The 59,839-nt window shown below is 31.3% G+C and overlaps 3 protein-coding genes and 1 pseudogene across 5 annotated transcripts in view; 3 read left to right on the top strand and 1 right to left on the bottom strand.

The window, feature by feature from the left end:
* Nucleotides 1-117, top strand: part of LOC21399879 — a 6,604-nt pseudogene extending 6,487 nt beyond the window's left edge.
* A 23,664-nt stretch (nucleotides 118-23,781) lies between these two features.
* LOC21399874 (oxysterol-binding protein-related protein 4B) lies at nucleotides 23,782-34,708 on the top strand. Its single transcript, XM_024168568.1, has 8 exons — nucleotides 23,782-23,878; nucleotides 26,999-27,154; nucleotides 28,702-28,947; nucleotides 29,024-29,027; nucleotides 30,643-30,690; nucleotides 31,942-32,233; nucleotides 33,425-33,527; nucleotides 34,257-34,708. The coding sequence occupies exons 1-8, from the start codon at nucleotides 23,876-23,878 to the stop codon at nucleotides 34,509-34,511; spliced, it is 1,107 nt and encodes a 368-aa protein (XP_024024336.1). The 5' UTR covers nucleotides 23,782-23,875; the 3' UTR covers nucleotides 34,512-34,708.
* Nucleotides 34,709-41,319: 6,611 nt separating this feature from the next.
* LOC21399873 (oxysterol-binding protein-related protein 4C) lies at nucleotides 41,320-52,364 on the top strand. Of its 3 annotated transcripts, XM_024168455.1 has the most exons (8): nucleotides 41,320-41,793; nucleotides 44,304-44,459; nucleotides 45,394-45,639; nucleotides 47,434-47,530; nucleotides 48,393-48,684; nucleotides 51,408-51,510; nucleotides 51,720-51,820; nucleotides 52,051-52,121. In XM_024168455.1, exons 1-7 carry the CDS (start codon nucleotides 41,791-41,793, stop codon nucleotides 51,783-51,785), a joined length of 963 nt encoding a protein of 320 aa, XP_024024223.1. In that variant the 5' UTR covers nucleotides 41,320-41,790; the 3' UTR covers nucleotides 51,786-51,820; nucleotides 52,051-52,121. The 3 variants fall into 3 exon arrangements, with proteins under 3 accessions (XP_024024223.1, XP_024024215.1, XP_024024221.1); XM_024168447.1 differs by lacking the exon at nucleotides 51,720-51,820 and having other exon boundaries at nucleotides 52,051-52,364; XM_024168453.1 differs by lacking the exons at nucleotides 41,320-41,793; nucleotides 51,720-51,820 and adding an exon at nucleotides 42,722-42,798 and having other exon boundaries at nucleotides 52,051-52,364.
* Nucleotides 52,365-59,684: 7,320 nt separating this feature from the next.
* Nucleotides 59,685-59,839, bottom strand: part of LOC21399872 — a 615-nt gene continuing 460 nt past the window's right edge. Inside the window, exon 2 of the mRNA XM_024168560.1 lies at nucleotides 59,685-59,834. Within this exon, the coding sequence (XP_024024328.1) occupies nucleotides 59,685-59,834 (150 nt within the window). The remainder of the gene's footprint in view (nucleotides 59,835-59,839) is intronic.

Here is a 59,839-nt window from a genome sequence, read left to right as displayed (position 1 = left end):
CGACGCTCTCCACCCAAGGACCACCATCGGCCGAAGTAGTACCACCGTTGTGTCCTCTCACCCGTGCATAAATCACCACCTTACCCCCTCTCCCTGCCTTCCCCCTCGACGAGCTAGGCAAATGTGGTGGGTTATTTGAATTTGATTGACATTCAAGTTTTCTTTTTTTTTTTTTTTCGTTTTTCATTTTTTTTATTTTTTTTATTTGAGGGTGTTTTGAGCTTCTTGAGGTCAAAGTCCTTAAATTCAAGGGATGAATACCCAAATTTTTTTTTTCAAAGTGTTGATTTGCGAAACCCGTAAAGTTCTCGAGGCAATAATACAAAAAGCCTTTTGTTTTTTTTAAACTTCATTCTATCTATCACGTCACTAAACATAAAAATTAATGGGAAAAAAACGTTATGATCGTATACCACTAGTAGAAATATGGCATTTAATGATGATTTTTAACCGTCGTTAAAAGATACAACGATGATTAGGAGAACCATCTTCGTATCCGGAGTCGTTATAAGGTGATGGCCTTTTATTGTAAAAAACCATCATCAAAAGTGCTATATGCCAAATTTAACGGCATCAGGACAACATTAGACGACGATTTTTCTATTTAATCATCATCTAGTGTTTAATTTTAACGACAGTTTTTCCGATATTATGACAATACTAGGTAGCATAGATATCATTATGGGAGAAGTTGATCGTTAAAATGATAAGTCATACACCAGAAGTACAAGATATTAATTCTTTTTCTAGATTCGAATTTTTAAAAGAGACCTATGGAATTATATGGGCCTTTATTCCTATTTTTACTCCTGTAGTGGGAATCACAATAGGTGTACTAGTAATTGTATGGTTAGAAAGAGAAATATCCGCAGGGATACAACAACGTATTGGACCTGAATACGCCGGACCTTTGGGAGTTCTTCAAGCTTTAGCAGATGGGGCAAAGCTACTTTTCAAAGAAAATCTTTTTCCATCTAGAGGAGAAACTCGTTTATTCAGTATCGGACCATCCATAATAGTATAATATTTTACGATTTCTGTCCCCTTTAAGGAAGATACTAATCGTAGGGAAAATGGAATTTCCACAATGACTGCAAATCCCTCTGATATCATTTGAGAATACAAATTCTTATTGTACCCAAAAAGTTGATTTTGGTTCGAATCGTTAGCGGAAATAATAAAATGATTCTGTTGATACATTCGAGAAATTAAACGTTTTACAATTAGTAAACTAGATTTATTGTCATAACCTACATTTTCCAACAAATTCGATCTATTTAAACCAAGATCATGAGCAAATACATAAATATACTCCCGAAAGATAAGTGGGTATAGGAGGTCATGTTTCCAAGATCTATCTAGTTCTAAATATCCTTGAAATTCCGCCATTTAAGATTAGATTTGAACCGAAAATAGGATGGGCTTTATTGGGTTATCAAATGATACATAATACGATACAGTTAAAACAAGGTATGATATTAAGAAAAAAGATCGATACCTCGAAAAAGGTAAGACTCATCAACGGACTCTCTATCCTCTCTTTTTGCACCTAATTGGTTTAGGTTCATTCTAGGATAAAAAAATGTTTAGAAATCCTTTATTTTTGCAATCCAATCGCTCTTTTGATTTTGAAAAAAAAAATCTCTTTATCAATATACTGCCTTCTTCTACACATTTATCTCCACCACATAATGGAAATGGAGATAGCTAATAGTTAGGATTCATAAAACATTGATTGATAATACACTCATGGGAAAAGCCTTTCCCGCGTCAAGCACTAATCTATTTTTAACGTTTAATTAGATCGGGTAATTATTCAAAAATTAAGAACAGGAGCTCGTTACTTTTTGTTTCCCTATAATTGGAACCTATCGTATAGTAAGGCTCTATCCATTTATTTACTCGACACAACTTTAAATTTAGTTTTTATTTCTTTGCTTTTTAAATGGATTTTGTTCTGCGCCAAGAATTCAAACAATTTACACAAGGTTTTGGACCTATACGGTAAGAATGAAATATTTTTAGAATTCTCTATTGATACGACATGCTGCTTTTTCCATTCATTCCTTTCAGGATCAGTCGCGGTCTTACAAACTCTACCGATGGTATAGACGAATCCGTTGCTTCATACAAATGTGTAAAAGATGCTAGCCGCACTTAAAAGCCGAGTACTCTACCGTTGAGTTAGCAACCCGAACTAAAATAAAATAATTAGAATGTATAGATACAATCGGAATCCCAATAAATAAAGAGGTTGAATAGTACGGCTAAATCAAAACATTTAAATTTTAAAAAGGCAAAACAAAAATCTAAAAATTCATAATCAATTATGAACATAAGAAAAATGAACAGATCCGACGAAAATAAAAATATTTGTAGACCAACTCTTGTCTCTTATGTTATCCATTATTCTACTTTAATATCTTATTATACTTTAAATATAATTATAATATTCTATTTTAATTATTTATTATTTTAATAATAAAAAAAAAAAAAGACTTCTTGTATCACACCAAATAAAATGAACCCTTTATTTGAATGAAATAAAATCAAATCTATGGGGCGGAGATAAATAGATTCATTTATTCATGATCGGATTATATTTATTTGATACACTGTTGTCAATATGAATGTTGAGAAAAGAATACAATGGAGAAATAGAAAAAAAAGATTATAAATTGAAATTATTATTTCAATTTTCATTTAATTAAATTTTTCAATTTATTAAAAAATGAAAAACAAAAACTAAGAATTTATGTTGGATTGGCACTACATATATAATCGACATATATACAAAAAAGTGTAGACGTATGAATAAATTCAAAAAGAAGTCTAAAAATCCCGGGTTTATTCAATTAATATCAATCAATATAAGTATCAATATTAAGTAAAAGTAAAAAAAGCAAGCTTAACCTTTTTTTTTTTGTTCATCGAATTCCAATGAAAAATGAAAAACACCCATTGACATGACAATAATATCAAAAATTTAAGACTGTTTATTCTCTCGATATTTTTCTATCTATTACATCAATAAAAAAAAATTTTATCGTTATAAAAGACGACATTCTATAGTAGCAAAAATATATTAAATATGATATAAATTGAAAAGGAGAAAAAATAGCAAAGAAAAGATTCTACAAAACTCTATACAAATTATTCACACCTTACCTTCTTTAATTTATATATTTCATTAATTGAATTTTGTTTGGTGATTAAGGCGAAGTTCCATAAAAACCCCCGCCTTCTTTGAAATATCATGAACAGTTCCTGTAGGCTGAGCGCCTTTTTCAAGGAAATATAGAATAACAGGAACGTTTAAATAGGTTTGATTCTTTATCGGATCATAAAAACCCACTTTCCGAAGAGCTCTTCCTTCTCTTCGGGATCGAACATCAATTGCAACGATTCGATAAATAGCTCATTGGGATAGATGTAGAGACCCCCCCGAGAAACGTATAAGAAGTTTTCTCCTCGTACGGCTCAAGAAAATTCAAGTTATGTTTATGTATAGAATTATAATGTCAAATAGATCCATAAAATCATCAAATCAATTAGACCAAGAAGTCTCTTTCTTTATCATATGATTTAAATACTTGTTTCTTATTCTTTTTCTTTCCCCAACAAAAAAAAATTCTTCAATCGAATGGATGATCTTTGAATAGGATCATAAGACCGAATCCATTCGATTTCTAAAAAGGATTACTAATCCTTAACTTTTCGAGGAATCCTTCATCAGTGGTTGTGAATGAATGATTTTTCTCAATCTTTTCGACCTTGGTGGGAGAGAACCAAGATACTTTAATTTCTCATATTTTCGCAAACATGATCATACATTATGTATAATACACACTAAGTCGAATTTATGAATATTCTAATTTGTATGGTTAATACTACTTATCATTCATACTACTTATTCAACAAATTCGATTGATTGATACGAGTTGATTTTCTATTACGATAAATTGACGAAACAATAGCTGGTCCAATGGCGGCTTCAGCGGCTGCAATGGCTATAACAAAAATGGAAAAAATATTTCCTTTTAATTGGCGACTATCAAAAAAATCAGAAAATGTTACAAAATTTATATTAACCGCATTTAGTATAAGTTCAAGACACATAAGAGCTCTAACCATATTTCGGCTGGTGATCAATCCATAGATACCGATAGAAAATAAGTAGGCACTCAAAACAAGTACATGTTCGAGCATCATTGACCAACTCCTTATCAATTTCGATTCATTTCAATATAATATGAACAATAATAGAAAGGATTGAATTGACTATAATATAAAAAGTACGGAATAAAGAAATATATTGGTAATAGATCGAATAAAAAAAAGTAAAAGAATTTCGATTTTAGATTTTAGACATAAACAATTTTAAATTCTAATTGAAGGTAAATAAATGTGATAACACAGAATGAAGTTTAATTTAGATTGCTGTTACCAATTTTAATTTTATAGATTTATTATTGACGCGCCACGGTAATTGCACCTATCAAAGCGGCTAAAAGAATTATTGAGATGAATTCAAATGGAAGAAAAAAATCTGTTGATAAATGAATTCCAATTTGTTGACTATTACTTATCAAATCGTGCTCTATAATCTGGTTTGATCTTGTAGTCCAAATAATCCCGTACCATGATGTATCCGTAATAGTGGTTATTAGTAAACCAAAAATACTTGTACAAATCAGCAAAGTAAACCCATTCCCAACGGTCCAAAGATTAAAATCTTTGTAATATTCTGAACCATTCATGAACATCACAGCAAATATGATTAAAACATTTATAGCTCCCACGTAAATAAGGAGTTGTGCGGCGGCTACAAAATATGAATTTGATAGAATATATAATAAGGATATACAAACAAGAACTAATCCCAGCGAAAAGGCAGAATAAATTGGGTTGGTAAGTAATACTACTCCTATACCTCCTAAGATAAGACCTAATCCCAGAAAGACTAAAAGAAAATCATGTATTGGTCCAGGCAAATCCATTTTATGTAAAATAAGAGATAAATAAATTGAAATGTTTTTCATGACCTTATTGAGACCAGACCAGAAAAAATTGTTGATGATTCGTAAGAAATTTCTAATTGAATTAAATCCTAAGGGGTGTGAATTAATGTGGGGTACAGTTATTGGACTAATTTTATGTTTTATCTGAATAGAGTAGTTCGAATCCGAAACTATACATTTCGAAATAATGTCAGATATATTAATTAATGAATTTTCAATCCTTTCAATCCAAATTGAGACGTACTTTTTACCAACCAATCAATAGTTGAGATTTGTAGTTATTCAGACCAAACAAAATGAAAAAACTCATTTCTTTAATGAACCTTAGTGATTCAAAATTTTTCTTTAATCAAGGATTTACTTATTTTTTATTTGAGGAGAATTCAGAATTGTTCGAATTGTATAATCGTCAATTACTGACATTGGTAAACGACCTAGAGCAATTTGATTATAATTCAATTCGTGACGATCATAAGTAGAAAGCTCATATTCTTCAGTCATTGATAAACAATTTGTTGGACAATACTCAACACAGTTACCACAAAATATACAGATTCCGAAATCAATACTGTAATTAAGTAATTGTTTCTTGCGAATATCAGTTTCCAATTTCCAATCAACGACGGGCAGATCTATAGGACATACACGAACACATACTTCACAAGCAATACATTTATCAAATTCAAAATGGATTCGCCCGCGGAAACGCTCCGCAGCGATTACCTTTTCATAAGGATATTGAATAGTTATGGGTAAACGATTTACGTGGGACAAGGTAATCATGAAACTTTGACCTATGTACCTTGCAGCTCGGACTGTTTGTTGACCATAATTCATGAACCCGGTTATCATAGGGAACATATCGTGAATATATATGAATAATTTTATGTTTGTTTATTTCTCTTGTTTCATCCAAGTTGAGAATATAGGATATCATGTTCTTTTACAGTGAAAAGAGTTGGGAAGAAGTTGTTAATAATAGATTACCGAGAGAAATAGGTAAAAGAAATTTCCATCCAAGATTCAATAGCTGGTCCATTCTTAGCCTAGGTAAAGTCCATCTTGTTGTGATAGGAATGAACAAGAACAAATAAGTTTTAGCTAATGTAATAAACATACCAATTGTGGGTTCAAAAACACCATATGTTTTATTTATTTCAAAAAAATCAAAAACAAATATGTACGGAATAGAGATATTCCAACCACCTAAGTAAAGAATTGTTACAAATAATGAAGAAACTAATAGGTTTAGATAGGAAGCAACGTAAAATAAACCAAATTTGATACCCGAGTATTCGGTTTGATACCCTGCTACTAATTCTTCTTCTGCTTCTGGTAAATCAAAGGGTAATCTTTCACATTCTGCTAGGGAAGAAATTAGAAAAATAATAAACCCTATAGGTTGACGCCACAAATTCCACCCCCAAAAACCATATTTTGATTGCGCCTCAACTATATCAACTGTACTTGAACTATTAGATAATCATAGTCGGCGATACCATCACTGTTACCGTCGCTATTCCAGAACCGTACATGAGATTTTCACCGCATACGGCTCCTTGAGGACCTTAAATAAATCTAAGGATCGGGTCAATTTTATTTTATCTTGATATATTTATAAGATGGATAAGGTCAAAATTTATCATTCGATCCCGAATTAGACCAATTTAATTCTGTCTGTTCTGCTTTAATAATTATATATATTTTTTAAAAATATAAAAATAAAGTACTTCTGAATTGATCTCATCCTTTATTTAATAATTTCAATAATTATTTCAATATTTTCTTTTTTGAGTAATAACTTAATTCTTCAATCAAATACTCCTTGTAACTTGTAAAAATATAAATAACTCGTCCTTTTCACTTACGAAAAAGAATTATATATACATTAATTCATAAATTATGATACGAATTCTATCTATATAAATATGGATATAGAAAGGAAAGGATAAAAGTATAAAAGTATACAGTAAAGAATAAAAAAGATCTTTTTTATTTTTTCGTTTCTATTCTTCTTTCTCTTTCTGAAAAAGGGGGGGACTTACAAAATCAAAAAAATAAATAAAGTAAAGGATTATTTCGTTTCCAATAGTGATTTATTTAATCGACGAATAGGAGCATACTCTGGATCGGAATCGTCGGGCGTACTGCCTGATCATTTCTACTAACGTAAAGCCCCAATTAATATTCTTTGTATATTATGCAGAAATATTCTTTTACATAATCTCCATTACTAATCCTTTGTGTATCTTGGTGTTTCTAACCATCCACTCGTTTTTGTTCAATCATCCGTTAAGGTAATACATGTATGAGAATACATACAAACGATAGTGAAAACTCAATATGGTTGATCTTTTGAACCCGCTTCAAGTCAGGATGACTAATCACCTAATCTTGGGGCAAACGCTTTCTTATACTTATGTTTATTTCCGCTCAACTCTTTAACTCTATATACATAGAAAATGAGACTCAATTTTTTTACTGCTTTTTTATATATTATATAAGCTGTTTTCTTTCACTCATATAACTATCTGATTTAGTTCATCCATCCAAATAATGAATAAAAGATGAAGATATTTACTCAATTCATTCCGCCCTTTTCCTAGAAAAGAAGAAATAGAGAACAATTTATGTCTTAACGAATCGCACGTAGAGATATTGATAACACACATAAAGTTAATGGTATTTCATAACTAATCGATTGAGCAGCAGCTCGTAGACCGCCTAAAAAAGAATATTTATTATTTGAACCATATCCTGACATAAGAAGGCCAATGGGAGCAATACTTGAAATGGCAATCCATAAAAAAACACCGATATTGAGATCCACTAAAACAAGGTGAGAACCAAAAGGAACTACCGAATAGCTTACTAAAATGGATATGACCGCAATGGATGGTCCGATACTGAATAAACGAGTTTCTCCTCTAGATGGAAAAAGATTTTCTTTGAAAAGTAGCTTTGCCCCATCTGCTAAAGCTTGAAGAACTCCCAAAGGTCCGGCGTATTCAGGTCCAATACGTTGTTGTATCCCTGCGGATATTTCTCTTTCTAACCATACAATTACTAGTACACCTATTGTGATTCCCAATACAGGAGTAAAAATAGGAATAAAGGCCCATATAATTCCATAGGTCTCTTTTAAAAATTCGAATCTAGAAAAAGAATTAATATCTTGTACTTCTGGTGTATGACTTATCATTTTAACGATCAACTTCTCCCATAATGATATCTATGCTACCTAGTATTGTCATAATATCGGCCAATTTCATTCTTTTAACTAACTGAGGAAGAATTTGCAAATTGATAAAACCCGGCGGGCGAATTTTCCATCTCCAAGGAAAACCACTCTGATCCCCTATCAAAAAAATTCCCAATTCTCCTTTTGGAGCTTCAACTCTCACATAGAGTTCTTGTTTCGGCAATTCAAATGTAGGAGAGGGTTTTTTACTAATAAATCGATAGTCAAAATCATTCCATTCTGGATTCCTTTCTCTATCAAAGTATCGGATTTCTAAATTCTCATATGGACCCCCTGGAATTCCTTCTAGAGCCTGTTGAATAATTTTTATAGATTCTGTCATTTCACCAATTCGGACTAGATAACGAGCTAATGAATCTCCTTCTTTTTGCCACTGTACTTCCCAATCAAATTCGTCGTAACATTCATAATGATCAACTTTACGAAGATCCCATTGTATTCCAGAAGCTCGCAGCATTGGTCCTGATAAACCCCAATTTATTACTTCCTCTCTACCAATAACGCCTACTCCCTCAACTCGTTCTAAAAAAATAGGATTTCGGGTAATAAGTTTTTGATATTCAGTAACTCCTATTAAAAAATAATCGCAAAAATCTAAACATTTATCTATCCAGCCGTGAGGTAAATCAGCCGCTACTCCTCCGATCCGAAAAAAATTATGCATCATTCTCATACCGGTGGCAGCTTCAAATAGATCATATACTAATTCTCTTTCTCTGAAAATATAGAAGAAAGGAGTCTGCGCCCCAATATCTGCCAGAAAAGGACCAAGCCATAACAGATGAGAAGCTATACGGCTCAACTCCAACATAATTGCTCTGATATAGCTGGCTCTTTTAGGCACTTGGATATTTCCCAACAACTCCGGTCCATTTATGGTTATTGCTTCTGTGAACATAGTAGCTAAATAATCCCAACGCGTTACATAAGGCAGATATTGTATAATTGTTCGGTTTTCCGCAATTTTTTCCATTCCTCGGTGTAAATAGCCTAATATTGGTTCACAGTCAATAACATCTTCACCATCGAGAGTAACGATGAGTCGAAGAACACCATGCATTGATGGGTGGTGGGGACCCATATTTACTATCATGAGGTCTTTTCTTGGAGCTGGTATATTCATAGGTTTTTCTTTTTCCTCGATTGATTCTTTCATGAATTACTGAAAAGCGAAAATAAGTTCATTAAAATAAAAAAAAATCAAGATCTAATAAATCAAATAATTCAATAATTCAAAACGCTTCCTCAAATTCAAATTAACGCATTTTTGATTCCCGAATATCTAACTGATTAATTAATTCTTTATAACGTATTCTATTGTTCTTTGACAAATAAGACAGCATCCTTTGGCGTTTTCCCAAAATTTTACGGAGGCCTCTCTGAGATAAATAGTCTTTTCTGTGCAATTCCAAATGTGAAGAAAGTTTTCGTATCCTATTAGTGAGGCTTAGTATTTGAAATGTAACAGACCCCCTGTTTTTTTCTTTTTCTTCGTGTGAAATAACCGAGATGAATGACTTTTTTATCATAAAATGAAATCTTCCCCCCCACCGGCCCTTATTGCTTTGCTAGATTTTTTTATTGATCAATAATAATAATGTTATTCATTTTTTTTTTTTTATTTGGCATACACAATACAATAATCTTAATTTTGTGAATAATCTTAATTTTGTGAATAATTTCCAATTTGAAAATTGTATTCGAATAGGTAAACAAAAAGATAGTTGTCTGCACTCACAAAAGATAAAAAATTATATCTAAAATTTAAAAATAAACTAAGAAGATTTTTGCATTATTTCTAGATATTGATATGTCATTAAATTAGTATCGTGTATCATAATGGAATAGAAAACAATATAGGTGTGCATCTATTTGTCTTCATATATGCAATATAGTACGGGAAATAAAATCAATCCGTATTTCACTTTTTTTCAGTACACGCTTAAGTTCATTTTTAAATTGCGGATACATATGTATCCTTACCATACTGAAACGACTGCCATTATTGGTATCAAACCAATAGCGATTCATACAAGCGAAATCTTCTAATCGATAATTAGGCCAAAGAAAGAACTTTAATCTAATTATATTATTTTGATTTATTTTGCTTTTATTCAAAACCGGACTCTTTACCTTATTTTCATTACAAAAAAATGCATTGCTAGGTATACCATTTCTATTCCTAGAATTGAAACAAATTAGAATTCTCAATTCTCTACGATGTCTAGGGGATAAAATAGTTTCAGGAACAAACAAATCATAATGATTTTTGTCTCGATTTTCAGTCATCTTTTGATGTTTTGAAATGAATTCATCAAAATTCTTCGTATCAACATGGCCCTTTTCTCGATACCTTTGATTAATTGTGTGTTTACTTTTATGAACCAACGAAATACCTATAGTTTGATACATAATAAATTGTCCTTCATTTTTTCTAGACAGACGAACTGGTTCAATAAGTAATATTCCCTTTTTAATCAATTCTGTAAGAATGAAATTTTTCTGAATCATTAGAAGATCCAGATTTATTTCTCCCCTTTGAATAGAGGCTATAGTAATTTCTCTTAGGTTTATCGGTCTAAGCAGGGAACAATATACTTTGATGTTATCGATCATTTTTTTATTTAAAGAATCGTCCCATCTCAATTGAAAAAGCAAATACCTTTTTAGTAAGAAATCAAACTCCGCTTCCATGTTGGTCCTGGATTGTTTTTTATTTTTTTTCATCTTTGATACCGCATAATTTTCTTCAATATCTTTTTCTTGATTTGAGAGAGTTGATTCAAAATCTGTTTTGATTCCGCATTCTTTTTCTACTTGATTTTGTTTTTCTAATTCAAGATATTTTTTTTCATTTGAAAATATTGATATAAAGATATCTCTTTTTTTCTTTCCAGTCATTTTTTTTATTTTTATTTCCACTGGCATTTTCATTTACATTAAGATTTAAAAGGAGAAATTTGATTGGTATGTACCATGGTTTAATCTTATACGAAGTATAAAGTATCAAAAATTCTGGGAAAAACCAAAGTTCGAGATTTGATATGGGATAACTTAGTATTTCTTCATTCATTCTCATCCAATCAAAAAGTTTTTTTTTTGATGGATTCATTTCTTGATTTTGATGAATCGTGGGATAAAAAAGATCTTTCTTGTCGATTTTCTCAATTATTTGATAATTATTAGCCCTAGGTTTAGTATATTTATTACTGTTGGCGTCAGTATCCATATTGATCCAGGCCCTAATATCCATTTTCTTTCTAAGACAAAAATTGAGAATTATCCAATCGAAATTTTTTCTATCCGGATTGTTCTTTATATCTATAATATTATCTTCTACTAGATAATTATTGATAGGGATACCTACCAGCATATTAAATAATTTTCGTTTATGTTCGGTATAATTATAAAAAATCTCTTGGTTATTATTTACTTGTAATGGTAATCCATAAATAGATGAGTTTTTCTTATCTTCATAATTAATAAAATTATATGATAAAAGATCATATCTATATTTTTTTTTAACATTTTTTTTTTCGGAGTTAATTAATGGCTTTTTTTCATATGAATCATATTTGTTTAAATGGTTATTTTGAGCTATAGAGTGTTGATTTACTATATTTATACCTTTTTGTGGTACTAATCTAGACTGAGATAAATTATTTTGATAATAACCCCTTAAGCAATTTTTCCATTGATTTATTTCATAATTGGGGATGTTCTTATGTCTTAATTCAGAATGAAATATTTTTTGTGTTCCAAGAAAATAATCCTTTATTTCATTCTTAAGAAAAAGAAAAGCTCCATTATATTAAAAGACAGATCTTAATCTTAACTTATATAAATTAAAAAAGTGAAAACCCCGGCTTTGTGATAATTTGTAAAAGACATATGCTTGTGACAAATAAGATAAATTACAAAAAGTTTCCAAGTTCTTATTATTAATATTAGAAAGTGCTTTTATAGTAGTCGAAATAAACTGCGTTATCTTTTGATTTGTTTTATCAATTTTTTCTTGATTTCTTTCATTATTGTAAATATAGTTATTATAGGAACTGGTTTTATTAACAATTTTTTTTAATGATTCAAAAAAATAAAAAAAAAGTTGTGCATTTATTCTAGGAATATTAATGATAAATAAAAAGATATTTCTATATATTCTTTCAATGAAAAATTTTATAAAATAATTTGATTTACGGATTAGTCGAACATTTCTTCTTTTTAATAGCTGCAAAATATTTTTTGGTGATTCCAATCTTTTATCATTATAACTCATTTTGTTAGAACTAATATTTATATGTGGACTTATAAATCCTTTTTTGTTGTCTTTTGAAATTTTTTGTATTTGATTTATGGTTGTGTTTGTTCTATTAGTTAGATCTTGTATTTTTTTTTTTGTTAATGAAAAAGTTGTCCAATTTGTAGATTGAATGTTAATGGACGGTTCATGAATTAGCTCGTTATCGATTATCAAATTTTTTTCTTTTTTGCTTTCACTCAATTCATATAGTTCTATTTCTCTTAATCCAACTAATAGAATTGGGTTCATTTTTGATATTCTAGATCCATCCCCCGAAAGAACCGGACATGATAATTTTCCATCATCCGGCTCGAGCACGAATCAAACAAAGCAAATAGATGCATATAAAAAAATCGATATGTTATCCATATCCACATATATATGAATGATTCTATGTAAATAAAAATTCATCAGTTTCCTTTTCGTTTCGGAGTTTTAACAATCAAAGATTGCAAAGAATCCTGTTCTTACAGATAAATGCTCAATACCCAAGTAGGCTTACAAAGTTGATTATGATCAAGTGCTTTCTGGGTCGTCTCAGACCTTGCAATTGAACTTTCTCCCAAAAATATCGAGACTTTTTATACAAAGGATTTACTTGTTACTAATAGAATTTAGCCTCTGTTCTTCTTTAGATCTCTTCTTTCACTCCGATAGTATAATAAATCAAGTCAATACAAAGGAAATGAATCCATTTACATACTATTAAGTTAAGTAAGTGAAATATATAAAAAAGAATCAAAAAATCAAAATCATGCCATATCACTTATTCTTTCGACTGGATCTTACGGAGCCTGTTCATACACAACATGATCGAGTCTGATCATAGAAAAAAAGATTCTCTTCAAATGAACCAGCCTATCCTCTGTATGGGGCTTTCGCGGTGGTTGGAATAAAGACACATTTTTGTTGTGAAATCAAATGTGGCAGATAAGGACATATATTCTGCACAGCCCAATCAATAGTTCAAGTCGCACACTCCCATAATCCATTTTATCTTCGAAGAATTCACTTCAACTATGAGTGCCAAACAAATAATACACTTATATAAGTGTAGAGTTGAAGAGAAATATCCAAATACATGTCTTATTCTTTTCAATAATCCATATTTGTAGCAATGAAATACTATTGTTCCTACCCTAAGTGATAAATGATTGATTACAAATAACTATGATATATACTCTTTATAAAGGGCCAGAAATACCTTGCTTACGTATCATTAAGAAGTGCATTAACATAAATACGGCAGTAAGAAGAGGTAATACAAAAGTGTGTAAACTATAAAAACGAGTCAAAGTGGATTGTCCCACACTAGCACTTCCGCGTAATAACTCTACCAAGGGTGATCCTATTACAGGAATCGCTTCCGGTACACCTGTTACAATTTTTACTGCCCAATAACCAATTTGGTCCCAAGGTAAGGAATAACCAGTTACACCAAAAGATGCGGTCAATACAGCCAAAACCACACCAGTAACCCAAGTCAATTCGCGAGGTTTTTTAAAGCCACCAGTGAGATACACACGAAATACGTGAAGAATCATCATTAGTACCATCATACTTGCCGACCATCGATGAACTGATCGGATTAACCAACCAAAGTTAGTTTCAGTCATTATATATTGAACAGAAGCAAAAGCCTCCGTAACGGTCGGACGATAATAAAAAGTCATAGCAAACCCTGTAGCTACTTGTACTAAAAAACAAGTAAGCGTAATTCCTCCTAGACAATAAAATATGTTGACATGAGGAGGAACATATTTACTAGTTATATCATCCGCAATTGCCTGAATCTCAAGACGTTCTTCGAACCAATCATAGATTTTATTGAGATAGGTAAACTGAGGTACTGGTACTCCCCCTCTGAGAACCGTATAGGAGAATTTCAACTCGTACGGCTCAAACATAAAGACCCAAATACAAGTTCTATCGGATATGTGTTCGAAACTTCCTAATTGTATGATGCACTCTTTTATGAAGAGAGGAAAGAATAAAAATCCGAAAGCTCTTTATTGTGGTTATAATGCCAAAATATCAAGTCAGCTCATTCATCCATATGTTGATGGGGCCTCTTGAATCTTCTATTTACCTATTTTCTTTATTGTTTTGTTATTTTTATTTGTGTGTAATGAGACTTTACTACTGTTTTCTTTATTATTGATAGGAATTCTCTTGTTAAGACCCTATGAATCAATTAAAACCTCAGATTCATACTAGAACCAGGATGAGTCAATAAAACCTTGTCAAACTAAGTCCAAAAATTCCTTGAGTAAGAACTGTTGGATCACCACTTATTCAATGAATAGACATAGATACTTTTTATGAATGTCAACTAAGTATCATAAGTAAATTGCTCCCGGTTGTTCAATCATTTGATAACCAGAGTCATTCTTTGATAAATGATCACTCTGAGTCAGACTCAATAGAATTTGATCAATCCTTTTTTCTGTCGTTAAGGTGGAGAACTGAACCAAGAATTCTCTTTCTTTATCATCAACCGAATCACTGTTCATATTTTATAGCTTGTCCCACAAGTGGCCTACATCCCATGTGTTATTTGGCCTCACAATATTTCAATCAATTATTTCAAATATTAATAATGATTTACAATAGAAGAAAATAACAAATTAATTACAAACTAACAAGATGACATGAATTATTATATAATACAATAATATACAATGAAGTGTAGTTTCGCATCCCATGTGTTATTTGGCCTCACAATTCTCTGATTTCAATCAATTATTTCAAATATTAATAATGATTTACAATATAAGAAAATAACAAATAAATTACAAACTAACAAGATGACATGAATTATTATATAATACAATAATATACAATGAAGTGTAGTTTCGCATGATTAGTTTACAACAATGGATAAATTAAATGTTCATAAAGACACATATAAATACATGATCATTTTTTTTCTTCCTATTATTTTTTTTTTTAACACGTGTCCATTCAACATCTAAATGAACTAAAACATCAGCCTCATCAACCGGTGGCAATCCTTTAGTAATCGATAGTATGTCATTGAAATCATCATCATCCCCTTCACTATCATGAATTGTTCTTGGCTTCATAGAAACAACTATTGACAACTGCAAATCTTTAGGATCAGTTGTATAGAAAATTTGTTTTGCTTGCATTGCCAAAATAAAAAGGTTCATTCTTCTAGCCCAGTCGATGAAAGTCTATAATTGTAGTGTCATCGCTATCAACCTTCACATGATTGTTATCACTCCAATTGCATTTAAAAAGTGCCATTCGCAATCTACAGTAGTCAACTTCCCATATGTCCTCGACAAAACCAGAGTAGGTCATTGTTCCGTATATAGGATTCTTGTCGTTTACAGAGGAAACATGCATAGCATCTGCATGGAGACTAACACCACTATTTTGGATTGAGTGCTTCTCATCTCTTTAACAAGTGTAGAATGTATAGTCATTTATTAAGTACGACGCGTATCTCATGACTGTCAATGAGGACTCTCTAGCTAGCTTTAACAAGTCTTGAGAGACACCACCATCTTGAGACTCGCAAACCTTAGAGTAAATTTGTATCTTTATCCACTCTCTAAATTTCCAGTATGTTCATCTTGCAACCATTTCTCATTTCTTCCTCTTTTTAGGATCACGACCTTTACTTTCTTTTTGTGCACCTCGATGTATGGTTTAATCTCACGTGCATTGTGTAGAACATGGAGACAAGCTTATTTGCATGCTTCACGAGGAACCAAAGGAGTAGCAGCAGATTTACCTTTGGGTTCAATGTTTATCTTCTTAGGTAAACATATTTCCTCCACGTTAGATAAGTACTTTGAGCAAAATTCAACAGTTTCTTTGGCTATATTACTTTTCACAATGCAACCCTCCGGTGTATTTCGTTCTTGATATAACATTTTAAGACTTTTATGTATCTTTCAAATGGGTACATCCACCTCAAGTACACCAGTCCACAAAGTCTCACTTCACAAACTAAGTGTTTCGTTAGATGAATCATGATGTCAAAGAACGATGGTGGAAAATACTTCTCAAGCATGCACAAGGTATTCACCATTTCTGCTTTTTTTGTATCTAATATCATTTGATCTACTACCTTTGAGTATATGGAGTTGAAGAAAAATCAAAACTTGGTAAGTGCATATCTAACCTCCTTTGATATAATTCCACGCAAAGAAAGTAGCAATAATTGATGCATCAATGTGTAACAATCATGTGTCTTCATTCCAATAATCTTAAAGTCTTTCACTGACATCAAATTCTTGAAGTTGGAAGAATACCTTTCTGGAACTTTGACTTAAGCGTCACTCACAAAGCTCTTTCTTCTCTTGCCTTAAAAGTGTTTACTTAGCCATAGCTAAGTAAGTACGAACGCCTCTTTTTTTAGGTCCCAAGTCACATCTAATGTTCATCTCCACGAGATGTAATCAAACTAGACAATTTGGTATACTTCTAACACCCATTATACTAGGGTGTCTTCTCAAACAACTCCTGCCAGTTCACAAATTCTTCCTCCAAATCGTTCATCATTTTAACCATGTCACTGTTGGATTCCGAAATGATTTTGGATGCGGAAGCGTGTCTTTAGCGGATCATGTATAACAAAAAATTTTATAGAACTTTGAGATACTCTATAGATTACATTACTTTATGCATGAATAAATTAATCAAATTAATTTATTTACCTAGCAACCGATTAGGATGATAACTTGAATTCTTTGACCTCAAACGTTCCTCGCTCCAAGCTAGTTTAGAACACCCGAATCTTTCTCGTCAATTCCTTGAATCTACGAAGACGTGTGTGGGCACACCTGAAACAAAACGGGATTAGCGAATAAACACTCAAGGTTTCCATGAACACCGACACATGCACGATGTGGAATTTTTAAAGAAATGGGTGTGGCATACATAGGAGGTCGACCGCTCTGAGGAGATGCGAATGACAGCATAAGGTCGACCGCACCAACAATTGTAGGCAACGATGGTTCTGGGAGAGCTTATGAAGTCGAGTCTGTGCATGTCGAGAGAGATGCGAGATTTACTCCGGGATTTGCTACTTGTAATTCGAATATACGAAATTTAGGCAATAAAATCATCCTGATTGATTGTAATATCCATTTTTTGAAAAACTATCCCAAAAGATGAGGGTTATATCCCCGAATTAAATAGGGAAAGCAGCAAGGACGATGGTCAACACTATAAATAAGGGAATGTAGGTCGAAAGATCCCTTAGTCTCATTCAGAGTAATTAGACTGTAATTTACTCTCTGAAAAAAGTGACCTCTCTCCTCCCTACAGTGGATGTAGCTCTTAAATTAAGGGTGAACCACTATAATTCTTGTGTGTTTTTTTTTTCAATTGCTTTTAACCGTGATTTTGATCATAAAAACTCGCGCAAACCGTTTCAAAACTTGATATATTTCTGTTGACGAATTTTTACCATCAACAGTCACATATGGAATGAGATTAAGAGGACTCAGTGGAGACTATCACGGCTACGGCGTCAAGGAATACAAGAACAGAGATAAGATTAGATTGATCAGCTTTATCCCGAGCAATCAGAAAGTGATATATATCTACATATTTAAATTCAAATATATAGGAATTGGGGGAAGATAAAACCGATAAAAAAAAAGATATGGATATATCCTTAGATTACAATTTTAAATTTAAATCATGCAAAGGAGAGCCTATAAATAAGGGCTCAAACTCCTTATTTATGCTCATGCACAATTTTCAGCTCTAAGAGAATTCTACTCATTGAGATATAGTGAAAAGCTCAGAGTTCCAAAGAGGACTTAAGCGTTACCAGCCGAACATCCATAAAGTTTGTGTCCTTTTATTTTTTGCATTAATTATTTACTAATTTGCGTGCTAATATTTTTTAAAAAGAGTTAATTTAAGTTGACGAATTTTTACCGACACCGCTAATAATTCATTTATGATAACAGTTGATTAATTTTCTCAGAATTAATTTTCTTAAAAGCTACAAATTACCATAATATATACAAAGTGGACTACTCGTGCCATATACATATAGATATAAGATATGCACTTCCCTTGTTACATATATATAAACACACATATATATATATGTATGTATGTATATATATGTGTATATATATTATATATATGCGCCTCCCTGAGTGGACCAACTTGTTCCACAACTACAAGTACTGTAATATCACTTTTTCCTTCGACAACCTCCACTTGCGCTTTGGACCCATTTGTATATGTTGTCTTTGTCCATACAACCATCACAACTACAAGATTACTTGCTAGCAATTAATACATGCATGATACATAAGTATGTGCACAAATATATATGTACATACACACACACATATATATATATATATAGTGATCGAGCAAAATTTTTTTTTAAGGGGACGTAATACAAACTAAAAATTTTGAACTATACTACAACACAATAGTTTTTTTATCTTTAAGTAATTATTTATGAAAGGTCTGCTTTCACGCTGGTGTTACAAAAAGTGTTACAACACTTTTAACAACACTTGCAATTAACTATTACGTTCTGAGATGATCAAAAGACAGAAAATTGAAAACGTGCAGAAACAGAAAGTAATGCAGGGGAAAATTAAAAAACACCAAAAATGATATCGCATTTCGGTGCGCACACCTACATCTGCAGGGCCACGTCCAAATAATGAACAATCCACTAAGTTCAAAGATTTACAGCCACCAATCGGTCTTACGCACTCAAAGACTCCATCTTTGCCGTAGTCGTTGTTGTGAAGAATCCTCTTAATGGCTTTGTTCAGCAAGCACTACTCGTCTTCAAAAGCTTTCTCTCGAAAGCGATGCAAGCTATTCCCGAAGGCCAAATATTTCAATCACCAATTAGACATCACCATAACACTCCTTTTCTGTAGGTTGTGTTTTCCCTTCAAACATACACGTTCATCACCCTCACTGGAAAAGACTCATCCGGCAGCCCATAACCTTTTTTCAAACAACTGCCAACTAACAAAAACCTAACAATTTATATCTTTAATTTTTTTTTTTCAAATGAACTAAACTTGTAATGGAGATTAATATTAACTTTAAACGTTTAGAGTATAATCGTACAGTTTATTTTTAATTTATTAGAGATTTTATGTTTAAAATGAGGGCACTTAAAAAAAAAAGAAACTTATGTACTATTAAAATGTTCTTAAAAATATCATGTGAATGTTGTTATTAAAACAGTTTTAGGGACAGCAAATTAAGGAGAAAAATGTAAAAACTTTTCAGGCAAAATATGAGAAGAGCTAGTGAGCTAGGGGAGCGGCTGCTTCCCGGACCTCATATATATGTATGCATGTATCAAGTGGTCCGGCCTTATCTCAATTGTTGACCATTATTTATATAATTAAAATAATTAATATTATGGAAATTGTAATTTTGTTTTTTCTTTTATTTGCTTGAATGACACTCTTCATTTATAGGGAATCGTTTTCAATAACCCGACCTGCTGATAGAATCAGTTTTTGACTGTCGCATTTGGTCTAAATTATAGAATTAAAAAAGTATACGAAATAGACAGTTTCTAATACAGATGTGACGGCTGAAAAGGAGAGAATTATCGATAATTTTTTTTTTCAATCCTACCAGAAAAATTACCAATTTATAGCCAACTGAGTGAGTGAAAAAGAAAAAAATTGAATTACTATTTTCTTTTATTTTCGGTATTATTTTGCATATATCTAAGGCCTATCTTTTTTATTACTTATATAAATATTACTGTTTTAACTGTTAGATTAAGATTTTACGGCGTGATGTGATTGAAGTAGTTTTGAATCACGTATTACAAATTTTGACGTGTACATCCACCAATTAGATTGTTAAAAATTAATCCACAACCATATTTAAAACAATAATTCCTATCAGTAAATAAAAAAGAAAGTTCATACTGTAGAAATTCTCTAGCTATTATTACATCCATGTTCATTTTATAATTCTAATCCCAACTTAAACAGCTTGTTACAATATTTTCTCTCATAAAAATCTAAATTCAATATTTTGTATTATAATATTTTCTCTCACATAAATTTATTTTTTAATTCAAATTATTAAATATTTTTACGTAGCTTGTCTTTTCCCTTTTGATATATGTACATATATATATTTATTTATTTATTTCGAAAGGACTACAGTATACATTGATTTATATTGTGAACTACTGCTTAGCGCACATGGTCACACCGACTGAAAATAGTACCATTAAATATGAATCTTTGAGTTTCTTCTTTGCTAAAAGCTAATATAAGACAGCAGTCATTTCGCTTCAAAAATTTATTGCAACTATGAAAGAAAGGTACAACTTAGGTGGGTATACACGGTTCCTTCAACGGCCACCCAATCTGCTTTATTAATTTCCCTACTTATCTATCTGTCTGTCTATATACATATATATATATATATATATATTATATAGAACGCAAAGTTTCAGGTCGTTTAGTTTGTTGATTTAAATTTTTAATTTGAGTTGAGATGTGACTTTATGTTAAAATTTTTTACTGTAACAAAAAAGTTAGATGTGACTGTTTGTGAGAACTTTTTACTGTAACAAAACTCAAATTCTAAACTCGAATCAACGAAATAAACGGGACCTCAATTTAAAAAAAAAAAAATTTAAAACGACTAAAACATGTTATTTAATTGTTTATAAGAATGCCTTTTTTTTCTGGTAGGTCTACAAGAATGTCTTAAGATAATTTGAAGAAAGTATAATAGTACCTAGAAACACCATAATTCAAGCAAAAACAAAAAAAAAAAAAAAGGTTTTATTTTCTATTATATTATATTGTTAGATTATGTTATGTTATATTATATTATATTATATGATGTACACACACTTGTAAGGGAAAGCAATGACGCTTTAATTAATTTATGTTTATCGTCCTCTTTCAGATAGTGTTTCTGATGCTATTGTAACTTTTTTTTTTATTAATAAAATAGAATGAAAGACAGTGGGAGATAGGCTTTTAGTATGTACCGTAATTAAAATATTTTAATGTGTTTCAATGTTAATTATCCTCTCTCTGAATTTTTTTTTTTTTTTGGTTGAAAAACTGAATTATCCTCTCTTGTCAGTATATCTAAAAGAAATCAATCTCAAAAAGAAAAGAAAAGAAAAAAGCAAGTTTTAAGTTATAAAAAGGATCAATCTTATTATTAGTCCTCGAACTATAGGTCCAATTTTATTTTGATACATGATTCTTAAAATATCTTAGAATAAATTGTTGATTTATCAAGTTTTCCAAACTTATCATGTCGTCTTAAAATCACATGGAAAAAGTAACGATCATGTGCTGTAAATTTAATCAGGGTTAACTTTGTAATTTTACGTTTCAAAACATATCTGTTAAGAAAGATAGTCACGATTTATTCTTTGTCAAAATTTTAATTGATTGACGCATAAAATGACTAATTTACGACAGCTTGTTTAATCGAAGACTCGTTATGCAACATTTTAAAACTTTAATGAGATTTGACCTATAATTCTGAGATATATATTAAAGATCTAGAATTAAGTACAATAAAAGTTGTGAGGAAGACTAAGGGATCATACCAATTTAAACCAAGTATCAAACTAAAGTGATTCTAATCATGATTCTGAAACTATAAACACGATTCATGATTTTTAGTTCAAATTATGATTCTGAAATCATGATTCAGATCAGAGGTTTGAATGACCTTGAATCAAGATGGATGGTGGTTTTAGAATCATGATTTGAGCTAGTTTAAAATATCACATCAGATTCTGAATCATCCAAACCAAACATTGATTCTTAAATAATGATTCAGAATTATTATTCAAAATCACTGTAAACAAACACTGATTTTAAACGAAGATTTAGAATTATAATTTTAAATTCATCTACTAAACAGACTGAAGGATCTCATTAGGCATGAGATCCCGAACAGTTTCTATATAGTTATTCTTTGTTTCCTTTTCTATGATATTTAGGGTAAATGTGAGTAAGACGATACAACGAATTTGGCAAACGATATCCTTCCATAGAACCCTAATAGTTTCTATCATTGTTCTCTGCTTTAGTAATAGGTATTATATTATATCTTTTTTCTTTTTTCTTTTTACATAAAGAAAAAGACGTAACAACCCGCTTTTAATTATATGTATACTTTTCAAAAAGCTTTTTAATACAAAAAAAAAAAAAGTATATGATGAACTTTAAACTTTTGAAAGGATTGAAGTAGACTCTTATACACGCACACGTATTGCAGAATGTAGGCATCGTTTATTTTGCGGATTTGAGTTTTCAATTCGAGTTTAGATGTGACATTTTTTTAAAGCTTTGTACTGTAACAAAAAAAGTTAAATGTGATATTTTCTGAGAGCCTTTTACTGTAGAAACTTAGAACTAAAAACTCAAATCGGTAAATGAACGAGGCATTAATTATTCTAACAAACGTGTTGTGTGACACCTATTGCAATCATAATAGTGTAGTACACTTCTGCAAAATAATAATAATACTAACAATAACAACAACAACAACAACAAATAATGTAATAAAATATTTAAAAAAATGTGATATAGTCTATAGTTTTTTTTAATAGTACACAGAAGCATAACACACAAAAATCACATACAAATCGATCATAATGATCTTTAGAAGAAGGTAACACCATGATTTATGAATAAAATCCGCCCAAAACTTTATCCGAAAATTCCATTCCAGACTAAAATTTTAATGATGCCATGACATGATATGAACGAATAAAAACAACCTGCATCATGACAATAAATAGGGGAGCCAATATAATTGAAACAATGTTATTTAGTGTAATTATTTATGTAAAAAATTCAATTATTATGTATCCATGACGTGACGATTTCTGTGAAATTTTAGAAATCCATCATCAATTTAAGACTTCCAAAGTTGTCAAAAATAAAAAATATTCATGGAGAAATTTTTTTAAAATTAACACTAACGTTTAGTTTATGGATTCAAAATCATCATTTAGAATTATTCTCGTTTTACGTGTGTTTTTTGTGAGAGAAAATACTGTAACGAACCACGAACCATGATTCGAATCATGGCACGAATCTCCCTTCCAAATGTCCTCCATCTTTATTTCTGCCTTGTTGGCACTCAATCTTGAAAGTCTATAAAAAGGCCGTTTTGGTCCCTTAAAGAAAATCAAATACAAGCCAAAGTTTCCCATCTCTCTCGCCCATCTCTCACCAACCCTGGTTTCTGCATCTTCTCTCTCTTTCCAACTACAATTACCTTCACTTTTTCATCTCTTCAAAAATGGTGCGTATTATCTCTCCTCTTCTTCTTCTTCTCCTTCAGCTTCTCCTTCTTTGTCGTTTTGTTTTTTGTATTTATTTAGTTAATCATTCACTCTTTTTTTAATTTCTTGGAATTACTCGCTTGTTATTCTTAAATAAATGAAAAGAAGATATATTTGACGTCAAATTAGCTAATACATCCCAATTAAATTGGTACTAAAAAAAAAATTAAGTTGGTACTAAAAAGTAAGAAAACAGTAAGAATGCTCTTGTTGTGAAAAACTTTGTGGATACATATAAAATGCTCTATTAAATGATCAAATTTTATCTTTATTATTACCATCTACATATGTATATATATACATATATGTATATGTGGCCTGCTATATAACATAGATATGCAACCGGCAGCTATAGATCGTGTCGATCACCTAAGTGAAAGAAGGGTGCCGGTCGGTAGATATCGTAGTCACTCAGGTGACTCTGGTGACCGGCAACATTTGAACGATGCGATTTTACGTTAAAAGAAAATAATAATAATAATAAAGAAACAGGTTAAAGAGAAATATCTGAAAGGCATGGTCCATTTTCATTTTGTAAACAGTTTGTTATTTCTGGAAATTTTGTTTCTGTTGTTTGTACTACAAAAATACAAATAGGAGCCAGATGTAATCTTCAACACGTACACACATACATAATATACTATAATGAACGGTTGACGGTTCTTTTCCTCTCATGATCGTTTACTAGAAAATGTGTACGTAAATAGATGATATACATAGCAATAGTTATTTAATTTTTTTTCCTTTTTTTTTTTTTTTGTGCTTGGAATATGTCGTAGGAAAAGGAAATGCAACGCTCTCGATATTGTCCTTTTGTTGACTTGAGATGAATATTTAAGTCGGAATGTGGCTTGTCTTCTATAATTTTTTAGGACGTCTCTTATTTATTTATTACTTCTAAATATATTTGAGCTGACGTTTGAATGATAATTAAGATCAATCCAGGGCTAGTTTTTTTTTTTTTTTTTTTTTTTTTTTTTTTTTTTTGGTGAAAGAGTATATGATCTATATGCGTGGTAAATAATTAGCCAAAGAAAAATGTTTTTGAGGTGACTCGTAATATATATGTAGACCCCCACTTAGGTTCTAAAGCTTGTAGCGCCTACAAACGAAATAAGTATTACCAATAAGTCTGCCTTCATTAGTTTCTATTTTTTAATTAAAGGGAAATTTAAACTTCCACTTCAAGTTTCTAAGAAAAAAAAAAGTAAAAACAACTTGATTAGTGTAATTAAGATATATATATATATATATATGTATATGTTTGTTTGTATTTTTTCTTATCTTGATATTTTCTTATTTCAACAAACGCTGCTGAAGAAGTATGCCATGCATGCACGGGCAGCCCCTAGTAGGCCACTTGTGCATGCTCCAAAATTGATTGTATATTGCATATGTCTTTATAGTAAATGCTGTTTTTGCCTTACATATTATCACCGGTGGCTTTTGAATTATGGTCATTCTTAGTTCGCTATTTAAACTTTAAAAATTTTTATTTTATTAAAAACAAATATATAAAAACCACATAATTATACTTAAATTTCTCTTTTTTTTTTTCAATAGAAATTCTTACAAAATGGCTTAAATATTTGGACAAATTCAAAATTCAAGGGGTAAAATAAGAGTTTTGAATATTTAAGAAGTAAAGTAAGAATGATCCAAATTAACTTTAAGCGGCACCAATGAGATTAATTTTAGAAAATCAAAAAATAATAAATAAATAAATAAGAAGGTACGGAATTTGAAGTTTGAAGGTACGTAATATTTTTTCCTTTCTGAGTTTGTCTGCACAGTTTTTGTTTGTTTTTGTTACTGTTTGTTTGTTGTCGTATTATTTTTCGTTAGGAAGAATTATTATTGCCATTCATTGTCCACTACACAAAATTTACATCCTCCTAATTCGCTATTATAGGTTTTAATCTTTCGTTGTACTGTTATACAGTATTTTTGAAATAAGAACAGGACACAGTGATCTATTGAATCCCACGTGCATCTAGAAGCATATATTCTCACCCAATAACTGATTACAAGTAAGCGCTGAGGGTAACCTAATAAATACATTCGTTTTAACTATTCCCACTATATCTTTTTTTTTTTTTTAATAGTTATCCTAATGACTAATGAGTAATATTTCTCACAACCATTTATAGAGTTGTAAGTTAGGGCTGGACCAATGCTCAAGATTTCGGCCAGACCTTACCCGCATAAAAATAAGTCAGACTAAAGAATCTAAGGCCTCGTTCATTTCACCGATTCGAGTTTTCAGTTCTAGGTTTCTACAGTAAAAAGCTCTCAGAAAATGTCACATCTAACTTTTTTTACTACAGTAAAAAGCTTTCTGAAAATGTCACATCTCGACTCGAATTGAAAACTCAAATCTGCGAAGTGAACGAGGCCTAAATCTAAAAGTCACTCTTTATGCCGGTTTTGCTCAATCCACCTTTTTTTTTTAGAATTAAAAAAAAATCCTAATAAAGTTTTGGATTGGCTCGGCCAACTAGACTAGTACAACCATTTACTCATCTGAGTAGAATTGACTCAACCTAGTAAAGAAAGCGAGTCAGATCATATGGCCCGAGTTTATAGTTATGCTCCTTCGTATGTATGAGGGTTGAACAATGGACAATTTTGTGATTAAATATGCATTGCACATAAATATTTGATGATAAGTTTGAAACATTTTAAAGGCTTAATAAATTTATTTAGGGTCACTTACTCTAACACCGTGTTAATTTATTATTTTTCTAAAAGGTTAAAATATTAGAAGGTGGGAGAATGTAACTTTTTTACATTAGTTATATATTTTTGAGTACTACTTATATAATTTTTAATTTTTTCCCTCCTATAAGTGTTCTTAAGTTGTTAAGTTATTGTCACGTACAGGTTTATTGCCAAGGTGTTAACAACTAATTGGTTTTGCATATATTTTGATTTCACATGTTTTGTTGACCTAATTTTGATGCAATTTTTTGTTGAAAAACAATGATGCACAATAATTATTATCAAGAAAAAATGTTATGCGTGATGAGAAAAAGAAAACTATTTGTTCAATGGTTTGGGAATATTACGGTGTTGTGCAGAGCACAGAGTGGAAGGTGGAGACGCAGATTGTTCTCTCGAAGCCATTGTCGCTAAAGGGTGGCTCTGATGATGATTACAGTGCACCTAATCTTATCCAACGGATTCTCAGTCTTTTCAAAAATATACGGCCAGGATCAGATCTCACTCGAATGCAGGCGAGTAACTACTCATTTTATTTTCTTCTCTTTGAAGTATTTATAACTTGTTTTTCTGATTTTTTTTTACAGAAATAACACATTATACGCACGGAAACTAAGTATTTATAACTTGTTTTTCTGATTTTTTTTTTTATAAATTACTACAGAAATAAGACATTATACGCACGGAAACTAAAAGATATTTGTAACTTTCATGACATCTCTCATCTATCAATTTTTGTAGCTCAAAACTGTCCCCCACATTATGGTCTTTCTACATATTCTGGTTGTTTGTCTTTTATATCAATTTAAAATAGATATGAAAATGAAAACCAGTCACTTTGCTAGGTACAGTTTTATAATAAATGAAACATGACAGTGAGTATTACTTGACAATAATTTCACACCTAATACGTGTGGCAAATAAAGACGAAGGACTGTATTATGATTTATCGAAATATATAAACATATAATATACATATATAAAGAGGAAGTATTAGTTTGCTATTAGATGTTAAGATAGTTGGCATGTTTTAATCTTCCTGAAATCAATTACACTTTCTCTTCATATTCTTGCGTTTGGTTGGTGGATTCGTGTCATAATTTGAATCATGGTTCGTGGTTCGTTAAAATATTTTCTCTCACAAAAACACACTTAAATCGAAAATGGTTCTAAATCATGATTTTAAATTCATGAACCAACGTTACTTGTCTATATATATATTTATGTGTAAAGGGATATATAAGAATGAATGAGCGAGATGCATATTCATTCCTTCCGGCTTTCCCACGGCACCGTGGCTGCTCAGTAATTGCCAAAGAGTCAACACACAATGAAGTAGATATGTAATTCTCAATATGGACAAAGTACAGGGGCTGGCCATAAAAGTTGATCAAGTGGTCACCATAAGTTTACAGATAAAAAAAAAAAAAAAGAAAAAAAGAAAGAAAAAACCTAGGCACCTTAACTAAATTGTGTGTTATCATACGTAGCATTGCACTTATCCTAATTTTCACAACTAGTCATAATTCTTTTTCTTTTCGCATTGAAATGTTAGGTATTGTCATAAGTCTAACGATTATACGATTTGACATGACATGAGTAATTTTTTTTTTATGAACGTGTAACTTTTTGGTGTGTATAGTAATATTGAAGCAAATTTAATATAACTTGTGGTAGATGATGGTAGATTTTATTTTATTAAGTGTTACACGAACGTATAAATTATGTTATATTTGTCGAACTGATATGGTCTATCTCATCAAACTGAAGACATTTCTTAAAATGTTATGGTGAAAGTGTACATGGGAAATCAAGTTATTGATATGGTTGTCTTTTTTTTTTTTTTTTATGAGAAATCAAGATTATATTTTTTTGAGTATTACATGAACGTACAAATTATAATATTACAATGACAAAACAAAAAAAATGTTACGTTACATTTGTTGAACTGATACAGCCATCACCAGGCTGAAGAAATTTCTTAAAAATGTTACAGTGAAAGTGTAGAAAATCAAGTTATTAATATGGTTGTCCCCTCTTTTATCCTCTAATTTAATTTCAGCTTCCACCGGCTTTCAACATACCAAAATCACAACTTCAGTGTTATGGTGAGTCAATGTATAGCGTTAGTGATGATTTGTTGGGAAAATGCAACCGAGGAGAGACCCCATTGGAGAGGTTTATAGGGGCAGTAGCATGGGGAATTTCAACTCTACGTCCTTTGATCTTTGGTGTTGCTCCATACAACCCAATTCTTGGTGAGACCCATCACATGTCTAGGGGAACCCTCAATGTCGTCCTTGAGCAGGTAATATATATATATATATGTATATATATATATGAATTTCTATTTTTTGTTTTATTTATTTCCTCTTCCCTGATAGAAAGGCAACTTCTTTTTTTTTTTTTTTTGGTGTGAAAAGACCATCTTTGCTTTTCTTGACATAAAAATAGAGGTGTTGGACCACGATCTAATATTGGTCTTTTTTTTTTTTTTTTGGGTGTGAAAAGCCCATCTTTGCTTTTCTTGACACAAAAATAGAGGTGTTGGATTACGATCTAATATTGGTCGAGACAAAAAAACATTTGTGTTGTCATATCACATTTATAAGCTAATTAGTCTTGTCACATATTTGTGTCTTTTAGCTTAAAAGATTCAACTAGTTTATCCCTTTAAATAGAATGTCCTATATAGTCCATTTATGCGCATGTTATCTTTCCTTTTTTAGGTAAATTTATTATATTTTAATAAATTGAGTGGGGTTAAGTGGGAGTGATGCCAGTTGTTCTTTGTGTTTCTTTTGATGAAAATAATATATCTTCTTGTCATGCACTAAAGCTTCATATGTCACAATAAGGACATTTTTGTCATCTCAAAACCTTCAGAGGTTACTTCTACAAACTCAAAACAACTTTTTGTCCTTCTACTTAAAAAGTAAAAATCTCATGACTTCGTCATTTTACTATTTAAGTTTTTAATTCGGATTGAAAAGTGAATTTATGTGAGAGAAAACATTATAACATAAAATGTTGAATATGAATTTTTTTAAGAAAAAATATTATAGTAAAAACTTAAATTGAGATTAGAATTAACAAAATAAACGAGACCGATCTAATTTTTTGTTGGATAAAAAATTCTTTATTACCATATTAGGTCATGTACATAATAAACTGTTGAACGTCCTAAAGAGGTCGGTAGTGTTCAACATCACATATTAATAGAGAGGACGTTTCATTTTCTATTAATTATAGTGATTAACACTAGTGGTGTGGTCCCCAAACATTTTGTTAGAGTTCTACAGGAAGAACAAGAGCCCTTTTATTTTTCACAAAATCGATCGATGACTTATTTTCAGTTTACAAGAAGGAATAAGGAACCTACATACAAATTCTCTAAAAGAAACCTAGATATCTCTAGCTAATCTATAATATACTCAACAAGTTGTATGTAAGACCATCTCAAATGTAAGTGTAAATGCCTATTATATATTTGGCATAAAAAAGTATGAAGCATGCTATTTTTATTTGTGTTACAATGCATAATGCTATTTAAAATACTAAATCTATTTTTTCCTATCATTACTAACCTTTTAAAGTTTGACTTTTAATTTTAAAATAATTAAAAAATGTAAAAGTTACAATGATAAAATGAAAAATAATATCAACCAATGGGAATCAAATGTATTTGGTGGTAAAATTACCACAAAGTATAGCATATTAGAAATTTAAACAAATAACATTACATTAGAGGGTGTTTTTTGCACTCAAATTTAAATCACAATTGGCACATCAAATATAACATTGCATTGAAGATGCTCTAAATCTTCAACACCAATGACATTTCATTAAGTTCCTTTTTAAAAACTTTTCATTAAGCAAATAGAATTTTGACCTAAACTAATTTTCCATTTAAAAATACCCTTTATAAATCTATAGACAGGTCATGATCTGTGGGTATACGAAGCCTGATAAACTTGTGACATCCCATATATATATATATAAGAAAACCTTGAAATTCTCTGGTGCCACAATCTAGTTCCAAAATTTTATGGTACAATATTACCCCTCTCTTTTTTCTTTCTTTTTTTGGTTAAATATTTACCATGAAATAAGTCTAGTTTTTTCTTTAATTATGAATATTTCACGTGTTTCACAAGTTCTTAGTGAGGGAATTGCTTTGTAGAGACCTTTACTTGGCAATTATTCGCTAGTGTTTGTGCTTAATGATCTTATATCTATTTGTTTTTTAAATGAATAATACTATTTATCCCAACTCTTTACTAGTTGGGACGCATAGTTTGTAGGGAGAAAGAATGAAATAGATCAAGATTTAAGATGAATTAAAATTAATAGGCCAATAGTTTATATAAGTTAATAAATAGGTCAAATTACTATTTTTGTCCATAATTTATCTGGTTATGAACCATAACTTGATAAGTTATTGTCTATAAATCACAGTTTTTATCCATAATTTGTCTGACTATGAATCATAACTTGACAAGTTTGTCCATAACTTATCTAGTTATGAATCATAACTTCACAAATTATAACCTATTAATTTCTATAACTAAAAATTTGCCTATATATTTTCTTAAAATTTTCATATTAGCCTATTTTCTACTATTTCCTAGTTTGTAAAACGCTTACGTAGGGCAGCTCAAGGCCCATCCTACTATCACCTATGTGTCACGACTTTTGCAATACGTACAAAGCATTTTTGTGTCGTCACTTCTTGAATTACTAATTGAAAGCACATGCTACGTGTGTAATATTTAACATGCATTCAACGTATTACATTTTTTTTAGTACATAAATTTAAATCTTTATTTAAAAAATTTTATTTTTTTTAACTTATTATTTTTCAAGGGTTTAGTTTAGTAAAAATTAAAAAAAAAATTAAAAGAAAGAGAAAATAGAAAAAGATAAATCATGGAAATGTTTTAAAAAACAAAGAAAATAAGAAAAAAAAAATGATGTCTTTTAAGGTCTCGTTCACTTTGTGGATTCGAGTTTTTAATTCAAGTTGAGATGTAACATTTTCTAAGAGCTTTTCACTGTAGCAGAAAAAGTTAGATGTGACATTTTCTGAGAGTTTTTTACTGTAAAAATTTAAAACTGAAAACTCGAATCGGTGAAATGAACGATGCCTAAGTCTTCTTATAGTGACACATATTTTTTGGCTTTTTTTTCTCCTTTTTTTTTTCTTTTTTTTTCTTTTTTTTGGAAAGTTTTTGGCTCTTTTATGTACGTAAAAGATTCATTTTTTGTCTTCATTAAACATAAATAAGTATAAATATTGCAGGTACTTCAGTGGAAACAGAAGTGAATGGAACAAGGCAGCTGAAGTTGTTGAATCATGGAGAAACTTATACGATGAAATGTCCGAAGCTTGCAATTAAATTTTTTCCGGTGACTGGGGTGGAGTGGGTAGGTATTTGTAGAATACGATGCAACGAGACAGATCTCGAAGCTGAGTTATCGTACGGAGGAAGATCCTTTTTAGGTTTTAGAGGGAGTCCCAATTCAATCAAGGGAAAGATCTTTAATTCATCTTCGTCAAAACTTCTTTCTGAGATCGGCGGCCATTGGAATAGGTAACTCAATTATCAGAAATGAAAAACACTTTTTTTAGAAAAATTAGCTAAATTATCGATTTTTTTTTATTTTACGAAAATGACTCCTCTTTTTTTATTTTACAAAAATGACTTCTTCTTTTTTTAAGGAGTCAATCAGTGATTGACTCACAGTGAATCATTGACCCATAATTTATCAATAATTTTTCATTAATAAACTTATAATTTGTTGATTGAAATTAATTAATTATTAATTGATTTTGGTTCATTATTAATTGATATTGATTAATAATGAAGAATTATCAGTGATGAACTAAAATCAATCAGTAATTAACTACTAAGTCAATCAATAATTGACCAACAAATTAATGAAAACGGTCAATTTTGTAAAAAAAAAAAAAAAAAATCCTGGGTCATTTGTACCGAAATCTTTTTTTTCCTTTTGTCGTTCAAATATATAAATCTAATATTCACCCATCTTTTAATAATTTTAAGTATGTCAAAAGAATGGTTACTAAATCTATTTGAGAATCAGCGACCAAACCGTCGCGTAAAACAAAAAATAATTGCTTTTTTTTTTTTTTCTTTTTTCACGAACGTTAAATCAAGCATTATGCACATGAATCTTGTTTTCGGGATAAAGTTTTAAGACTTTGGAGTTCCTTAAGTTTTTTAATTTTTTTTTTAATTTTTTTTTTGGGCAACAGAAGAGTACATATAGTCATTATCACAATGCTTGTAATAGAGTTTTGTACTGAATCTAACCATCAAGTTAAATTAAGTAAATAACATATTTTAAAATTATTTAAAATAATTAATAGTTTATGTAGTAATTGAATCATTTACCTCATAAATAATTCATTTATAGCTAGTAAAAATATTTTTTTCACGTAAAAAGAATTTTTTCATGTAAGAAAAATTTTAAATTTTTTACCACGTAAGTTATTTTTACCAATCATAAATTATTCATTTACGTAGTAAATGATTTATTTACTACGTAAACTGTTATTTATTTTAAATAATTTTAAAATCTATTATTTATTTAATTTAGTTTTAAAAGTTTACTATTTACTGTAATTTCTCATAATTATTCTCCATTCCCTTAAACAGAACCAAAGTTTTATTAGCCGCAACCAATTATTTAATTTATTCGCCTTCAACAATATATAATATGTCAACAATTAAAAAGTTTTTCGTTTATCTTCACTGCAGTACCGTCACGTTGAAGGACCTTGAAAGTGGTAATGTTAGAGTGATATACGAGGCAATAGAAGTAATTTCTGGACTCAAAACTCCTATTGTTAAGGATCCAAAGGTAACTACCACTAATTGTATTCTTCTTTACTCATTCTTTTATGTACTTTTTAGTTCACAAGAATAGTTTCAGACTTTCAGCCTTTTCACATATATAATTTTTACTAATTACTAATTATTAAACGAGGACACATATATAATTTTTGTTGAGTGCGAGCAGAATTATAGGACGCGTTTGAATTTCGTTCCAAAATAATTTTATTTTTTTATATGAAAATAAAAATAAAAATGTTTTTAATTTTTGACATAAATCATTTTTGAAAATGCGTTTGGTAGTTCTATCAAGAGATTGCTTTTAGTATAAAACAACTCATTAATATCGCTCTCTCTCTCTCTTTCAACTTGAGAGAGGAGAAAAAATATTTCTCTCTCATTTTAAACTAAATCAAAAAATCGTTTTTATTTCTGTTTTTTGTCTTTATTGCGCCAAACGCCGTTTTGAAAACGTTTTCATTTTTTTTTTTAAATGTGAAAAATAAAAATGAGATCAATTCTAAACACGGCCATAATTTTCTTAATTTAGTAGTGCCATTATTAGAACTTTCCAATAATTTGCATTCAATATATATATATATATATATATATTCTTTTTTTCAAAATCTCATGTCTCATTATAGTAATGTAGCTCCACATAGATAAACACATATATACTTTACTAATTTATATATTTGTGTATAGTAACTTGGACGTCATAATTTGTGTGTGTATATATATATATATATATATATAGGCAGTGTGGGCAAGTGAGTCAGCCCTAGTGTGGAGTGAGGTGAGCAGAGGAATCCTAAGCAAACATTGGGGAAGTGCAAGTGAAGCAAAGAATGCTGTTGAGGAAAAACAGAGGAATCTCTTGAGAGAGAGAGAATCAAGATGTGAAAATTGGGTTCCAAAGCATTTTATTGTGTCTTATAGCAAGGAAGATGGGTGGAGTTGTTTCCCTTTACAAAAGCGTGTCCCACCAGCTCCCATTGTTGTACCGATTTAACGGTTGATCGGCTAATAATTAGTGAGGCTTAATCTCACTAATCGTCTTTAATTAAATTGATGTTTAGTGGGTGTGCGAGTTGTTTTATTTGTATTGAGTAACCCGAGTTCAAGTCTCGGGGGATGCAATTAACAGAAAAGAATTCTCACTAATTGCCTTTGAAGAAATAAGAACGTTATTTCATGAATATTTCACAATTTAGCACTCAAAATTTAGTGGACGTTTAGTTTATGTATTTAGAATTATGATTCAGAATTATGTTTTGTGAGAGAAAATATTATAACAAATCACGAATTATGATCCGAACCATGACACGAATTCACTAACTAAACGCACATTTTCTTAAACTCAATTAGTTATGTTTAGTTGGTCGTGACACCAACTTTCGTTTGAAACTTTTAACGGAAAGGGTCACCTGTTCCTCTTCTAAGGGGAAGAAATTCAAGGACTAAAATTAGTTATATAATATTACCAAAAAAAAAAAATCTAGGACCTTTTTGATATTTATGCAATCTGAGAGAAGTTATCATCCAAGTTGACACAACTAGTTACATTTAGATTTTATATATACGTAGCGTAGGTCATCAAAGTGAATTCTTTTCCATTAATTGAACAGAATTATTGCCAAATGAAAATCACAATGGCCTTAATTTGTCAAATAGTAATATATCAATATCTCTACTTGTAGAAACCTACTTTGGTTATCAAGATAAATCATCTTTTAACTGAGCAGTAGTCCACAATGCAATCATAAAAACTGCAAGATAATATATAAAGAATGTTTAAAACCCTCAAAATATTAACTCCTAATACTATTAACTAATTGGAAGTATGTGTTACATAATGCTAAATTTAAATTCTTGTGAAACAAAGTGTCAAACATATTAAAATAACTGAACATGAAATAAATTAACGGAAGCATTTAGTAGTATATACTTATAAATAATAATTTAATGATTTACAAAAATATCATCAATGCCCCCAATGACATTAAATTCTAGATTTATTAATGGTTGATTTAATTAATTATGATAAATATTATCAGTCAAAACAGATGAATGACTTTAGTTAGTTGACGATATTCAAGAGAATAAGGATTCTTATTGTCACGGTCCAATCTTTTCATAACGCGATTATGCAGCACTTAACACTCAACACTTTCTTAATGCTAAGTCAGTCTTTCTAACCCCAGGTAAAGAGCAAGAGAATAAAGAAAAAAAGCTTTACTAACTCCAAATAAAAGGATTACAAATGAGGAAGTTGTCTTGAATGGATCCATGGGGTTTCCATCCATGAGAATTGATCCTAAATGAAGACCCTTCCTCCTATTTATAGGTCAAGAGATCTCCTAATATGAATTATCAAGATCTTCATAGAATTATACAAGCCTATAAACTTCTAGTAAACTTCCTAGTTACATTCAATGTTATGTTACTTTCTAGAACCTTCTACAATCTTTTCCTAAATTCTACAAGTATCGTAAAACTTCAAGATAGTTTTAAAGACATCTAAAGAATTTTATAAATATCTCAACACTTCTAGAACCTTCTAAAATATTCTAGAGTGTAGTAGAACCTTCTAGAACATCTTGGAACCTTCTCGAACATTAAAGATTCCTCCAAATAGAGATGTCAATCGTGTTGTGTCGTGCTGGCTGGGCCCATGATCAGCTAGGTCCAAGGGTGCTTCGTACCATGCTTGGCTTATCCCACTGAAACTTCGCGTCATGCTAGTGCATCCCAATATTTAAAAACAGGCCCCGGCCTGTTCGTGCTCTTGCTCGTGCTGAACCCATGCCTTTATCGTACTTGGCACAATAGATCTTTAAGCCGGCCCATTCTACCATTGAGACATTTAAAATTATTTTTTCAAGAGTTTTCAATTAAAAATAAATTTTCATATCCTATTACTAAGCAAAAAAACAAAGAACTTAGATGCCATCATCATTATAAGTACTAATTTAAAAATAAAATTTTCTATTTTATTTAAATTAATACTGAAAAAAGAGATAACTAACATAAATGAATAACAAATTAAAACTAACAAAAATTTATTTGTAATAACAATTTTTATATTTGTTTAGAGATACGTAATAATAACGAAAATTTATTAATAAAAAGAAAAAATTTTATATTTATCTTGCCGGTCCATTGTGCTCAATGGGTCATGTCATGCTCGTGATGTGCTCAAAATATTTTTTTTCTTATAAAACCGTTCACAAAAAGAGAAGAAGGACCTAGGTGTAATTTTGACACTTTTTAGGGTCTTTTTTGCAAAAAAAAAAAAAAAAAAGCTTGGCCAGCCATATCCTCTCTTTCTAGGTGTCCTAATCTCAGCCCTCCATCCATTTAGTCACCTTAAATCTCAACCATTCATTTTTAATAACTATCTTACTTCAGTTCAATTTACTTCCTATCTGGTGCGCGTTTTATCTGTGTTTATCAGACAGTTGGTCAACTTTGTCAACTTTCCTCAACCTTGACTAACTTTTCAAGAGTGGCCTATTGGTCAACTCTTGGTCAACAAATTTGGATTCAATCAACCATAATCGGTCGAAAACCCTAATTTTCTCGGTTCGACATTATGAACCCCTTTTTCGTCTGTTCTTCGTTCTATTTATTTCTAAAACCCTATAATTAATATTTTTCAATTCTTTTTCATTTCTTAACCTTAATATTCATGTGTTTTCCCACTTGTGGGAATAACACAACGTTCCGTGCCACTTTCTTGATTACAGTATGAAATTCGGTAACTGCATCATATGTCAGAAATTTTTAACTTTTAACTTGTACTTTGCTATTCAATACTAATATCAACAAATACTTATCATAAAAGTATTCATATTTATAATACAAAAAATTTCAGAAAATTTTATGTATTATAATAATTTATTCGATAAATTTGTCGGTCGTGACATAAAGTATTCTCCTAATTGGAGCCCAAAAATCTTAAAACCCCCAATTTGCCAAAACCTTATTTGGCTGGAAATTTGGACGCTGTCGCCGAACTTTGTGGCCTTTGGTGGTAGCTGACTTCACTGAAAAACAATCACCCCGTTCTTGTGGTGATTAATTGTGAGTATTGTGAATTTTTGAAATTTTGTTGATTTTGTGGATTTTGTAGATTTTGTGGATTCGTTGTTGTTGTTGTCATTGTAATTATATTAGGAGGGAAATACGTGGGATTGATATTCAAAATGTGGTAAGACATGGAAGGCTCTAGGGCATAATGACACTTTCTTCAAGACAGGTGTTGCGATTCACGGGAAACTCACAATTTCTTTAAAATAAATTCGCCCTTTCCATGGGTGTTTGAGATTTTCACGATTGTCTGTCTCTCAAAATACAATGACGATGAGCGGAGCTTTAACACCAGAAGAATTACTCCGTCGAACTAAGACTATGCCTTCCTCCTATCACCAGAACTCCTCAACTTCCTAAGACATAAACGAAACAGAGAAAAAAACAAGAGCACAAAGAAAAAGGAGCAGAAGAACTTCTGAATGGTGTGTCCCCAAATGGCTGAGGAGGCCTCCTTTCATAGGCTACTGTGGGGGAGGTTTTAAACCCAAAAATAATGGGAATTAATCTAATTTAATCCCAAATTGTTGAGGTTTGAATTATGAGACCAGATTTAGAAATAAACCTGCACTAATGACGCTCATAATTCCAAGCTGTTGGAATTCTGAAATTGATACCGAATTTAACAAAAAATAAATAAATAAATTCAAATTTGTTGGAAAAAGTAAATAAAAAATTTGCAAAATAAAATCCACAACAAGCCCGAAAAACTTTATTGAGCATGAGAAAGCCTTATAGGTATAAGCTCATACACATGTCTAATAGTGCAAACACTTATAAACTTCATGAAGTTGTAGCTCCTTTCCTATGTGGGACTTTTAATTCCCTCTTTATGTGCTTCCAACTTTCCATTAGCAATGAGCATACTTTGAGTCTCAATTCCTCATTCACCTAATGTCACTTTGAGCATATTATATACCGTTTTGAAGATCTCGTGAAGGAGAATTTGATTCTACTTTAATCTTTCACATTGACAAAGTGGGACCCACTCAAAATGGCCACTTAACATGGTTTAATAACCATCTTTTCCTACAAACTTTTATGATTTTAATTTTTTCGGTAGATTTTTTTTAGTTTTCCTATTTTATCCCCATCTTCTTTCGTTTAGATCTATCTTCTTCATAGAGTTTGGTTTCGCTCTTTCACTCCTTCACGGAGCATTGGTCGACCATACTTGCTATGTTTGATTTATAGTTGACTATAGTACTTATGTTTGTTTTGTGGGTATGAACAGCGGTTCAAATTTTTTTGTTTGTGTTTTTTTTCCATAAAATTTTGAAGTAATTATAAACGAAAAAACACCTATATATCGGAGATCTGCAATGCCGGAAAACTCTACGAGACATCACCGGAGATCATCACGAAGACGGTAATGGAAAGAGCAAGATCAAGATCAAGAGCTGTGTGACGCCATAGATCATCATGGAGGCTGCCGTGGGAGTTATGCGATGCCGGAGATTCTCTGATCTTCATTGATCTCAGTGATGGACGAGATAGGTAATAGGAAAGATAATTTTTGTCTTTTTGGCTTTATCTTTAAATTAAATCAGCCATTTTACTAATTTAGAAAAGGTGTGATCATTTACTTTAGAAAATATGCCCTTAAATCGGGCATTTACCCAAATTTAGGCATCAAATTGTTACAATATCCTAATCATTTAAAGACTCACAAAATCCAGAATCCCAATTCATAAAATGAATTGTCTCCATTATCCCTGTCTTCATCCCCGCTTAAGGAAGGGCGGGGTCGAGGTCGGAGAGTCCTCTTTATGGGAGCCTTCTCCATACCTGTTATATTTCTCATTTAATAATTTCACAATTATAGCAATTTAAAACAAAAATAAAGTAGAAATTCACTATAGATTAAACCAAAGTCAAAGGTGGTATAAAATAAACTAAATTCTAAACATATGCACACCAAATCTTAGTAATAAAGCATCAAGAGGTCTAATTATATATTTTGAAAATTAATTTTATACATAAAACCAAAGTTAAAGGTTGTACAAAACAAACCAAATTCTAGACATATGCATACCAAATCTTTGTAATAAAGTATCAAGAGGTCTAATTAGATATTTTAAAAGTTAATTTTATACATATATATAGTGCTGAAAATTTAGGCCGGGCTAGATGGGTCGACCCGAAGCTCGTTACTGTGGGCCTAGAGACTAGCCTAGCCCGGCCCGAATCCATACAAGCCCGGCCCAAGTGTAGGGCCGGGCGGGGCGGTAATTCCAGACCCGCAGGCGGCCCGAGCCCAGCCCGGAGAGCCCGAATAGCCCGGCCTGAAAATAGCCTAAAATGGCCCGGCCCAAAAATAGCCTGAAATCTCCTGCAGGAAGATGACTGGTTTATATGTGAACGATTTGTGTCTTCTTTGGGGGTTTTTTATGATTCTACTGTTTTATTATCTTGTATTTATTATCCTACTTCTCCATTTCTATTGCAACAAATTTGTGAGATTACAGACTTATTTGAAACGTATAGAAATGATATGTTATTTAAACCAATGGTAAAAAAAAATGGAAGCAAAGTTTAGGAAATATTAGTCTGAAATTCCTCTATCGTATTGTTTACTATTATTTTGGATCCTAGAGTAAAATTATCCGGTCTTGGAAATATTCTTTCTCATATCGGTGGCTAGTTAGACATAGATTATACTTCACAGGTTGTTAACACACGTGAGAAGTTGTTTGAGATTTATGCAATTTACGAGAACAAGTTCGGTAACTTGACAACTCAACAAACGCAATAAGATCAGCCGGCCTGCTCAAAAAAGAAGTTTTGGAATTTTATATCTTTTCATCGTGGTGGCTCTAGTTCGTCATCAACTGCGAGTGTCATGCCACCACCATCAACACCAATGACGACACAATATAAGGAGCTCAACGGATACCTTGAGACGGAATTCTCGGTGATAGATGGTGCTAATAATGATCACAATTTCCAAATTTTCGCATAGTGGAAGCTACAAGGTGTAAGATTTCGAGTACCTTCAATATTAGCAAGTGATATCTTGACTATTCCAGTATCAACAATGTCTTCAAAATCTGCCTTTAGCACAGCTGGGAGGATAATTGAAGAAAGAAGGACTTCGTTGACTCCAGAAATGGTTGAGGTGCTAATATGTCTAAAAGATTGGAAAAATGTTTTTTTGCGAATGCAACACTGTGCCAAAGACAAAGATTTAATTGATCAATTTTAAAACTTATACATTGACGATGACGCTTCTGATGCCGGGAGTAGTGTAGCAGGCAGCTAGATATTTTTGTTTCTTAAGTATATATAAATTGTAACTGTAAAAATAATACTGCACTCTTTTTTTTCTTACCAAGGTTTTATCCCAATGGGTTTTTCTTGGTAAGGTTTTTAATGAAGTTTTTATAATTACATAAATAAAGTCTTATTCCATTAAAATTTTACAATATTCGCGATTTATTATAAATTTCGTTCTTTTTTTTAAAATTTTTATAAATCATGTTCGGATCGAACCGAGCCGATTCGGTTCTTAGGGCCGAGCTAGACCTATATAAAGTTATTTAGGGCCGGCCTGACCCGGCCTGATTAAAACTACTGGCCGGCCAGGCCCTGCCCTAACTACCCTTTCGGGCTGCGCCCGAATTTTCAGTTCTACATATATATTTGTTTATATAAAAATATATTTATATGAATATGAGGGCGGAAGAGGAGTGGGAGTGGTTCCCTCGACCCCATCATGTTGCGCCTCGGGGAAGTTTTTTTCCCATCCTCACCTCCAACCCTAATGATGGTCCCCTATCCTTGTCCTTTTCGGGCGGAGCCCCGTCCCATGAAAAAAAACTGTAATCTCTATTGTCATAAATACGAGATATTTTATCCATCAAGTAAATTATAATAAACAAATTCAAGCAAAAAAAATATATAATAAACAAATACCTACCCTAATTACATGCATCTAGATATCCTCCTTGGTTTTTTCGCTCTTTTCAAAGTCTATTAAAAAAACTTTTTAGTCCTCGAAGCTTAACAAACACCATTACCGGCCAATTTCTCTCGCCCTCTCTTTTCTCGTCCATTTCTTTCTCACCTCCAACTCAAAACTCAAAAGCATCTCTTAACAAACCCACATATAGATATAGATTTAGATATAATATAGATAATAGATATATTGATCTGTTTCTACAATCGGTCATCGGTCAGATTTGCTTCTTCTCCTAAAAATGGTACGTTTTTTACATCTCTCTCTCTCTCTCTCTCTCTCTCTCTCTCTCTCTCTCTGTCTCTGTCTCTCTCTCTCTCTCTCTCTCTCCCATTTCTCTCTTCTTTTTCACTTCTTCGGATGAATAATTAACATATATAAGCTCTACACTTTTGTGATTTATATAAATTTCTTGATTTTGAGAATCTGTTTGTGCATGAAAACTCTCTTCTCTTGTCGATGGCCTCGTTTTGTCTTTCCATGTCCACAGAAGGGTGTTTTTCCAATAAGCAAAGAAAGCTGGTTTTGCAAATATCAAAAAGCAGTTTTCTAGCTACAATACTGAACTATACTTTTTTCTTAAAAATAAAAAATAAATAAATAGTTATATATATACATATATATATAATAAAAGTAGTGTGAAAGGAAATGATAAGGGTATATAATGCTATGCGTGTTGTTTTTGGCATCTTTCCCTTTGCTTTTATTTTGGACCATTTCTTTAACGTTAAGATAGCATAAGATAAGATACGCTTTTACGTACATTGCTATTCAAAAGAAATTTTATACCTGTTACAGTATTTTTGCATATAAATATTTAATTTTAAGTTTTTTATTATAATATTTTCTCTGACATGAATTTATATTTTATTTTAAATTCTCAATTCAAACAAGTAACTGTCGTTTTTTTACTATTACTTTGTTTTATTGTCTCTCTTTGTCAGTTTCAAGTCAAAATGAAGAAAAGAAAGGAGGGAAAAATCAACCAATAAATTTTTTTTTTTTTTTTTGACACTCTTAAGGAACTAATAACTTTTTTCAGAGTTTTTGATCGTATGCTAACATTGGTTTACAATATTGCTTTTTGTGGTGGCGTGCAAGTTTTGAGCTTAACCACTCCGCTTATATATCATTATAAAAATGCCTTTATGTGTCTTAAGCAATTAGCAAATTAAATATAATGTGCTATAGATATTAATTCGTGTGGCCAAAATAAAGAAAAAAAGAAGAAGAAGAAGAAGATCATCTTGTGAGTTCGTCGATCTCCTTATACTTTTTACTACTTTTTACTACTTTATAGAAGATTCTAATTTTGTTTTCAAAAACACTAATTAATATTAAACATATACAGTGATTTCTCTCTCTCTCTCTTCTCTCTCTCTTGCCGTCTCCTTTCATTTGCCTTTTCTTTTCAATTTTTTCGTGTATAACCATGGGAGGCCGTGTGCTATTATATATACACGCATATATATATATATATATATATATAATATATTCTCGTTTGGGATTGTGTAATAACATCTTTGGCCTCGTTCACTTTATAGATTTGAATTTTCAATTTGAATTTATATGTAACATTTTTTAAGAGCTTCTAACTATAGTATAAAAAGTTAAATGTGACATTTTTAAAAGTTTTTAACTGTAAAAACTTATAACTGAAAACTTGAATCGGTAAAATGAACGATACATTTGTCTTCCTCAATATTGTTGCTTCCCATTTGACTGCAATTTAATTATCAGATCCAAATTCGTGCAGGCCGCGGCCCGTGATATATTTATTTATTTCTAAAAAAAAATGAACAAAATTATATACTTTAATTGTTTCTGCTGTGGTTTTTTTTTATTATTTTTCTTTTTTAAGTTTTTCCGCTTGGAATATTTCCATTTTGATAGTCCTTTTCCTTTTGACTTTTAATTTGTTTTTCAACGGATCTCTACATGTGCATATGTTTAATACTTTAATTAGAAGCAGATTGTTCATTTCATTTTTTTTTTCTTGTTTTTTTTTTTAATCAAATATGTTAATTGTTACCTGTAAAAGGCAAGGACAATATATTAATTTGTTAGTTAGCATATTCAGTTTTATTGAGTTCCGCGCATGAGCTTTGGTAGTTTTCTTACCAACTATTATTTTTCTTAATTACGGAAAAATTGTTATTTGACCCACAATTATATTTTTTTTTTATACAAGACAAAATTAAACCCGCAATCCCTCACCTAAATCCACCCATGCCACTATCATAAGAGATCTTAAGCATATATCTTTTTTTTTTTTTTCAATATCACATTTACATATTATTGAATTCCTCATAAATGGCCAATATCTTTTTCTTTTCTCAGACATATGATTAATATGGTACGCTAAGCCTGCTTAGATTCTTATAAAAACATATTAAAAACAGCTTCTATAAACAACACCAAACAGGTCCAAAAAAAAAAAAAAATTCTTATTTTTTGTTTGATAGTAAAATAAGTCCTGTTATTGTCATTGTCATTTCTGGACGGTGTTGGCGGAGGCCGCTTTGCTGATAAAACTAATAAATACCTAATTTACATACTACATTCTATATTTATACCCATCAGGGATTTTTCATTTTATATTTGAAGGGTTAATACTATACTTAATATCTACAAAATTTTCCAATTTTAATCATATATATATAGAATAAAATTAAGTGTCATTGAGTGTTTGATGATAAGTAATCAGAAACAATATTTCAAAATGTCTTTGGGAATTGATTGGGTGTTTTTCAGGTCATGGAAGGGAAGAAGGAGACGCAGATTTTTCTCACAAAGCCATTGTCGTTAAAGGGAGACGTGAATGATGAAGATGGGGTCCCCAATATGCTTCAACGGGTTCTCAGTCTCTTTAAAAATGTACGGTCAGGATCAGATCTCACCCGAATGCAGGTAAGTCTTTGCGTACTTTTCTTTTTCCCTTTTTATTTTTAAATAATAATCCTTTAGGTTAATCATGAAAATAGTCCCTGAACTTTACTCATAATTTTACTATATCCAACTATGTTGAAATCATGAGCACTCTTATGATCCGATGGAGTTAAAATCCCGCTATTCACATAAAATGAGTCTCGTTAACTGAGTAGGTGAAATCAAATAATGAAATCCGTAATTAGGTGGAAAAACGTCGTTGTAAATATTTGTTCAAGCTTTTGTTAGTTTGTAGATTAACATCAACTGTGGTGCAAAGGCTGAATGGGTCTCTCAAAATTCAATCTGGTCCTTCTTAGCATTATTGAGACCAATTAGGTCTAGATTAGCAATTATTAATCCTTTTATTTAAGAAGATGAAAAGGGACACTTCATTCCCAAATTTATCATGTTTTTTCTCCGTGCAAATTAGCTTTAAAGTACTATAAAAACACATGTTACTTTTCTTAATCATGACTACCAATTGTTTTTATATAACTTAAGAGTGAGAGATTCGAATTTTATACTTTATAAGAAGATTAAGCATTCAAAATTACAGATAAATTATACCAGCAACCAGTTACAAATTGTGTCTATATAATTGGCCAGATATATGAAAGAAGAATAATGACTTGTCAAGGACCGGCACAGCCAAATAAAATAATATTTGGGGCTCGTTTAGTTCGTTAATTTGAGTTTTTAATTCGAGTTGAGATGTGATTTTATGTTAGAGCTTTTTACTGTAGCAAAAAAGTTAGATGCGACAGTTTCTGAGAGCTTTTTGCTGCAGTAAAACTCGAATTCTAAACTCAAATCCGTGAAATGAATAGGGTCTTGATTGTTGCTCTTATCCCATTTGTGCTAATTAACTTGATTTTTATTTTATTGTTTTTATTTTTATTTTTATTTTTTTTAGCTGCCAGCCATTTTCAACATTCCAAAGTCACAATTGCAATGTTATGGTGAGTCAGTGTATTGTGTTGGCGATGACATGTTGGGAAAGTGTAACATTGAGGGGAGCCCTTCTGAGAGGTTCATGGCCGTAGTAGCATGGAGCATTTCCACTCTTCGTCCTGTGGATTTTGGAGTTGCTCCTTACAACCCAATTCTTGGAGAGACCCATCACGTTTCCCGAGGAACCCTCAATGTTCTTCTTGAACAGGTTCGTTCACTCGCTTTTTGTTTGTTAGACGTGAAATTACTGCTAAACTATACTTATAATTACGTGATGATCAGAAGCATCAATTTTTACTTCTTGAAGCTAATTAATAGAAAATTTTCACATAAATTCAGCCTCAATGGTGGTTCATCATAGTGGGATTAGGAGAGATGCGGAGTTCTGCTCCACTAGAGGAACTCCTACAATTTTCGACTCTAATGGGACTTATATGGGCTCATTCATTTTTCTTTGGGTTAGAAAAAAAAAAAGAAAAGAAAATTACATATTAAACCACTAAAATCCAACAACTTTACATTTATGATACTTTAGTTGATTTTAATAAAATATTCTGGAGAATATAAAAAAAACATTTTGCTCTATTTTATGAAAAATTAACTGATATAGATGCTCTAATTTTTACTATTGGGCGGCAAAAATGAAGACTTCTTGTGGATGGCATCTTTGTATTTCTCATAAAAAACCAAATAGAAATTGGTGCACTCTTTTTATGTGTCAACGGCCTGCAGTACTAGCAATATGATACTAGTTATTCCATTACTATTTATTTCATATTCATTGGAACTAGTTATATATGTCCCTACTTCCTTGTCTCTGTCTGAAAAAGCCGTTTTTAGGACTTGTTATTATAACATATATGTCCCTACTTCCTTGTCTCTGTCTGAAAAAGCCGTTTTTAGGACTTATTACTATAACACCCCTTGTGTTTTATTAAAATTAAAATGACACTCTCTTGACGGAATTTATTAATTGACTGAAGTTATTAACAACAACACCTTTTATTTGAAACTCTATTAACTTTTAGTAAGAAATGTCAAAACTACCCCTATGTTAGATTTGCTTTCATTCTTTTTTATTTGATTCTTTTAATAAAAACTGGTGTAAAGATATGTTGTAATATTTTTAAAGAGTCAACCTAAAAATAGGTTAAAAAAGTTAATGCGTTTAATTTGGTGTCTTATATTTTTTGTCATTAATGTTTTAAGTTTAATTTAAACTACAATTTTGTTTCATCATTAGGATCAAACTGTCCAATTTAATTTATTCTTTTAATTAAATTAATTTTCATTATAATATAGTTGATCCTAATAATGCACCAAATATTAAATGGTTTTTAATTTAATATACAAGTTTAGTGGATCGAGAACATTATTAAAACAAAGGAGTTTTAGAAAAAGAAAAATAAAAAAATATAATTGTTTTTATTAGAGTGAAAATTATAGTTATAAATGTGTAAAAATTAACTAAACTCATGTTTTGATGCTAAATAAGAGTATACACATCTTTTCTCATACTACGTACAACATAGAAACATTTTCTGGTAAATAAAGGGCCATTTTTTGCATTTGAAAAAAATTTAACGACCAAGATTTGCAGTCAACTAACGGAGGAGGTGTCCGTGTAATTTTTATTAAAACTCGAGAGGTATTAACGTGATTAGTTTCGATCAAGAGAATATCTCTATTATTTTAACAAAATTAATTTCGATCAAGAGAATATCTCTATTATTTTAATAAAATTAGTTTCGATCAAGAGAATATATCTATTATTTTAACAAAATACATGAGGTGCCAATGTAATAAGCTCTTTTTTTTTTAATTATTTGTCTCGACCTCTAAAATGTTAGTTGACACAAAATCTAATAGATGTCATCTGTACAGCTTTACATTTTATGACATCCCTGTTGATTTTAATAAAATATTCTGGATAGTACAAAAATTAAATATTCATCTATATTTTCTGATGAAGCTTTTTTACTGCTTGTAAATTTGCATGAAGATATCACATCACCCACCAGTTTCTGTCCTTCATGCAACGGATGAGAAAGAAAACCTTGAACTGCTATGGTGTCAACATCCTGTTCCCAAATTCTTTGGTATGCACAGCCTCATTCAGTTGCACTTATTACATTATTTTTTGCGGGAATAATCAGACTTCGTTCATTTTATCATTTAAATCACAACTCAAATTTTTTATTATATTATTTTTTTCGTAAAAATTTAAATTTAATTTTTTTCACTACAGTATTTCAATTCAAATCAAACGAGCAAAAAAATCAAGGCCTTAATAATTATTACATTTTTATCATGGTGCAAACAATATCTACCGTTTATGTTCTTCGTTGCTATTTTCCCTTCTCAATAGTAATCATAGAAGAAATTCATGCACCTTAGTTTTGTTTAATAAATGGATGTTGATCATTGAAACTTGCCATACTTCCACACAAATTGAAGAAAATTTGAAAAGCGCATATATCCCTTTTGAGTTAGCATTTCAATGTAATTGAAAGAAGAATATTGTACGTTTTTTTTTTTTTGGGCGTTAATAACGAGAATATATATTGGACTTGATGATCACAAAAACTCCTTGGGAAAATAGAAACACTATTATATAACTTTTTCAAGTAGTTTCTTGTATTTTGTTTTTGTCTTATATTTACTTTTGGAACTTAATGTAGGAACCTTTAAATTTTAGACATCAAAATTAATGATAAGCAAGAAAATATCTCTAAACTAAACTTATAACATGTTGAAATGGTTGGAGATATCAGTAGTATCCGACACCACAATTAACCAAAAAAAAAAAAAACTCCATATATATTGTGAGGCCTTGTATTGTGGGACCCACATTTAATTAATATATGGTATTGGATACGATTGTTGCCCTAGCATCATTCTTTCTAGAACTACTCATTATCAATTTTCATTATAATTAAGATTGGAAAGCTAATAATGCAGGCACATCGGTTGAGGCTGAGATTAGGGGAACAAGAAAGCTGAAACTCCTAAATTATGGAGAAACTTACGTAATGAACTCTCCAAAACTTTCAATTAAGTTCTTTCCAGTGCCCGGAGTTGAATGGACAGGAAACGATCGAATTCGATGCTACGAGACGGGTCTTGAAGCCAAATTATCATATGGAGGAAGATCCTTCCTAGGTTTGAGAGGAAATCCTGGATCAATCAAGGGAACGATTTTTGAATCTTCTTCAATGAAGCCTCTTTTCGAGATCAATGGCCATTGGGACAGGTAACTTAATTATTATTTCGGACTAATGAAATAAATTATTTACTCTTTCTTCTTACATCCAAAAATTAATTAGTAAACAAATCTAACTCCCTTGTTGTGAACTATGAAATCAAGTACAATCTTTCTTTTTCTCAATGTTCTTAATTTGGTGGAAGCAGAATATATTCAATTGTTTTTACACACTTAAACCTTGAGGAAAAAAATCACTTATGCTGTCTTAAAGAGTTTTCAAGCTATTATACTGATAGGATTATGTTAGTAATTAGTAATCAATATAATAAGTGGTAATGATAGGATTATGTTAGTAATTAGTAATCAATATAATAAGTGGTTAGTGGTTTGTTATATTTGTTAAATAGTTACTAGTTAGTTAGTTCTTGGAATTAGTGTGAGGAATAAGAGTTAGTAGTATAAATAAGATTAGGAGGTAGAATAAGTGGGGATCGAATCATTTGTACAAACTTCCGAGAGAAGGAACCCTAGGAGAGCAAGGGATCTCTCAAAAATCCCCTTATCTATCTGTAATCAATTTTGTGTCATTAATACAATCAAACTTTCTGTTAGCTTCTCCGAATTCTGTCAAATACTTCTAACCGTGGATTTGGAGCTTATCAAGTGGTATCAGAGCACTTTCTTAGGGAAAATCCAGAGAAGATGGAGGGAACATATGGACGTTGGCAGCAATTAGAGAAGCTAATGTTTTCCGGAGAAGATCCGGATGCGTGGATAGCAAGAGTAGAAGAATATTTCTTGAAAAATCAATTTTCAGAGCAAGAAAAAGTGATGTTCGTTGGGGAGTTCATGGAAGGTAAAGCTCTTCAGTGGTTTCAATGGGAGGATAGAAGACGGCCATTCGTTTGTTGGAGTGCTTTTAAGATGCATTTGTTTCAGTGTTTCCAACCAACAAAGGGAAACTGTTCTATTGCGAAGATTGAAGCCATGGTTCAAAACGTGGAGCAACTTCTAAAGAGGATGGAGATGAGATTTGGAGCGGTGGTGGCGTCGACCATAGCAGCAGATCGACGTCAAGAGCTATCAGAATGCAAGATGAACGATCTGGAGTCGAAATCTAGGTTTTCAGATCCTAGAGTTTCAAATCTTAGGATTTTCGACAGTTCGCGACCAAATTTGGGAGACCGAATCTGACGAGCGGTGCTAGAGGAAGGGCAGTTTAGACTACCAAATGGGAAGGTGGCTGAACGCGAGGAGAACCCGCGCGGCGGAGGGGTCGATCTCGACCATAATTGACCCAATCTGCGACGGGACCAACAGATCGACGCCGATTGGGGCTTGGAAAGCCCACATCTGCAACGGGGAGGGCTAATCGACGCTGAATTTGGCCTGGGTGATGCTCAGGAGTGGCGGGAGTTACGATTCGACCATAATCTTTTGGATCCATGACCTGGAGGTCAGATCAGTGGGGAGCGGTGCCGTGGAGTGTGATTTGACGGCGGGCTGTGGTTGGAGGGGAAGCGGCAGCCTCGCGCGGCGACGTTTGGGGCTGGGCTCACAATTTCCGGCGCAGCTGAGGCTGGGCTTGGCGATTTGGCTGCGGTTTGGACTGGGACACATGATTCTGGTGAAGTTGAGGCTATTTCCGGCCGGAATAGTAGTGACCCACTCAATTCCGGTGATAATATGGTTAGGATAGGGAAGTTTGGCTCAAAACCTTTGGTCGGTGGGGCTGAGTTTCGAAATTCCAGCCAAATGAGGGTTGGGTTATGCGTTTCCAGTGTGGACAGGTTTGATTCTTGTGTGATTGGGTCTGGGCTGCATAATTCCAACGTTATTGGGCTTACTTCTGGCTCAATAGGGGTTGAGCCTAAAAATTTCAGGAAAAGTGGGACTAATTTCAGCAAGATATGTAATGGATCCTCAAATTTTGGCCCAAAGTGGACTGGGTCTGGGAATTCCAGCACTCCTGGGGTTGGGGATGGAGAAATTGACTTCATTGGAATAGGACTTGGACACTCTGCAAATGGAAGATCTGATATTTCTGAGTTTGTAACTCCAAAATCTAAAATTTTTATGTTTTGTGGACTGAACAATGGCTCTAATGAGTTCTCTGCTCTCACTTACACTTCCGTGGCACCTTGGGTTGTCACCGTTGAAGTTGGCTCTTCAAGAATTGCGATGCCTTTCAACATTCTGAAAGGTGGGCTTGACGACATGGGAAGGAGATGGCGTCATTCCACTGCAGTCACTTGACCACACCTTGAGGACAAGGTGTCTTGGGGAGGGGAGTAATGATAGGATTATGTTAGTAATTAGTAATCAATATAATAAGTGGTTAGTGGTTTGTTATATTTGTTAAATAGTTACTAGTTAGTTAGTTCTTGGAATTAGTGTGAGGAATAAGAGTTAGTAGTATAAATAAGATTAGGAGGTAGAATAAGTGGGGATCGAATCATTTGTACAAACTTTCGAGAGAAGGAACCCTAGGAGAGTAAGGGATCTCTCAAAAATCCCCTTATCTTTCTGTAATCAATTTTGTGTCATTAATACAATCAAGCTTCTGTTAGTTTCTTCCGAATTCTGTCAAATACTTCTAACCGTGGATTTGGAGCTTATCATATACACAAATAAAAAAGCAATCACATTGATTTTCTTGGCATATATATTGTTGTTTCTATTTCTTTTGCTTTGCACTTGGCACGTATGTAAGTACATCACAAATGTTTGAGAGTTTGTTATTTGGTCTCTATTTTTAAATTTTATTGCAGAACTGTCACGGTTAAGGACCTCACCAGCGGTAAAGTTAGAGTTATTTACAATTCAAAAGAAGTCATTTCAGGACTTAAGACCCCTATGGTCAAGGATCCAAAGGTAACTACTTAACTGTTGCTTAAGTTATCATGTATAAGTTGTTAAGAAATAGACGCCCTAAATCTATATTATCGAAAGTTGAAATCAAAAGTCAAACAAACAAGAATACTAGATTTATATTGATTCACCTTAATATCAGAGTTGCGTCTACTTTCAGCACTGAAAGCTTACTTGTTCACCATTATATTACAATTTTGCATGCTTAAAAGAGCAAAAGGCTGAAGGCAGGCCTTGGCACCGTGGTGGGAGCGCTTGCGTTTGCACCCGCGGTCTAAGGTTCGAATCCCGGAAACGACCTCTCCTTCGGGAGGTAAGGCTGCGTACATATGGGATTGAGCTTTCCCCCAAGTCTGTCATAATACGAGAGGCTTTTTGGCACTGGGGTCCGCCTTTTTTTTTTTTTTAAAGAGCAAAAGGCTAATTGAATCTTTGTATATTTGCCCTTGTGGATTTTTCTAATTTCAAATTAAGCTTTTCTCTTTTAAATTGAAAGTTATAATCATACCCTTGGATTGTTGACTAATTTCTTCATTTTAATAGGGAGTATGGCCAAGTGAATCAGCTTTAGTGTGGGGTGAGGTGAGCCAAGGAATATTAAACAAAGACTGGGGAAAAGCAATGGAAGCGAAGAAAGCTGTTGAGGAAAAACAAAGGGAGCTCTTAAGAGACAGAAATTCAAGATCCGAAACTTGGGCTCCTAAGCATTTTATTGTATCTTATGACAAGGAAAGTGGCTGGGACTGCCTACCTATGCAAAATTTTGTCCCACCAGCTCCAATTGTTATACCATTTAACAGTTGATTACATTGTAATTAATTTATTCTATCATATCTCTTACTTATATTTATATATTAGGACCTTAATTATATTGTCTGAATTGTTTTATTGTCTAGTACTTATTATCGTCACAAGTTGAATTATAGTCAAATAAATTGTGGGAGAAGAATTGGACTTTATAACAGATTGGACTTATATTTTAAAAAGTTAACCTGTTAAGTGGGATGACTTAAAATCCATACGTACTTGTAGTTATGTTTATATTTAGACGATATGAGATCACTCCGATGTTTTATGCTTTATGTAGGCCTTTACTTTGACTGCTTTAAGTTGGTTAGGAAATGCATCTCACCATACACTAATTAAAAGCATGTTTACCATAGCAACAATAATAACATGAAAACATGAGTTTCAAAAATAACTTGGATAAATGAAAACATAATAACTTCTCTCTCATCTCTCCCGTCTTTTCACTTCTCTTTTCTTGCTCTCCCCATCTTCTCTTTTGCCCCATGTTTATCTCTTACCTTTAAATGGGCTGAATAGCTTCATATTTATAGTGGGGGTAATCTTTATACTTTATGCCAAACTTACCTTGACAACATCGAGATTGTTTAAGTGTTTTTTACGGGAACCCTACTTATAAGTTATTTTGGTATTGCTTCTTCTTCAATTAAGCCTTGGGGAAAAGAAATTTTGAATGTATCTTATAAGATTTATTTTCTAATCTTTGGTAACAAGATTAGGTTGTCATGGATATACTCATGAGGGCTTTAAAAATAAAATGAAAGGAAATAAAAGGTAGATATTTAAATATATATTTTCAACTAACCCCCTTTTTTTTTTTTTTTCAAAATATCTATATATTCTAAAAAGATTTGCACAAACATCCTTCATTGTAATATCCCCCTTATCCAAAATATCAAAGAGGACAAAAATGAAATAACCACTTTAATATCTTGTGAGTTTTAAGCAAAGGGTCTAAAATTGAAAATGACGTCTAATGGTCAAAACTACAATTTTTGGCAACCAGCTAACATGGTTAAAGGCCATGCAATTACAACAGCCGTCAATTAAAAGCGGTAAACATGAGGTAAACATGGTCAAGATAAGGTAAGTTGTACAATCTCACATCACTTGAAAAATATTATAGGTGATGATTTATAAGGAAGGATAATTATACCTCCCAATGGTATGACACTTTTTGAAATAAAGCTCAAGAGCAAAATCGTTCAGGTCTAGGTCCAAAGCAAACAATATTATACATGTGGTGTAGTTCATAACCCAATAGGGAGACGGACGTACATCTGAGGACCGAGAATATGAGATAACTTAGGCACACTAAGATCAAACACATCTAAGGCTCTATTTGAAGGAAAAAAAAAAAAAAAAAACCCCTCCCATCGAAATATGCTTTTGAGTGCTATTGGGACAGAACACCAACACTCACTCAAAAGGGACATCAGCATCACAATACAAACAAGATTCTAACTTGACCAAACTATCCATACCGTTAGTGAACAACTCAACCAGGTGGGAGACATAACCAACCCGAGACAGTGGGAAAACCACCTTCGTTGTTACAAAACAATAAAATAAGAAAAGGTCAAAACTACACCGCCACACCTTTATTACAATCTAAAACACAAAGCAAAGCAAAATGAAAACCTAGGGCATCGATGGCGCAAGCTTCCAATGACGACACAGCCGGCAAGAGGACCACAAGGGAAGGAATTAAGAAGGCTTCGAGAGCCAAGCGGCGAAGCCACCGAAAACAGACCATCAAACGGCAACGAATGATTCACCTTTGCCACTGCCACCAACCTCAGTAGACGGCACCCCTGCCAAAAGAGCCCTCCACCGCCATACTATCTATTTTATTCTTGTAACATATATGCATACTTTGATGAAGATTTGATAGTAATTAAAAATTGTGTAGTATGATAAGATAATTTGCGGTTGTACCTACTATAAATTCTTCTATTTTTTAAGGGATTTTCTTTGATGTTTTTTTTTTTTTTTGAGAACAACAGTATTTCTTGTTTTTCGATCGTCAATCTGTATCAGAATTTATTTGTTATGTATATTTTTTTAATTTAATATGATTTTAATTAGATGTAACAGTTAAAAAAACAGAGAAATATTAGTATTCTTAAAAGGAAGAGAATATGAGAGAAACTCCTTTTTTTTAATTAAAAAGTGTAAATCCATCTTGGCACTATAATTGCGTACAATGATTGATAAAGATTAAAAGAGTTCGTATATTTTCAAGATCTTCAAGGCCTACGAGTGCGAAAAACTCCTTGCTATAATGCACATTAAAAATAACTCCTTGCCATCATCTTGTTCACTGTTGCCTATTTTTGGAGTGTCCAGACGGAAATTGGAAAGGAGGATTGAAAAGAGAAAATGATGATGTAGACTAAGAGTTCGTTTGGTTGGAGGATTCAAACTATGTGATTCGAACCATTTTTAATTTATGTGTATTTTTTATGAGAAAAAATACTATAGCAAATCACGAATCATGATTCGAATCAGAGAACGAATCCTTTTACCAAACGCCTCTAAATTATGTACGGGGAAGAGTGGTAAGGAAAAAAAAAACAAAAAGTGATGGAGAAAGGAACTAGAGTAATTGTGGTCGTGTACGGAAGGAAAATAAAGGTATTTCTTTATGAGAAATAGTACAAAAGTATAAAAAAAAAGTTAATAATTTAAAGACACTTTTTGGCAGGACTTACTTACTAGAAGATAAATTTTTAATTATTAAATCTAATTAAAATAATATTATATTAAAAATGCATAAAATAAATACTTTTTAATATAAATTTAATAATTAAAAATAAATAATTATTCATAATTCATTTTTTATCCTACCAAAAAAAACTTTTTTAAAAATAAAAGTCTAACGCAATAGCTTTTCAAACCCAAAAGGAGCTCCCGAAAAAAACATAAAAAAAGCTCTTAAATAAAAAAAAAGTGCTTCTCTCTTAACTCTCCACGCGTCGGCTCCTCTAATTTTTCTTTTTTTTTGCTTTTTCTTTTCCTTTCTTTACCCTATTAATGTATTTTTTATCTTTTAATGTTTTTATTATTATTATTTTGTGAGTGTTTTTATACGATTTAAATTTTTTACGTGCATGTTTCTTAAAAATACACATTTTCCACTTTATTCCTACAAAAAAGTAATTTCTTACGATTTAACTTTATAGGATTTTCACCGATGTCAATAATATTATTAATTTTTAAGATTGTTTGATTTAATCAAAATTACATCTTATGAAAAATATGTAAAACAAACAGTTTTTAAAATAATTTTTGGTTAAAATCACTAATTTTTTTCCACTTTAGTACTCATATAAGAGTAATTTCTTACATTTTATTTTTTAGAAATAGTAAAAAATAAGCCAATATGAAAAGCTTAAGGAAGTATATAGGCTAATTTTTAGTTATAGAAATTAATAGGTCATAACTTGTCAAGTTATGGTTCATAATCAGATAAGTTATGAACAAATTTGTTAAGTTATAGTTCATAACCAGACAAGTTATGGATAAAAATTGTGATTTATGGACAATAACTTGTCAAGTTATGGTTCATAACCAGACAAGTTATGCACAAAAACAGTAATTTAGCCTATTTATTAACTTATGTAAACTATTAGCCTATTAATTTTAATTCATCTCAAATTTTGACTAATTTTTCTTTTTTTCCTTTTATTTTTTAAGACTTTCGCTAGTAGGCCTCATTGGTAGAGCCACTAATTTTTTTGAGATTGTTAAATTTTATCAAAATCACACTAGATTGAACAAATATACATAATAAATAATTTTTAAAATAAATCTAACAACTGAACATAGAAAACTACTAATTCATTTTTTCTGATCCGATGAGAGGAACTCTCTAATTTTTTATGCTTTTCTTCTTTCTCCACATGGCCACTCTCCTTCTTTTCATTCCTCGTTTTCTTTAATTTTTTGTTCACTTTTTCTCATTGTTTTCCCTTTTCTGTCAGTAGTTTTTTTTTTTCCTCTTTTTCTTTTTGCTTAATGCTACTACCCATTTTTTTTTTAAGTTTTTTGTTTATTATTTTTCCACTTATCATCTTATAATATTTTTCCTCTTGTTTTTCAGTGTAATCCTATATTTTAAGATTTATTTTACTAATATACTTTTTCTTCTTTACCTTACTAAAATAGTGTTTTAGTAAAAAAGGTAAATGGGGCATTTTGATATTTCTCGTGTAAATTTAATAAAATTTAATAGAAGAGATGTTGACATGATTAGTTCAAGTTAAAGAGCTGAGTTTGTAATTTTGATAAAACAAAAGAGGTCAGTGTTAATTACTCATTATGAAAAGTGCTAATGACTCTTCATTTTTCCTTTGCATGTACGCGTTTCCTTCCCAGTTCCCATTCTTGTTTTAACTTTGCTTTATGTTATTTTTTTTAATATTTCTTTTTTCATTTATTATGTTATAATTTTTTTCTCATTTCTAAAGATTAACTTTTTTTAATCTTTTTATGCGTTGCTTTTCTTTTTGCCACACGTTAACACCTCATTTTTACTCTTTTATTTTATGTTAACTTCTCTTTTTACTCTTCTCTTACTTTTAATTAAAATTAAAACAATTCTTTTTAAATATATCCCTGTTTAATTTTTTTGAATCAAAAACTCTCGAATAAGTTTAAGTCTTTTTTTATGTGATTCTTTTAAATATTTTTTTCCTTTTCACTTTAATTAATGGATTTAACTTATAAGAATGTCACGTGTTTTAACACAGAATCAAACTTATAAAATTATTATGTACGAGCGTAACACATTATTCAATTAGTTCTTATAAAAGAGCCAAAAGACTCTTGAATAGTGTTTCTCCCTTAACTCACCACATGTCTGCTCTTCCAATTTTCCCCTTTTTTGCCTTTTTCTTTTCCTTTCCATAGTTTTTTTTATATCTTTTTATCTTTTAAATGTTTTGCTCTCTTTTTTAAAATTTTATTAATGTTTTTGTACAATTTAATTTTTTAAGTGCTTTTGAAAAATACACTTTTTCCACTTTACTCATAAAAAAGTAATTTCTTATGATTTAATTTTGTAGGACTTTCATCGATAAGACCTCCCTGCCAATAAAGCCACTAAGTTTTTAGGACTGTTTGATTTGGTCAAAAGTACCGCAGATAGAAAATATGTAGAACAAACTGTTTTTGAAACAGTTTTTGATCAATTTCACTTATTTTTTTTTCACTTTTTACTCCTATGAGAGTAATTTCTTATATTTTATTTTTTTGGACTATCGCCAATAGAGCCTCCCTATTGGTAGGGCCACTAATTTTTTGAGGCTTTTAGATTTTGTTAAAATTACATGAGATTGAAATGTAAGAAATTAATTTTGATCTCGTCAAAAGTACTTTTGATTTGGTCAAAAGTGCTGCAGATGAAAAATATGCAGAACAAACTGTTTATGAAACAGTTTTTGGTCAATTTCACTTATTTTTTTTTTCACTTTTTACTCCTATGAGAGTAATTTCTTATATTTTATTTTTTTGGACTATCGCCAGTAGAGCCTCCCTATTGGTAGGGCCACTAATTTTTTGAGGCTTGTAGATTTAGTTAAAATTACATGAGATTAAAATGTAAGAAATTAATTTTGCTCTGGTCAAAAGTACTTTTGATTTGGTCAAAAGTGCTGCAGATGAAAAATATGCAGAACAAATTGTTTATGAAACAATTTTTGGTCAAAATCACTTTTTTCCACTTTTTACTCATATGAGAGTAGTTTTTAACATTTTATTTTTTGGGACTTTCGCCTGTAGAGCCTCCCTATTGGTAGAGCCACTAATTTTTTGAGACTGTTAGACTTGGTCAAAACTACATCAGATTGAAAATGTGTGCATAATAAATAATTTTTAATACAGATTTAAAAACTGAATATAGAGAACTAAATAATTTTTAATACATATCTAAAAACTAAACATAGAGAACTACATGTTGTTCCCTTTTTCTGATCCTACTAATGAAATTCTCTAATTTTTAAGGTGCATTTTAAAAATAATCTTTACATTGATAAAAAAAAAAAAAAAGCAAAGTGGATTTTGATCATCTCTTCTTTTTTCTCTACATGGCAACTCTCCCTCTTTTCTTTTGCTTTATTTTTCCTTTATTTTTCTTTTTTTTCCCTCCCTTTTTTCTCTGTACTATACATTTTTTCCTTTCTCAAATGTGCCCTCTATAATTTTTTTTTCTCTTTAATTGTCTCATTGAAATCATTTCTTTTCATATATGTCCTAATCAAAACTTTTTTTTACGAAATAACCCTCTCAAATACTTTTTTTCCTATATATGCCCAATATTTTTTTTTTGGATTTCTTATCCCCTTGTTTCTTGTTTCCCCCCAATATTCTTTCTTCCCTCCCTTTTTTCCCTCTATAATACATTCTTTTTGGGAGTTTTTCTGATAGTCCCCATAAAAATGGGACTTTCGGTGTTCTTTACTTTTTCAGTTGTCAAATTTGTATCAGAATCTGTCTATTATGCATACTTTTTTAATCTGATATGATTTTGGATTGATCTAATGGTCAAAAATTAGGACTGCGAATAAGGAGGGACTACTATACAAACACCCTTCTTTTTTCCCCTTTCTCAAATGTGACATTCATATATATGTTCTTTCTAATCGTCCTGTTGAATAATTTCTTCTTATATATGTCATAATCAAAAAAAAAAATTATGAAATGACCCTCTCAAATACTTTTTGTTATATATGCCAATAAATAATCTTTAATATCTTGTTCTAAAATGTGTTTTTATAGAAACATTTTATCCACAATCTTTTCAAATAAACATTTTTATTAATTTGCTCCATTAAGATCCATTAAAAAAAAATGTTGTTCTATTAATATTTTTTCTACTAGATTTGATCGATCTTTAAGAAAACAATGACAAAAAACAATTATAAAATTTTTTGTTTAATAAAAATATAAACCTCAATATAAAAAAAATAAAAATGTTAACTAAAATTGAAATTGATATTAAAAAGACAACTCAATAATTGCAGCACAAGCTTTGGTACAAGTAGGGGACCAAACTACATACGACAAATTTGAATAATTCAGTTTTTCAGAAACGTTATAGACAAAACGTTCAAGCAAAAACTTCCTCCCGTAATATTGCTTTCCAAAATATTGCTTTCTTTCTAGCAACTCTCTTGATTTCAATGAACATTAAACTTAAAACGTTCAACATCAGAAAGAAAAAGTCTTTATAATTAATCCCAATTAAAAATTCAGATAATGTTTCTATATCTTTTCTTCCTTTTTTTTTTTTTCCATAGTCAACTAGAAGACCTCAAAATTTTCCTCTATTTTATAAAAAGTAAATGTACACTTTTACCCTCAAGACTTCACGCAACTCTCAAGGCCTCAATTTGGTTTTCTTGTAATTGTAACTCCGACTCGCTCCGCCGAGTAAAGGACCTCTCTCTAATTGTGTCCAAAATAGGCTTCCACGGCCGCTCTCTCACCGCCCTTTGCACACCGATCGACGTCGTATCCTTCA

The sequence above is a fragment of the Morus notabilis genome, unplaced genomic scaffold, assembly GCF_000414095.1.
Source record: "Morus notabilis unplaced genomic scaffold, ASM41409v2 Scaffold193, whole genome shotgun sequence".
In the NCBI taxonomy this organism is placed as follows: domain Eukaryota; kingdom Viridiplantae; phylum Streptophyta; class Magnoliopsida; order Rosales; family Moraceae; genus Morus; species Morus notabilis.
The sequence above is the reverse complement of the archived record's forward strand: the minus strand, read 5'-3'. Positions and strand labels throughout refer to the sequence as shown.

Bases quoted from the DNA above. Each gene is read 5' to 3' on its own strand.
- LOC21399874 (XM_024168568.1), top strand. The intron at 32,234-33,424 runs GTAACTCAATTA...TCTTCACTGCAG, and splicing joins ATCGGCGGCCATTGGAATAG to TACCGTCACGTTGAAGGACC. The intron at 33,528-34,256 runs GTAACTACCACT...ATATATATATAG, and splicing joins CTATTGTTAAGGATCCAAAG to GCAGTGTGGGCAAGTGAGTC.
- LOC21399873 (XM_024168447.1), top strand. The intron at 47,531-48,392 runs GTATGCACAGCC...CTAATAATGCAG, and splicing joins TCCTGTTCCCAAATTCTTTG to GCACATCGGTTGAGGCTGAG. The intron at 51,511-52,050 runs GTAACTACTTAA...TCATTTTAATAG, and splicing joins CTATGGTCAAGGATCCAAAG to GGAGTATGGCCAAGTGAATC.